General features: G+C 36.4%; 5 protein-coding genes across 6 annotated transcripts; 3 read left to right on the top strand and 2 right to left on the bottom strand.

The window, feature by feature from the left end:
* Nucleotides 1-13,501: 13,501 nt before the first annotated feature.
* Nucleotides 13,502-14,540, top strand: LOC141832975 (non-specific lipid transfer protein GPI-anchored 15-like). The gene is made up of 3 exons (XM_074720341.1): nucleotides 13,502-13,875; nucleotides 14,053-14,172; nucleotides 14,266-14,540. Exons 1-3 carry the CDS (start codon nucleotides 13,557-13,559, stop codon nucleotides 14,403-14,405), a joined length of 579 nt encoding a protein of 192 aa, XP_074576442.1. The 5' UTR covers nucleotides 13,502-13,556; the 3' UTR covers nucleotides 14,406-14,540.
* A 130-nt stretch (nucleotides 14,541-14,670) lies between these two features.
* LOC141832974 (leucine-rich repeat extensin-like protein 6) lies at nucleotides 14,671-15,926 on the bottom strand. Its single transcript, XM_074720340.1, has one exon. It carries the CDS (start codon nucleotides 15,924-15,926, stop codon nucleotides 14,787-14,789), a length of 1,140 nt encoding a protein of 379 aa, XP_074576441.1. The 3' UTR covers nucleotides 14,671-14,786.
* A 2,772-nt stretch (nucleotides 15,927-18,698) lies between these two features.
* Nucleotides 18,699-25,061, top strand: LOC141832973 (pyruvate kinase isozyme A, chloroplastic-like). Of its 2 annotated transcripts, none has more exons than XM_074720338.1 (6): nucleotides 18,699-19,214; nucleotides 20,492-20,582; nucleotides 20,671-20,864; nucleotides 21,842-21,963; nucleotides 23,234-23,712; nucleotides 24,606-25,061. In XM_074720338.1, the coding sequence occupies exons 1-6, from the start codon at nucleotides 18,711-18,713 to the stop codon at nucleotides 24,905-24,907; spliced, it is 1,692 nt and encodes a 563-aa protein (XP_074576439.1). In that variant the 5' UTR covers nucleotides 18,699-18,710; the 3' UTR covers nucleotides 24,908-25,061. The 2 variants fall into 2 exon arrangements, with proteins under 2 accessions (XP_074576439.1, XP_074576440.1); XM_074720339.1 differs by having other exon boundaries at nucleotides 24,221-24,695.
* Nucleotides 25,062-39,514: 14,453 nt separating this feature from the next.
* Nucleotides 39,515-41,401, top strand: LOC141833224 (jasmonate-induced oxygenase 1-like). The gene is made up of 3 exons (XM_074720610.1): nucleotides 39,515-40,252; nucleotides 40,330-40,654; nucleotides 40,922-41,401. The coding sequence occupies exons 1-3, from the start codon at nucleotides 39,684-39,686 to the stop codon at nucleotides 41,150-41,152; spliced, it is 1,125 nt and encodes a 374-aa protein (XP_074576711.1). The 5' UTR covers nucleotides 39,515-39,683; the 3' UTR covers nucleotides 41,153-41,401.
* Nucleotides 41,402-44,496: 3,095 nt separating this feature from the next.
* On the bottom strand, nucleotides 44,497-53,879 carry LOC141833873 (aminopeptidase M1-B-like). Its single transcript, XM_074721383.1, has 19 exons — nucleotides 53,628-53,879; nucleotides 53,398-53,546; nucleotides 53,211-53,313; nucleotides 51,272-51,458; nucleotides 51,102-51,188; nucleotides 50,677-50,837; nucleotides 50,348-50,452; nucleotides 50,137-50,253; nucleotides 49,397-49,513; nucleotides 48,734-48,916; nucleotides 47,613-47,892; nucleotides 47,417-47,538; nucleotides 47,244-47,341; nucleotides 46,345-46,522; nucleotides 46,154-46,268; nucleotides 46,005-46,072; nucleotides 45,843-45,920; nucleotides 44,774-44,851; nucleotides 44,497-44,682 (listed from the first exon to the last, which is right to left on the bottom strand). Exons 1-19 carry the CDS (start codon nucleotides 53,877-53,879, stop codon nucleotides 44,497-44,499), a joined length of 2,664 nt encoding a protein of 887 aa, XP_074577484.1.
* Between the last annotated feature and the right edge of the window lie 18,210 nt (nucleotides 53,880-72,089).

The following is a 72,089-nucleotide window of genomic DNA, read 5'->3' as shown; positions in this document are numbered from 1 at the left end:
AATTTGAACTCAACATGAAACCGAATCAACTGGCTTAAGATCCCTAAATTCAAGAATCCAAATTAACCCTTACCTTCCTTCTCCTTGTTGTTGAAACCTCAAGCCGATCAAAATTCAATTGATCTTACAGATTCGGTTTCTCCTTGTTCTTCTTCCTCTTGCTTTGCAGTCGGAACCCAAAGGAGCTCCTGATCGATCTGCTCAAGACTCAACCAATTGAGTTATGAAACTCAATCAGATCAAAGCAATCAAAGGAAAACTCACCTTGAGGGAACCCTAGATCCCTAATCAAACTCCAATCGGTGCAACCAAGGAAGAGCTGCCGAACAACCAACCTAGATCCAAATCCTTTCGGCTGGAATCAAAGAAATCAACAAGGAGATCTCAACTCAAAAACCCATAGGAACCGGCAGAAATCATCGATCTAGGCTTTAGAAAACCCTAGACATCAAAGATCACATGAGTCCTTACCTCTCCCGAGCTCTCCCGTTCGCCGACCGTCGCCGTCGCCTCGCGATTTCCAGCCAAGCCTCGGCGACACACAACCCTCTACAATCGCCCTTGATCCCCACTTGCTCCCTTGACCTCGGCACCGGCAGATCGGGTTCGGCTGTCGCCCGATCGGAGAAGGGAAACGGAGAACAGAGGAATCGAAGGTGGGAGCAGAGGAGCGAAATCGTGAAATGGCAGAGAGGATCGCGGTTCTTATCGGTTTCTTAATGGGCGGATTTGTGTTAACGGGTTTGGATCCATAACCCATAACCCAATTACCCATTTAGAGTTGAGTTTAGACCGGTTTCGGTTCAGGCTATTACTGTAGCAAACCGGACTAACCTTGGTTCGCTTGGTTCGCTAACCAATCGAACCTCGATTTGACTCAAACCAATTTTGTTTGATTCATCTCTACAAAATGAATCTTTTCATCCTTTTTGTTTTATCAAAACCTCTTTTATTACGAACCAAATCGAATTGGTTCAATTTGGTTCAATCTTGGTTCAATGGGTTCACCAACCAAATGACCTCTGATTTGAACGGAACCACTTTCGTTCATTTCGTCTTCATAAGACAAATTTATTCCCTTCCACCAATAGAATTTCTAATCATACCCAATCAGGATTAAATTATTTACAATTTAACCCCTATAAGTTTCAATATTTTACATTTGCATCAGGCTCTGATACCACTGTTGGGATCGTCCCAATGCAATGCACGTGTTTACACATTTCGTATATGTGCGCAGCAGAAATAGATAAATAATTAACACTAATTATTACACAACACACACATGCATAAACAGGAAATAACAGTGTACAAGGCATGACAGAAAATTAAAATTTTTTAAATAATAAATTATTCTAAACGCGTACCTCGCGGATGATGACGTTGAGCAGTGTTGGCATCAATCAAGTGGTCCTCGTCGAAGTCCCGCCTCTACTGGTGATCCACGCTTAGCTCTCGTCTGGACGGCTTTGAAAGCCACGAGTCATGTCATCATCCTCGGTACTAGCCAATGATCGATGACGATCGAATTTGAGAGAAGCCTTATTCTGAAAATCACGCAACAACGTTTGTCGCGATCGTTCTGGGGCTTTCAAACTATCACCGAAAATCATATTTCTGATGTAGTTTTCGATGGTCAACCATTGACCGACAATAAGACAAATGGTCAGAAACCTTTTCTGACATTGATGGAAAATTCTCTAGAAGCTTTACAAGCTTTCGAGAAGATGATATACGATCATAAGACAATCGAGGTAGGTTGATAGCGTCTGGACAACCTATCCAATGATCAGAAACAATTCCAGAGATTGGATAGTGAATTTCGATGGCAAAACTCCCGACAATAATATGACAGTTACTTCGACAAACAATTTCAGAAATCGTTTGCGGAGAAAGAAAACTAAGTCAAGGCATTTTCCTTTCCCCTTCCCACACGGCCGAAACACAAAATCTTCTCCTCTCCCCACGGCTACTTCTCCAGCAGATAGCAACAAAAATAGCAGCTACCAACACTTGCGAGAAGCAAGGGGCGGTTGGTGGTGCTCGTGATCAGAAGCCAGAAACAACAGGCAGGCCAGAAGCTAGGGTTTCGACGATCATCCACGCGAAGAAGACAACGGCGGTGGCGAAGAAACAAAGGAAGGGAGGAGAAGGATCTCGGTCGGCGTTTGGAGAAGGAATCGCGGTCGGCGTTGTGGTCCTTCTCTTCCTCAGGCGACCGACAAGCAATGCGAGAACCGGCACTGTGCTTCTTCTCTTCCTTAAGCGGTCGGCAAGCAACCCGAGAACCAGCATTGTGGGCAGCGACGTTTGCATGGGAGGGAGAGGATGCTAGCTAGGGTTTTCCAGCTGTCTCCACGCTGTCGGTGATGAAACTGTCAACTCCGACAACGCTCCTCACACGGATGGGATGCCCGATCCAATGTCGTGCCGAAGGAAGCAGAAGAAGCCCATCTCTGTTTTATCATGCGATTCAGGCCTTTACACTCCGTTTGGATGGGGTGAGGGAAGGTTCATTAACGGAAGGGGAAGGAAGGGGAAGGGAGGGAAAGGAAAGGGAAGAGAAGTATTTATATTTTTCTTGTTTGGGAGGAAAGGAAGGTTCATTAACGTAACATGTGCTACCTTGTTTGGGAGGAAGGGGAAGGAAATGAAGGTTAAATATATAAAATTACAAAAATATCCTTATTTGTTAAAATAAATCTATAATAATTTGGCAATAACTATTCGTTAGATATTTTATTTTGTCTAATACCTTGATAACTATTCGTTCAATGACATAATTTGAAATGACATAATTTGCAAGCTCAGTATAACACAATCCTTGACTAGTAAAGAAGGTATCGACAAATTTAAGATTTTATAGGATGTATGTGCAAATAAATATCTTGGAAATAAACATAAATCTTGTAAATGTGGTTGGAATCAACCTTGTTCTTGATTTCACGAAGCAACATAATTACGTAATTCATTTGTTGTGTCCATGTTGAAATGGTTAATTGGCTCAAAATTCATACAGCTACAAAAGGAGATGTTGGACAGTGGATTTTTGGGATAGTCATCACCAAATTCATGATCTTCACATTCACTTTTATCATCATTTGCCCATAGTTCCGAATTAGACCTCTACCACCACCCCAGTAGACATACTTTTGGGTATGATTCAGACTTATTGACATCTTGACTAGTAACTTCCCTTATGTACATATTATCATGGTTTACTTATATGCATTCTAAACTTTACATAGTTTACTTATGTGCATTTTTTAATATCCTATTGCTTGGTAGAATAGAAAAAATTCAAGTTTTCAAAAACTCACATTTTTTAAATATACTATTATATTAGTTTTTCAAATGTTTAAAAAAAGGGTTTTTACTTTCTTTGAAAAACTTATTTTTAAATTTTTTTCCTTTCAAAAGTAAAGAAAAGAATGATTTAGCCTTAGACTAGAATATACCTCTAGAAAGCATGTTCCTATAGATCTAGATGAAGCATATCACAAGCACATTAGTTACCTTGATTGTGATTGTGAAACTTAGAATGGTATGAAATGCATAAGATTCTAGCTTAAGTATTAGATGTTTATGTCAATACATCGAATCTTACTTGGGCTTTAAACAACACATTGAATCAAGTTAAGTGTTTCTAAGCATAAGCTCAATGGAATGATACACTTGACTAACTTGGTCAAGCTACTACCTCCTAGTAGATTGCTAAAACCAAAGTTGGACATTCACCCCTCGAATAATAATTTTTTGTCTAAGTATTTTTATCTATTAACATGCTTGGACTCAAATCCTTTAATTATTTTTGATTATGTCAAAGGGGGAAAGAATTATGAGATTTCAAGTATGTCAAGTTTTTCCAAATTTCAAGTTTTCCAAAATTTTCAAGATTATTTTGAAAAAAATTCTATTTTTTCAAAAGTTCAAATCTATTTTCAAAAACTCTGATATTTTGAACTTAAGTTTAAAAATTCAAAATTTTTGAAAAAGTTAAAAAGTTTTCAAAGTTCTCAAAAAGTTTAAATTTTTTATAAATATTTTAAGGGTGCATTTGGTTGGGGGTCATCCGTGATTACCTTGGTTATGTGATTATCAAGTAATCACATAACCAAGGTTATAAAGAATAAAACATAACCTAATGTTGTTTGGTTTAATCCTAGGTAATGAGACAAAACCTTATTTGTTTGAAGGTTTTAATATATTACTTACTTTAACATTTACTATATTACCCCTAGTTCAATTATAATCATTTTTTACAATTAAATTAATATGATATTTAATTATTTTTAAAATTAAATTAAATTATTAATTATAATATTAATAATATAATATATATATATATATTATAATTAAATTATTTGTAGAACTTATATGGTATAACAAGAATAGTTTATATATATTAGTATTTTTTATTTTCATTTTTTAAAAATGAAAATAATGGAAAACCCTAATCGGCGATTCGCGCCGACGACTTTTCACGGGATTCGAGATCAATGGCGTTGACTGCGAACCCTAATCGCGATCGGCAGTTTTGATTCTCATGCACAACCCTAATCGTGCGATTAGCTTGCGGTCGGCGATCTCCTTCTAAGCGATCGAGGATCGGCGACGATGACGCTCCGTTCCCTCCCCTCACATGATCGTTGGTGACGGCTTTTTGCTCTCCTCTCCCGTGAACGACAGGCGACGACACTGGATCCTCCTTCGGCGGTCGGTGACCTACGCTGCCACAGGGAGCAAAGCCGAAGACGCTCGGCCTTAGGTGCGCGATCAGGGGAGACGGTGTGAGGCTTGATTTCTGCGTGAAGCGCGTGATCGGGAAGAGTTTCCACGTGAAAGAGCGAAGAGTTTCCACCGCACGATTGTTCGCTAGGGTTTCGCTTGCGCGATCGGGGATGGGAGTCGGGTTTTGCTCGCGGAGGGTTTCACCGTAGGCTTTGAAGGGTAATTTTGTAAAGAAAATTACCTTAACCCCGAATCAAGAAAAAACTTAAGTTTTCCAATTCTGGGTTGGATGTCCTCTTTTGCTGACGTATGCTGACGTGTTGGACATGAAGAATTACTTGGGAATCGCCGATTACCTAAACCAAACAAGGTTTTGGTTGCTTTAGATGGATAACCAAGGTAATCACGGATGACCCCCAACCAAACGCACCCTAAATGACTTGAATGATTTTGCTTTAATTTTGATCAAAACTAGTCATGTCAAGGGGGGGGGGGGGGGGGGAATTAAAAAGGCTATTTTTCAAAACTATGCTAGTTTTAAAATAAGTATAAATTTAGGGGGAGCCTTGAAAGTAGGGGAGTTAATGTTAACACAGTGCATATCATATTGCATTTGCATGAAATATTCTGTTGAACTTAAACTATTGTTAATTATAAAGTTATTTTCTTAACTTGAAACTTAAGTTGTCATAATCAAAAAAGGGAGATTGTTGGTGCGGGAAACACCAGATAATTGAATCTTAGTTTTGATAATGGCACGAGGTTTAAGATAAGTGTGTGGTTGGACTAACAAGTTGATCTAGTGTGCAGGGTGCACAGGAAAGTCCTAGTTGAGGCTAGGCAAAGCAAAGTCCTAGTTGCGGCTAGGCAAAGGCAAGTCCTGGTCTGGAGGATCAGGCAGAAGACTTAGCAGGTCAAGTGCACCAGGTGCAAGTCCAAGCAGTGTCAAGAGGACTGGGAAGCATGGTAAAATCCAAGCAGGTCAGGAGGACCAAGACTTAGTTGAAGTCTAGGCAGTCAAAGGACCGGGAGCCTAGCAGCAAATTCATAGGGGCCGAGGACCACAGCTAAGCAGGAAGTCCAACAAGTCTGGAGGACTTATTGGCAACTCAAGTAAATTCTCCCGAGTGGAGTGGATAAGGACGCGTTCCCGGAGTAGAACTATAGGCGTCGGTCTAACCCAAGATTTCACTAGGAACCTGAAGTTAAGACAAATTAATAGTTCTTCGAATTGTTATCCAACTCTGTTATTTTGTATTTTGGGAACTTGTAATGCAGATTGGAGAGATGAGGATTTTGACTTCGAGCGACTCTATCCGAAATCCAGTCGACCGGACGGTCCAAGTGCTTGGAAGGTGGAATCCAGGCAACTCGGGTTCGGATAATCACAGCGGAAAGCAAAGTACATCCATATCCTCCACGTCAGCACGGAGTCGACTAGAAGGGGAATTCAGGCGGCTGGAAAGTTGAGTCAGCTGCGTAGATGGCAGATCGACGATCTACGTGGAGTCGTTTGGAATGGGAATCCAGGCGACTAGAAGGCTTTATAAAAGCACGTCGAACAGAGGGTTCAAGACATCAATTCAAGTCATTCAAGAATGGGTCGACGACACCCTAAGCGAGAAGGAACACCTGAGCAGTCATCGTAACGCTGGAGTCGCGCCGAAAAGAGACCTATCTTCATCTCTGATTTTGGGTAATGGTTTAAATTCTTGTATTGTTTAATTATGATAAAAAAATTTTATCGTATTGGCTTTTGTAATCGTTACAACTCTTTTCCATAAGGAAAAGAGTTCAATAGTGGATTGTCCATCGTAAACGATCAAAGATTGTGGGCCTTGGAGTAGCAGCCTTTGGCTGTAAACCAAGTAAAAACAAAGTGTGTCTTTCTGTGTGCTTGTCTTAATTTTTGTTTTTACAATTTCCGCTACAAATTGCTTTGATTTACGAACGAGCACAATTGACGGATTTTAAAACTGGAGAAAAACTCGATAAAAGATAGTGTTATTCACCCTCTCTAGCGCTTATACGATCCTACACCTTGTGGTCAACAAGGAGCTATAAGGAAGTGTCAGAGATAAGGAGAAGTCCAAATTGAAAGTTCAATTAAAATTTATATTTAAAAAAATTATTTTTAAAAATCATAAGTTATTTATTCTGTTGATTTGGATTAACCTCTTAGACACATAGGGAGCTTGCCTTTTGGGTAATAAGGAGCCTTAAAGAAGTGTCAGATTTAGGGGGAGGTCCAAAATCAAAAGAGCCAGCATATTTCAAAATTAGTTTTTATAAATATTTAAAAATCCATTAAAAAGCATTTCAAAATGTGGTTCAAATTATTTTTAAAATCATCCTTTTGATTTGAGTTAAACCCTAAGACACAAAGGGATGTTGTTTTGTGATTGACAAAGAGCTCTAAGGACGTGTCAGGTAAAGGGAAAGATTCTGATTTAAAAGGATAATGAATAGTTTTTCAAAAATTCTTTAAAAACATTTTAAAAATATCTTTTGAAATACATTGAAAAATCATTTTAAAACTTCTTTATAAAACCATTTTGAAAATCTTTATAAACTGGTGTTGAAAAATTAGTTTAAAATTATTTTTGAAATCTATTATGGTCTTTAAAGAATTGTCTAAATTAAGTTGTGACCATAGAAAAAAATCTTTATTATTGGTGCAAAATAATAACTTTTTGATGTATGAAAAGAGGGAGAAGGACTTAAGTTAAAAATCTAGAATTCTTTTAGACTATAAACCCTGACCTAATTTAAACTTAAGAAATTATTAAACATTAAAAAATGGGAGATTATTGGTGCAATGAGCACTAGTCTATCCTCAGAGTTTTGATATTTGATAATACACCTAGGTTTAGTCTGTTTGACCAAGGATTAATCCAAATAGGACCTGATATTTGGATGTGAGTGAAGTCTAATCAGGTTAGTTTAACCAGATGACTAGCAAAGAAGTCTTAGTTGACACTAGGAAAAGGAGAAGTCCTAGTTAAGGCTAGACAGGGAAAGTTCTAGTTGGAGGCTAGGTAGAAAAAGTCTTAGTTGGAGGCTAAGCAGGAGAAGTCTGAGCTGGAGGCTAGACAGAGGAAGTCCTAGTTGGAGGTTGGACAAGGAAGATCTGGTGAGTGAAGCTGGGAAGAAAGTCCTGGTGAGTGAAGCTGGGCAAGAAAGTCCTAACTAGAGGTTAGGCAAGGGGAAGTCCAAACAGATCAAGGATGATGGGATATTTGACAGGTGAGAAGTCTACCTATTTAAATGACAAGTCCTAACTAGAGGTTAGGCAAGAAAAATTTCAAACAGGATGTTTGAAATGTGAGAAGTGTACCTATGGAAGTGACTAGTTCTAACTGAAAGTTAGGTACAGATAAGCCTAATAGGTTAGACCTACAGGGTAAGGCTTCGGTAAGCCTAGTAGGTCAGATGGACTATAGGTAGGCTTTGATTGTTTGTTTGTTTGTGTGTTAATCTTGCAGGAACTAGGAGCTAGAAGCAAAATGGAAAAGAAGCATAAGAGGAACAAACCGAAGCAGCCAAACCAAGTCCGGGGTCAACTCAGGTCAAACCTGAGTTGATTGGATTCGAGCGCCTGGATGTTACTCCAGGTGCCTAGGCAGTCTAGGCACCCTTGGATGGTCTAGGCACCCAGATAAAAAAGAATCAACTCCAATAGACCGACGGAACCAGATCTGGATAAGATCAGTTCCAAGTGCTCAGATAAGAATCCATGACCTCGGAAGAGTCTATATAAGGGCCTTAACATACACCACAAGGAGTAACCCTAATTCCCATCAATCTTTCTACTACGGTGCTGCTGAATGTGAATGGAGTTGAGCTCATGCGACCGGGGAAGCTCCAGGAAGGATATACTATGCTTACGACTTCCAGATCATCCTACATAAGTGTTTAGTTAAGTTTTTATTTGTCTAATTTGTATTTATTCTTAATTATTATTTTAGACTGTAAGACGGGTTTCTCTGCCTTCGAACAAAGGTCTGGAAAGGAGACCATTAATGGACGGACGCTTTCTCATGCATAGACCTTGGATGTACTAATTCTGGGGGGTTAGGAACCAAGTAAATTCACGAGTCCTCTGTCTTATTTAGTCATTTCGTTGCAATGATATGTGATAGAAATAACGAACAAACGAAAGCAACGAGCGCTATTTATCCCCTCTAACGCGCTCATCGGTCCTACACCTATCCCCATAGGTATCATTGATTGCATTTATAACATCTACAGGTCTTTTATGTGGATATTAAAACACCCATCAGTGTCATGGACAGATATGGGCAGACCTAAACATGATGGTGGATTGAGTTTTTGTGACCTACGAGCTTAGAACCTTGCCCTTCTAGCTAAGGTGCTTTAGTAGATACAAGCCAAGGAGGATGCCCTATAGTTCAAGTAGGTGCATCACACCTACTTGAGGAGAGCAGATGTTTGGAATTGGGAGACGGTGCAATTAAATTCCCTGCTGATAAAGTAGTTGTTATATTTGAAAAGTGTCCTAAGGAAATCATCTTAAATAATGTAATATTTATTTGATAAATAAAATCAGTATTTGAGTGTATATTCGTTATATATTTGATTTGATTTTAAACTCAATTACTGAGGTCCACAATACAATGCACAACATGAGAGAAATTATGATTGGATCACAATTAGTGGGTATCTCTACCTATAAAATTATGTACATATTGAAATATTTCTTAGTCAATGAATCGATGAGACTGGACATTATCCATTCTATGTGACTAGCATATGTTAGACTCCTAGTTTTATCAAGCAACTAATCCTAACTAGCTGAAAACATTGGGATATTACGAGTTAACATATAGATGCTGGTTAAAGGTAATTAGTTAATTAAAAGTGACCTGCCATGAGACTTCATATGGTTCTATATATGTCTATGAAGATCTCATTACAGCTCGAATGTAAGTTTTCTTTGACTTGAGATATTCAAGTCATCTTGGTCATGGAGATTTATACTTTGACATTTTAAGCAAACAGTTCTATGGAGGTGTGGACTTGAGATGATTGGGTATAAGTCAAAGTGCTTGAAGGTGATTGAGTAGTCAACAGAGGATTCACCACTCCTTTTATTAGGAGGCGTATACCCTATGGTCACTTGTCAGGATTGTTACTCGTAAGTCTTTGGCCAAAGTAGAAACACATCAAGAGGATGGTTTTCTTAGATAGATATTTTGAGTAACTTGAATCCGTAGCATAAGAAATTACTGGTTAGGCTAGGTGTGATATAGTCAGTCTAGTGGGAACTGACACATAAACCATGTCCTGAACTAAGCGGGTATAAAATGAGTGAAAGGAATAAACCTACGAACAACTATAGTTGCTGAAAGGTTCAGAAGTGGTTATGGAATCAACTGTGATTTTTTTTATTAATTGGGGATCATGATGTACTGCTAGGTGCCACTCATGATCGATCCGTAATTAATGGTTAATTATGGACAATCAACATAAATCGGGAACCTATAAGGTCATATGCACTATGAGTTTCTCTAAGAGAATTACAATGAGTTTGAGAATTGGATTCTCTTTTTCTTCCTCAAATCGAGAGAGATTGAGTTTGGTTGGACAAGATAAAGGGAAAATATGAGAGATATTTTATCGGAAATGAAGCATGGATGAGCCACATCTTTTGAAAACAAAGTGGGCCCTCTTTGGTTTAATTATAAACTAAATTAGTTTGATTTTAATTAAAGGTTGCTTGATTTTGAACCAACGCGGTTTAGTTGTGAACCAAACTTAAGGCTAACAGGTTGGACTTTAGGTTAATGGATGTGAGTTTTTGGTTAGTGAACCAAACCCATTAGAGATCTATAAATACATCTCTAAATAAAAGTTATTTAGTGAGTTAAAAACTTAATTGTTAGATTTTAAATAAGTCACCTCCCTCTCTTCTAGCCGCCCACCCCTTCTTCCTTCTCATTGTTGCCGCCCACCATTGGAGTTGTTGCCACCCACCATTGGATTGGTTGTCGCAGGCCAAAGAAGCCTCCTCCAAGCTCAGCTCCAACCAAGGATCTTTCCATAGGTCAGTAACCTCCCAAGGTCGACCATCCCCAAGCCAAAGGAAGCTACAACCGATTGTGGAAGCAAGGAACAAGGGGAGAAACAACGGTTGTTTCTCCGCCATGAGGTATTCTTTTTTCCTTCCCTTTTGGGCTATTATTTCGATGGACAATTATTATTGCGAAACTCCCACACCATTAGGTTCACTGCCCCTTGTTGACAGCGAACCGTTCGATCTTCGAATGGTAGTGTGATCACCTCCGTTCAATCCGATTTGTATCACTGGGTTGCTTCGAGCCATCGGATACAGAATCAGATCATAGGTCCTTTCTCGGATCATTTATCTTCATCCTTCGACTAATATCAAAACGGAGACACGACATGTGACTTAGGGAAGTCTCTCGATGAGATCTCAGCATGGATATGAGTAGAGGCAACCTTCCTCAAAGTTACTAGTTGATGTTGTTTTCACTTCGCGTCATCCAAAATGTATAAATTATTTATTTTTGTTATCTATGATTATGTTTATATGCGTGTATGTCTTCGTGTGGATTTTATACGTAGATAATAATAAATTATTTTTTACGCTTCCACTGCATGTTTAGAGAAACATAAAAAATTTAAAAATACGCATACCGAAACCCAACAACGACTATTGCATATTCGAGATCTCATCCTATCGGCTACTGGGTCACCGACAGATGCTACACAAACGATGATGACAGATTGGTTTGAGTAGGATGGTAGAGTGGGCAAGACCTATGATTCTTTTAGGCAGGCCAACCAGGGGCGGAGCCACAGGGGGGGCGCTTGGGGGCGGTCGCCCCCCCTGCCCCCCTGACTTTGTCCACAAGTCGTTAACAAAATGGTCTTGAGAATAAGCATTTATATCCTTATGAAGTCCAGACTGGTTGATCTCAGGCTTCATGTCAACAAGGTCATCTTTATCTCTTTTCCCAGCATAAGAACTTGTTGGCTCTTCAGCATGCTCAGGTTCAGTGCCAAGTTGCCAACAGCACGATCTCTCCTTTCTGCCACAAAAGAACCACGACGGTGCTTTGGCTCTTCTGATAACAAGAGGTCAGTAAAGGTGTTGATAATAGCACCAGTGTCTTTCAAACCTGAATTTGGATTACTGCTATTGGAACCAAAATTCCAAGGGTAAAGATCTGCAGAGCTATTATCACTATCCTGACCAAAACCAACACATTTCTTGCTGTTGAACCTGTTACCAGTTACTCCTACTTCAATTTCCTTGACAATGAACTCTTTAGAAGTCCCCACGCTATTCATACTTTGCTGCCTCACACTATCAACTTCTCCAATTGTTTTTCCCGCTTCTTCTTTCTCCTCGGCGAGATGCTTTTGAAGGAATCCATTCAAGTCTGGCCGTGCATTCAGCTCCCCTTGCAAAGCAGCTTCTGCATTCGTGAACCGATTCCTTCTCAGAAACTCCAACACCACATCCACCGAGTCCACCATCTCCCAGAAGGAAGATCCCACCACACGGATGTAAAAATAAGATACGGACAAACCCACAAATCAAAAGCAATGAGGGAAAAAAAGCTTTTTTCTATTTCTTGCGCGTGATTTTTTTTTTGTTTGCACGAAATAAACACTTCTGTTACACAAGCAATGGCATGTAAATAACCATAACAGCCAGAAAAAATGGCCCCCCCTCGGTAAAAATCCTAGCTCCGCCCCTGAGGCCAACCATAAGAAACCTTGGATACAAATGGTGTGGAAGCCTTACATTCAACCCAATCATATGATTTGGATGTTCGTACAAAGACATCTTCTGATTTGAGACATATATGATATCTGGAGGATCAATAGTGTGTTTTTTATAAATAGGTATTGGAGACACATGAACATCTATTCTTTAGATGTCCACCTATCACGAATTTATAGAGAATGATCAAAATTTGGCTTCATATAGGACAAGAAATGTCTACCTACCAATGGACGTTTCAGGTCTATGAGCAATACTATAGAGGTAGATGACTATTGATGAAGGCCAGACATTACTTTGTCTTCTTTGATTCACCTTGTATGGAGAGTATATAATAACAATTTCTTTGGTAAGAATCAATTGAATTGTGAGAGGATTTATAGGAATGTGCAAATTCATGAGTAAAAGTGTATTTGGATATGATACTTTATAGACATGAATCACATCTAATTCTTGATTATTGTGTATTCTTGAATTTATGGTTTATACATTTTTAACTTATCCAAAACAATTTCAAAGGGTTACCTTGTAAAGTAGGTGTCTACATACTAGTTATAACTTTAGTTAAAATGGTAATTTCAACTAATTAAATTACCTTCAAGGTGATAAATCAATAAATCTTGAAGCTTTGGTTAGTTACATTTATAAAGAAAGTTCATGCATAATTTATTTATTAATTTATATAAAATTTAATTATAATTTTTTAAAAAAATCAAACTCAAATATATGAAAAGTATAGTAATTTATAAATTTTGATAATCATAAATTATCAGCTCATTTACACCCTTAAATATAATTGTTGAGAACTACATTATATATTAAGTTTTTTCTGGTAAAGTTGGACAACCACACACCCTGCCACACTGGCTATTGGCTAATTAACAAGCTGATTAATTACTACAGTTAGGCCACCTAACCACGGTCTAATCCCTCTCCAAGTCTCCTTTATATAGGGCTAAACCCTTCCAAACTCTACACAATCTCTCAGTTAACCGTTAGCTGCATGCTAATTAATTAGTCTCTGATACACCATCAATATATATCTACGATGGCGGTGTCCATTAAGTTGTTGATGGGATTGGGCCTGTTGGTGGGCTTTGTGTTGGGCCGGGCGTCGGCCCAATCGGGATGCACGTCGGCGATCATCAGCATGGCGCCGTGCCTGGGATACGTCACCGGCAACGCCACCGCGCCCTCCTCCTCCTGCTGCTCGCAGCTCGCCTCGGTGCTGCAGTCGCAGCCGGAGTGCCTCTGCTCGATGCTCAATGGCGGCGCAGCCTCCTTGGGGGTCACCGTCAACCAGACCCGCGCCCTTGCCATTCCCGCCGCCTGCAATGTCCAAACTCCGCCGGTTTCCGCCTGCGACGGTACTTGCACTGTTATTTCTTAATTTTACTCCCAGATTTTACCTTATTTTAAAATGCACCCTTTTCGTTTACAATTTGACGCCTTATGCGAGGGAGTAATTTGAAAAAAGAAGCAAAGTAAAGGGTAAAAAATATAAATTTTGCTGATCGAAAACGTTTTTCTACTTGCGGTTGCAGCGGTGAACGGCGGCGCACCTTCAGCAGCACCGGCGAGTTCGCCATCAGCCGCGACGGAAGATCTCTCCCCGGCGACGCCTTCCTCCGCCGCCACTACCACTCCATACATCTCCACCGCAGGTGTTTAATTAACGCGACCAGTTAATTATATTGAACTACACAATAATTAATTAATGGTTAATTAGGGTAATTAAACTTTAATTATGCAAGCAGAGGGTGGATCGAAGACGACGCCGGCGACTGGTTCCACTGCGGCGACCTCCGGCGGTGGTTCTTCCAACGGGTTTATCAACAATTTGCTGATTTCTTCTTCTGCTGCAATTGGGTTCATGTTCTTGTTCGCCACCTTCTGATTAAATTCACAGAGAGAGAGAGAGAAGTTTAATATATAGATCGAGTGAGGGATTTGGAGTGTGCTGATATAATATTTGTGTGGGTTTGTATTTCGTCATTTTGTATTTAATTTGATTTACTGGTATTTTTGTTTATCTTATGAAATAATCTCAACTGATATGAAAGTATTATAAATAAAATTAAATTAAATAATAAAGAAGAATTCTATTTTATTAAAAATAGGAAGTTTTTAAAATTAAAATTTACTTTTTTAAGTAAGGAAAATTATCAAATGAGATATATGTTTTCTGCCATCAAATACAACATAAACGGTCTATTATTAGGCGCGGCGACGGTGGTGGCGGCGGCGGCCGCAGAGGAGCCATCGATGGCGGTGGTGGTTACTGCCATGGGTGCGGAGGCGGTTGCGGCGCGATGCATCCGTCGTGGCAGAATCTGGGCTTCGACAGAAAGGTTGCGCACTCCACCAGCGGTCGCTGGTCGCGTCGGAACGGTATGCAATTCTTTCGATCGTCGTGGCTTCGAATCCTCAAGCAGTGCGGCGGCTCGCCTGTGAAGAAATTGTAGGCGTAGGTAAAGTTCTTTAACCTTGGAAGGTCGCAGATCCCGCTAGGGATCGCGCCGGAGAGTTTGTTGTGCGCCACGTCGAGCTGCTCGAGCTCTGCCATCGCCCCGATCGTTGCTGGAAGCGGCCCGATCAGGTGGTTGTAGCTTAAATCCAGCACTCGGAGCCGCCTCAGCCGCCCGATCTCCGGCGGGACGCACGCTCTGATCCCGGCGTTGAGGATTACCAGCTCCCTCAGCGTGTCGCCCATGTCGCCGAGCCCGGCGGGGAGGCACCCGGAGATCTGGTTGTTGGCGAGCACGATCACCGACGCAGGTGAGTGGCCGATGTTGTCCGGGATCGAGAAGGTGAAGTGGTTGTTGTTGAGGAACAGGGCGTCGAGCTTCCGATCGAAGAGGCAGGACGGCACGTCGCCGCAGAAGCGGTTGAATCGGAGGTCGAGGAAGCGGAGAGACGGAAGATCAAGGACGACCATCGGGAATCCGCCGTCGAACCGGTTGTTGCTGAGGTCAAGTTCGAAGAGGCGGCGGAGCGATCCCAGGGAGAGGGGGAGGGCGCCGTGGAAGCGGTTGGAGTTGAGGTGGAAGAGGGCGAGGTCGGAGAGGAGGCCGATCTCGTCGGGGAGGGTACCTTCGAGGTCGCCGTGGTTGAGGTCGACGCCGGCCACGGTTAGGGCAGCGTGATGGGGATCCTCGTCGGGCGCGGCGGCGCAGAAGACCCCGGTGTAGTTGCAGACATTTGGGCCGGACCAATTGGAAGTGAGCCCATTAGGGTCCGAAGTGATGGCCCGCTTAAGGGCCTGCATGGCTGTGAAGGCCTTGGCAAGCCGGAAATTCAAAAATTGGGAGTGGGAAACAAGGGGGAGAGAGACGAAGAACAATAGGAAAAGAAACAAGTAGGGCCTTGGGAGATTGGTGATCATCATGTTCCTTAATCCAATTACTAATGTGATCATGAAGGAATGGATGGGTTTTAAGTTTGGTTGTATTTATAGTCAGTGTGGGAGGAGATGCATTGCCGATCGAGGATGAGTTTGATTCATGAGGTAGGAGAATGGTTTGTTGCTTGCCTCTCTTGTGATTTGGTAGGTAGATACATTGAGTTGCTAGGCAAGCTATTGTTGAAATACCATATTTGCAAAATTTGAAAGTAGAATTAGCATGCATTGATTTTGAGTTATACAAATAGGGATCAAGTCTTTAATCGATCGGCTGTTAATTGTTAAATATTTGTGGGTAAGTTGTGAATGTTTTCATTTGTTTTTGGTGAAAAAGAGGAGTATAGTGTTGAAAATTGGAGTTGTAACTTGTGTCCCTAAGAAACTAAGAATTAGCTAGTAGGAAGTTGCTGACTGACTGCTGTTTTTGCTACACCTAACTCAGGATTTGGAGTTTGCACATGAGAGTAGGTAATTTGATCGAAAGGGTGACATACTCATCGATGAACATGAGAAATTATTTTGATGTGTTTGTTTATGTACTGGTAATGTTGGATATGTTGAGATTATTGTTTGATTTTTTTATGTACTGTAAAAGGAGAGTTGAAACTAATGTTAGATTTTTAATACATTTTGTTCTAGTTGTTTATTTGTTAGCAAAAATGAAAGATTAGAACATAAATTTGGCAATTATTTAGCAACTTGAAATGAGTTATTTATATAAAAATAGTGTTAGTCATTTTATGAGATCATTGTTTGAGGTTATATTGAGAAGGAAAAAGTTGAAACTTAAATTAGGAAAACATGTAAAATTGTACAAGGGAATTAATACATCAAATCTGTATTGTAAAAAGATAACCAATAAGGAACACACAGCCTTCAAGCAATATTGTGTAGAAAATCAATGGAGATGGATGAATCCACAATCTCATCGAGTTGTTATTGTTAAATTGTTACTAAGATAAATAATTTTTCGATCAAACTTGCTCGATCCCATTTGCTCCTTACAATCGTTTGAATTGACTGACCCACTCCCACTTGTTGGTCATATAGCATGACCAATCAATCACTTAGCTAAACTAACTTGACTGATCAACTTGATCAACCCAATTAAACTTGCCTATCTAATTGATCCACTTGAACAGTCCAATTGGATTAGACACAATCTAAGCCTGATTGACTCATTTTCTTAGCAAGTTAGGCCCGACTTGACACGATCTATCATGTGACTCGGGCTTTAGCCTAATTGAATTGTGTTTAGGTTAGTAATTTGTAGGGTTTCTTGGCATGAATGTATACAAATGCATCCAATAAAATAAATTTAGTGGAGTTTTCATGGGTGTCATGGGCCCGCCACGGCCGACCGAGAGAGACGACCTGCCTGTTTCAAAATGACGAAGCTGCAAATTGTGGAAATTGAAGAAGAAATCGAAGGCGAGAATACTTGTGTATTGCACTAGGAATTTTGCAATTAATATAACAAGATTCTTCTAATGCTCAAAAAGAGTGTTTTCTTTTAATTTATTAAAATAATATTTTATTCATAATTTGATTGTTGGATAAAAATTAGAAGGGCATTTTTTTTATTAGAATGGTTAAAAAAACACATGCTTTATTTATTTATTTATTTATTTATTTATTATCAAAATAGTATTTCATGATAAAATTATCATCATTCATATCAATTATAATATGGATATTTTATTATCTATTAATACTCAATATTATATTGTTACAATATGGATAATTTATTTTTAATTAATATTTTGATATTATTATAGTAGTTATGTTATAATATCTTCAAAAATAAAATTTTTTAAAAATAAAAATAAATTGAAGGAGTATGAGATGTTATTATAATAATAAATAAAAAAAACATCTTTTACGATAAAGACGTCCTTGATACTTTTCCTTTCATTCTTAAAATATTATACTGCTTTTGAGGACTGACAATTATCTAGAAAATTAATTATAAGCGGTTTGTTATTTTAAAAGAGAATTATTTTTTGAATGAAACAATGAAAAGGAAGTTCTTTATCTTTTTTAATTAATATTTTGTAATTTTGATATTATATTATATTATAGTAGTTATGTTATAATATCTTTAAAAATAAAAATGTTTAAAAATAGAAATAAATTGAAGGAGTATAGATGTTATTTTAATAATAATAAAAAAATCTTCGACGACAATTTCAAGACGTCCTTGTTACTTTTCCTTTGATTCTTAAAATATTATATAGATAAATATTATCTAGAAAATTATAAGCGGTTTGTTAGTGTGATCATTTTAAAAGAGAATATTAATTATCTTTTGAATGATATAAATGAAAAGGAAGTTCTTTTATTTTTTATTTTTTAATTGATTTTTGAAGCAAATATATAGCCTAGGTTTATAATTTTAAAATAGTGGGAAACAGTTTGTATTGTATGTATCGTTACTAAATCTATGAATGCATAATTGGCATTCTAAAATTTGTAATAAAAATATATTATATATATTTATAATTTATGGTAAAAAATATAATAAGTAATTAATAGTCAACGCTAAAATTCAAAGGTACTAAGCATGCCATGATACGCGTTTGGTTTGGTTCTTCTTTGGTCAGCAACCAGTAGCCACGTTTACTGTCAGCCTCTATAAACCGTCCAATTGCAGATGGCGATGATGGCGTCGGTCAGATCGGACGTGGAAAGTATTTCGGCTCCCACTTGGTGTTGACCACTTTTGTTCTCTCCGTCTCTTTAAAAATCAACCATCCTCTTCTCTGCTCTTCGATCAAGCAAGCAAAGCGAGCAATCGCCATGGCGGCACAAGCCCTCCACCTCCTCTCGCCTTCTGTCCCCTCTCCTTCCCTCCCCGCTCTCTCTTCCGGTAAGCCTTCTCTACTCACTTTCCCCTTCGCCTTCCGCTCCCGCCCTCGCACCTTCTCCCTCCGCGTCTCCTCCTCCCTCCGCGATCTGGGCCTCAGCCCCTCCGACGGCGGCGCCGCATCCATCGACGTAGACGCCGTCACCGAGGCGGAGCTTCGGGAGAACGGCTTCCGGAGCACGAGGCGAACCAAACTAGTCTGCACCATCGGCCCCGCCACCTGCTCCGCCGAGCAGATCGAGGCGCTCGCCGTCGGAGGAATGAACGTCGCCAGGGTGAACATGTGCCACGGAACACGCGAGTGGCACCGCCAGGTGATCCGGCAGGTCCGCCGCCTCAACGAGGAGAAGGGGTTCGCCGTGGCTGTGATGGTGGACACCGAGGGGAGTGAGATCCACATGGGGGATCTCGATGGTGTCGCCTCTGTGAAGGCTGAGGTTAGTTTCCTCCATCGGCTTCATACGTTACTTTATCCTTTATTTCATTCCGGCATTTAGATAATGCAAGGTATGAGCATCATTAAGCTCTGCCAAAGTATTCCTTATTCAGGGAGTTCAAATTCATATGCCTTATCATTCTTCATTGTTATTGTTCTCATATCCTTTGCTCAAGAGAAGTGCACTTGTTTATTAGTCAATGATCGGTCAACTTAGCACATAGAATTTTAAATATGCTTGTAAATCTAAACAAAGTCATCGGCAATGTGATGCGTTGGAGATGAACTAATATACCTTCGCTAAAAATCAAAAACATGTTCAGTGCAATCTTATTATTTGATCATCCTAGTGGTGGCGATTGACTTTGTTTACCTGGCAACTTTTCTTCATCTACTTCAAATGCAGTAATGAGATTGTGACTATCTGTATTATTTGAAAATTGTATCTTTGGGGGGATAGGTGCAAACTAGATGGATTAGGGGTCTTATTTGCAGAATATTATTGCTAAAATTGCCCTGGGTAAACAATTAAGGGAAAATGGTTGATGTGTCATTTTGTCCTTAATGTTTTATATGAACACGGTTCGCAACTCACAAGATGTGCATCAAGGATATCTGTTTATCTGAACATAGTGATTCTCTAAAAAAAAATTCTTCTTAAAATTCTAGACATCATATATGCTTACTAGTTACAGGATTTGTAATGAATTTCTTCTTCCTAGTATCATGTGGGCTGAAATAAGGCATCATCTGAATTGTGCATTTCATGTATCACCGAGTTTTGTAACATGTAGGCCAGTAGGTGGAAATAATGGATGGCCTTACCCATGCAATACAATATGTTGGATCTCAGTCATCACTTTGCATGACATGAGGCGTGATATTCCTATGCATCATCATTCCATGAAAGAACCTGTCAAACAGATTTATTAATCCAGAACCAGGCAGAGGAACTTCAAGCCTAGTTGCGAGTCTAGATTAGTCATTTCATCTTAACACTTGTCTTGAACCAAGCTTAAGGTCCTCACAATTTGTGGATCTCTCATGAATCATATGCTACCGAAACAAAATAAGTGTCAAACTGTAAGCCAGTTTATCATTGTCATAATCCACCAAATGAATAAAAGTTTTGTAGTGATTTGAATACAATCAAGATGATATTCTAATCCAATCTTGCCCATGTAGATAAACCATAGAGATTAAATCATATTTGATTTGAAATTGGTGAAGTTGGAGTGATGTGACACCTGACCTTGTTAACATTCTGTCATAACACAGGATGGAGAGATTTGGACATTTAGTGTAAGAGCTTTTGATGCTGCGCTTCCAGAACAGACCATCGCTGTGAATTATGATGGCTTTGCTGAAGGTCGAAGACTCATATCTTTTGTTCCCTTTTTGATAAATGAAGGGCATTTTCCCATATGGTTTCTAATGTCTTGTTGCAACTAATGCAGATGTTAGTGTTGGCGATGAACTTCTTGTGGATGGAGGAATGGTTAGGTTTGAGGTGATTGAAAAGATAGGTCCAGATGTAAAATGCCAGTGCAATGATCCTGGGTTGTTGTTGCCACGTGCTAATCTTACTTTCCGGAGGAATGGAAGACTAGTCCAAGAACGTAATGCAATGCTTCCTACAATTTCTTCTAAGGTTTGTGCATCCCATTGAAAATGTGCACTCATGTGATACTTGTGGAAATTTCTGAACTCCAATTACGAGTATATGTTATGCTAAGAAAGGATTCTTAGATTGCAAAGTAAATTTTATATTGTGTTTATTTAAACATCAGTACTATTTGTTCTCAAGCTCTCATTTTGACATTCATTTTGAATCTAACAATTTTCTTGAGTAATTGATCTATCGATTAGATGAACAAAAAACAGAAATATCAGTTGTCAAGAGCCATGCCTGAAAGTCACCATCAACCTTATTGAAGGGTTAGTGTGGTTACTTGTGGAAAATTCTAAACTCCAATTACAAGTATATGAATCGTGCTCTTACAAGTTGAGAAATGATTCTTAGCTTGCAAATGAAATTTTAGATTGTGTTTCTTTAAACATCACTAGTTCTATTTATTCTCAAGCTCTCCTTTTGATGTTCATTTCGAATCTAACAATTTTCTTTTGTGATTTATTGATTGGATGAGCAAAAATAGAAATATCAGTTCAAAAGCCATGCCGAAAAGTCACCATCAACCTTATTGGTGGATGTTATCTTTTTTGACACTACAGAAGCACATAAAAAGTTGCCTTTTGGCATCATTGGATCATCTAAGTTTGGTGTACTTTTTCATAAGACCTGATGCATTTTAATCTGTTGCAATTGCATGATTTGGTCTCACTCCAATAATTGAGTCAGATTTTAAATCGTATTTCTGAATGATGGATATCATGGAATTGGCCAGTGATGAAATATTCTAGCCCATTTTTTCCTTGTAAGTGGGACAAGGAAAACAAAACCATATCCAGGGTTTAACTGTTGTGTCTGTTTGTAAACAACTTTTGGTAAGTGCTAAAACTGATACAAAGATAGGTGATATACAAGTAACAAATATTAGCTACCTAATTACGTCTATCAAAATTCATCACTAATCTGCATCCTTGTCTTGATGACCTGAATATGTGCAGGATTGGCTTGATATTGACTCTGCAATATCTGAGGGTGTGGACTTCATTGCCGTTTCCTTTGTCAAGTCTGCAGATGTCATAAATCATCTTAAGAGCTATATAGCTGCAAGATGCCCTGACAAGTAAATAGCATTTTTTGTCCTTTCCCCCTTTACGTTCTTTTTTATTTTTTCCCAAAATGTATTTCTTTTTGCTTCTTCTATAGACCATGCACACTACTAGCTAAGCTTTTTAGACTATATAGATCATCAAAAAAGTTTATTCTCCAAGGTTTTCTCCTTTGATCTAAGGCTTGGACCTTATGACTTATTGTAGATTAGCAAATGTGACTCAGAGTATTTATGAATGTTTATTTGTGCATATCTGGGTTTATATTCCTTTGATTAAAATCCACTCATGCCAATTCAACCCTCAATTACAAAACAATTTATTTGTTTTCGTGTTTGCATTAAAACTTTCTGTAATATAAAATTCACTTATAGTTCTTACACATTATCATTATAATTAAACCATATTTGTTCCAACTATTTGTGTCAGCTCATTTATAGTTCCTGTACACATTCATAAATTCCATGATGGTTTTTTTTAAAAAATATTCCTCTGAAATTTTTGTTGGTTCAGCATAAGCTACAATGGTTGATGGCATTTGATGATCATTATTTTTAATATTGGTTAAACAATACAGATTAGAGGGTTTAAGTCAAGAGAATGTTTTTCCAGACTTGCATGAATGATTCCTTAGTTTGTTAATGTTGACTAAGGGTTACTTTTGATGATTCTGGTACTAAAAATAATGGGATAAGTTGGAAGAGAGAAAGTTTAATGCAATATCAAATATGGGTTTCTATTCATTTTTTGGAGAAAATAATAGAGGATAAATGCCAAATCATGTAGATCTGCTGAGGAGATTTAAGAAAGTGTCAATGCATGGATTGTCTAATTGTCAAATTATTAAAAAATCTTGATAGTTAGAAAACTCCCACTTTGAGTAGTTAAAGCTTTTTCATATTGAAGGTGAATGAAAACTTGAATTGTTGGTTTTCTAATGCAGTATGGCTTCCTAGTGGACAAGTTTTCCTCTCTTGAGTAATATTGTGCATCTTAACTGGTATTTGTTTTTTCAAACTTATATGAGAATCATACAAATGACACATGTTCATATTGCATAGATACTTAATTACTGCATATTCATGAGTCTCTAGTTTCCTTTGCCTCTGTACCATAGAGGATGAGTACTCACAGGTGAGGAAGAAAATTCTACTAGAAAGATCAATCTTGAAGCAAAACCAACTAACCAAATATGTTTTGGGAAAGAATCATCTGGGCATAATTGATATGAATTTTCAAAGCAATAATATATTCTTATGTGATAGCTTATACTACTTATTTCAGTGAAATTGCTGTGATCGCAAAGATTGAGAGTTTTGATTCCTTGAAAAAGCTAGAAGAGATCATCCGTGCGTCAGATGGAACAATGATAGCCAGAGGAGACATGGGTTCTCAAATTCCTCTTGAAGAAGTCCCTTCAGCTCAGCAAAAAATTGTTAAATTGTGCAGACAGCTTAACAAACCTGTAATTGTGGCTTCTCAGCTTCTGGAATCTATGATTGAGTATCCGACGCCGACTAGAGCTGAAGTTGCTGATGTCACAGAGGCTGTTAAACAGAGGGCAGATGCTCTGATGCTCTCAGGTGAGTCAGCTATGGGCCAATATCCAGAGAAAGCATTGACTGTGCTTAGAAATGTAAGCCTACGTATTGAAAAATGGTGGAGAGAAGAGAAGATTCATGAGGAAATCGATCTTCCAGATATTTCATCTTCTTTCTGTGATAAAGTTTCAGAGGAAATATGTAACTCGGCTGCTACAATGGGTAAAGTATCTTCTCATTCAGTTTGCCTATTTCTATTCATCTAGACTTCAAGGCCCATCTCAACTTTATTCCTCGGTTATTTGTTCATGCATCTACTGGAGTATGATAAACTAGGTGTTAAATTTATTATATGTTTACTCCATCTAATTCAGTATCACATTTAACTATTTAAGATATAACTGCAAATGGCAGAAATAAATGCTTCTTAAGCGAAGTCAATTTTCTCATCATTTGTCTTGATTTTTATTTGTGCTAAAGAGTATTTTCTTGATGTTTCTAGAAACCAACCTCAAAATAGATACCATTAGGTAGAACAACAATAAAGATACATCTATTTCTATAGTGTTTTACACTGTATACGCAATTTTTTTGGGTTTAGACAAAAGCTGGCATTGGAACTAATTTTATGCTAACACCTGCTTACTCTTAGCTTCAAGGAGCTGCCATGATCTCTCTTGATATGACAATGATGTGACTTGATGCTATCTAGTTTCTTTATGTGGTTCAGACAACCTGATCGGCATCTGACTTTCCAGTCCAGCAAAAGATTTCATTAAAAAACATTAGAAGGAAGAACTTGGATAATACTAAAAGCTACTAGGGTTTGACAAAGTGTACTTGGGAGGGAAAATGAAAGGTTTGTGTTGGAAAATAGAAAATATGGACATGCTGGTCTTTTCTTACATGATTTTTTTTTATTTCAGTAGAATACACGAAAATCTTCTACTACAAGCATTATAAATCCTCAGAGGCAACAGCCTATGCGGTGTTCAAAATTCAAATGGATATCCTCTTATTGTAGATGAACTTGTATTGTTAAACGGATATCCTCTTTTAGTGGAGTTTTGTGCTTAAGATTGTTCTTTAGCATATTTGTTGATTGTGATTTGCAGCTAACAACTTGGGTGTCGATGCGCTCTTCGTCTTTACAAGGACCGGCGAGATGGCCTCACTTCTTTCACGTTGTCGCCCTGATTGTCCAGTATTTGCATTTACTCCTTCAGCATCAGTTAGAAGACGATTGAATCTTCAGTGGGGTCTGATACCATTTCGCCTTAGTTTCTCATATGACATGGAGAACAATCTGAATCGCACATTTTCTTTGCTCAAGGCCAGAGGAATGATCCAACCTGGTGATTTGATCATTGCACTATCCGATACATTGCAGACTATTCAAGTGATTGATGTGCCATAAGAAGAAACATTGATTTTTCCCATTAATTTATGAGAAGAGGCAGATATGATAAGATTAGAAAACCGTGCACAATTCGCGAGTTATTACTTTGAGTTTTTTTTTTTTTCTTTTTTGATCTTGCATCGATTGACTCACTAATTTACCATAATGATTATGCTTTACTTCAGGGGTTGTTGAATTAAAATACCTACACATTGTTTTTGTTTTATTGTGATTTCAAGGCATTAGACTCTCCTATATCCATTATAGTCAATCTGTCGAATGTTTCTCTTTTTTCCTCAATTTTTGTCCTGTGGTGTAGAATGAATTATGTACACTACATTTATACATGATCCAGCAGGATAATGATACCTCATCAAGGATAAAGTCATAAGACCAGTTCATTTTTAAGATTAAGAAATCTTAAAAATTAGTTCATCCAAAGAATAAGAAAAATATCTCGAAATATTTCTTAAACAAATATTTTGAAATCTTTCTAAAAAATTAGAACGGATATCGTAGAATATTTCTAAACGGATGTTAATATTTTGGAGATCAACTACTATAAAAAGATAACTCATGCTCATGAATAGAGGTACGCACACACATAAATCTTAATTTTCTTAAGTCATTAAACTCCTTCCTCATGTTGAACCCTAATTTGAGCGTTGGAGTGGCTTGTTGGGATCCACCCCTAGCGCCATGATGAGTTAGGATTTTTATGCACTTTATCGATTCAATTTTGGGTTCTTGCATGAAAATAAATTGCTTAATGATTTAATTTGATTATATTTGTGATATGTTGCATAATTGGATGGTTGATGATAATTTCTATGATTTAATGGCTAATTTTTGTATTAATTGAATTTGATTGGTTGTAGGGCTTAAATTGAACCAAGATCGAGCTCAACCATGATCGAATCAAGACAAGATTGACCCAATTGATCGATCCAACTTCATGAATCAAGACTCAAGTGCGATTAGGATGGAACACATGCGGATTGGAGCCAATTTGGATCTAAATTGAGTGAATTTGGTTGAAACAGGCTCACTCGGGTTGAACTCAAGTCAGCTGAACCCCATAGCTACAGTACCCTAGTTTTAACGAGAAAGCTACAGTGCTGAATCATTGTGGGTTTTCAAAATTTTAAATCAATTTGCAACCCTATTCGTGACACATAGAAAATCTAGGGTTGTCACGCCATTCTAACCCTCTTTCTGAATGCTTTTCAGGTCCTCTCATCTCGCCGGGCGATTCTCTTCGAGGAGCGTGCATGTCAGCAGTTCTGAACCGGCATTTGAACCATCCATGGTGTATTGACCGGAACAAATTAGCGCCGTCTGTAAGAAAATTGAGCCGAGACGCTATGATGATTAACACCGGAAGAACTAATGACAATCACGGTTCCATCGGAAAGAAAAGCTACGATGAGTATCCCTTTTTTAATTTTCTCTCCTCGATCTCTTTGCTTTCTTTCTCCTCCAGCGGCCTTCACGCGCAATTTCCGATCCAGATCGTTGCCATGTTTGGCCGCGGCAAGGGAGGCAAGGGGCTCTACAAGGGCGGCGCGAAGTGTCACAGCAAGGTTCTACGCGATAACATCCAGGGTATCATGAAGCCGGTGATCCGCCGTCTTGCCCGGCGCGGCGGCATCAAATGCATCAGTGAACTCATCTATGAGGAAAACCGTGGCGTCCTCAAGATCTTTCTCGAGAATGTCATATGTGACGCCGTCACCTACACCGAGCACGCCCGCCGCAAGACTATCACAGCTGTGAATGTTCGTGTTGTGTCGCACCTCCATCGGCCTACACGCCCACCTAGCCAAGCTCGTGCCTCGCCCCATCTGTATCTCTTCCTCCGTGGGCATCGACCTCTTCCTGACTTTCATCGGCCTGCAGAACGATGAGGGCATCGGCCTCGTCGGCTATTCCTCCTCCACCCTTGTCACGCTGGCTCCCTGTCAGCGCAAGTGTCGATCCTTCCAACTCATCGTCCAAGCCCATCCACGTTCCCTATAAAGAGATGTAGAGAAGCCCATTGAAGTCTCTGACATACCACTAAAAGGGTTTTTCAATAGCAAGATAAGTCTTCTACCTCTCATATTTGCAACAACAAGAACATAAGCTAACCCTACAAGAGCAAATGAGCCTAAATTGATATTTTCTGGTGTATTGTGGTATGAAGAACAATTTCTTCATCAAGAGATCAAAACATATTAACTTAACGAAGTGAAAGGTATACAATGGCGAAAGAAGATGGATTACTCTCTTGCTCAACTCGGGATTTCCATTGGTAACCTCCAAGAGTTTTTCCAGACAAGATAAGTCATTTATTTCTCATTACCTCATTTATTTTTTACAACAATCACTTAATAGTCGATATAATTGATGGATAAAATAATTTTCATATCTATGATCAAGTCGGTATAAACATGTCTATCATGATTATCTTTTGACCAAACTATTAGATACATATATCTAGACAGCTGCATGTTAAAATTTTCATTCATTTTTCCTATGTGAATTTCATCACTTCCTATATGTTTCGGCTTTTCATTTGTTAGCATCAACCTTAACTAGCACGATGTTCCAATCTCAATAATAATTTGTGTATCCTAAAAGATGCATGTATCTAGAGAGTTGCATGTCAAAATTTCTCATTCATTTGCCCTTTATGATGTTGTTTCTTGATAAAGCTTGTCCTTATTCATGTTGTTTAGGGGTTGTAGTATGACCGTAGGGAATTTATGGTGACTAAATATTATTCCATTCCATTTTGCTGCATCATAAATCTCTAGTATTTATGTATAACTAAATAAGTTCATGGGACAAGCAACAACCACAAACGTTAAACATTATTGTTATGTGTTATCAGCTGAAAATGAGGTCGCATATATGTTTGAAATAGTGTTACATTTTTATCTAGCTACTCTGCAATTCATAAATAATTCTCAGATTCGGATCTTGGTCTTTTGGCATGATGATCAAGTGAGATTTCCCTAGTGAGGGTTATGTGCATTATTTTTAGCTTTTTGGTTGAAGACTGAATAATTGTTTTTAGGGGATTATTGTCGAGAGGGTTGGATTTCTTGTTGAGGATTTCTCATGGATGACTTACTCTAAAAAGCCCTGGTCTTCACTATATCATGAAACACTAGGCAAGAATGGCTTGTGGCAAAACGATGACACAAGAAAATTGATGGGTGAGCAAGTTTTCTTGGTAGAAAGACAACTCAAAAGCATCCTCTCGATCCTCCTAACAACAGCAAAAAGCCTCTTCCGTCAAAAGCTAAGTATTCAAGAATTTATTTTATTTCTATTCTTATTAGACTTGTTAATATTATCTTTTGAATAACTTGGATAACATCTTTATCCAATTATGGACATCTGAGAGAAGTTCTTTCTAGTGCTCCTCCTCCTGCTACTGCTAGTGCAACTTTTAAAGCAAAGCTTCTACATGCAACTCTTAATTAATTGCTTATGTCATTCTCTGATCGGTCTAATCTCATAATACATGGCCATGTCCCTAAGACTAATGCAATTTGTTCCTTCCATTGCCTTACTTCTCTGTTAATTCAATATCTATTTGTCATGCAAAATCAACAGAAAGAGAACAATGCATATTCAAGACCAAGCACTCCTACTTGTAGGAGAGCACAGATTGGCGGCAATTAGGGGTTCAATCGATGATAGATATTCCGGTAAAAATCCAAGTCCACTCCTCTTCTTTAAGGGAGGATTCTGTGCAATATCCATGGTGTCTCGTCTCGGCTATCTCTGTCCTGAGCCTTATCTCGGTCAGCCTGGTCTCGAGTCTCGTCTCGACCACCTCTGTCTCGAGACTCATCTCTGCCAACTTGGTCCTGAGCCTTGTCTCGGTCAGCCAGGTCTCGAGTCTCATCTCGACTACCTTTGTCCTGAGCCTTGTCTCAGTCAATCTTGTCCTGAGTCTCGTCTCGGCCAGCTTGGTCCCGAGTCTAGTCTCAGTCACCTCTGTCCTGAGCCTCATCTCGGTTAGGTTGGTCCCGAGTCTCGTCTCGACCACCTCTATCTCGAGACTCATCACGGCCAGCTTGGTTCTGAGTCTCATCTCAGCCATCTCTGTCCCGAGCCTTTGTCTCGGTCAACCTGGTCTCGAGTCTTATCTCGGCCACCTCTGTCTCGAGACTCATCTCGGCCAGCTTAGTTCTGAGTCTCATCTCAGCCATCTCTGTCTCGAGCTTTTGTCTCGGTCAGCCTAGTCTCGAGTCTCATCTCGACTACCTTTGTCCTGAGCCTTGTCTCGGCCAACCTTGTCCTGAGTCTCGTCTTGGCCAGCTTGGTCCCGAGTCTCGTCTCGGCCACCTTTGTCTTGAGCCTTTGTCTCGGTCAGCCTGGTCTCGAGTCTTGTCTCGGCTACCTCTGTCTCGAGACTCATCTCGGCCAGCTTGGTTCCGAGTCTCGTCTCAGCCATCTCTGTCCCAAGCCTTTTGTCTCGGTCAGCCTGGTCTCAAGTCTCATCTTGACTACCTCTATCCCGAGCCTTGTCTTGGCCAGCTTGGTCCCTAGTCTCGTCTCGGCCAGCTTGGTCCCTAGTCTCGTCTCGGCCACCTCTGTCCCGAGCCTCGTATTGGTCAGGCTAGTCCCGAGTCTCGTCTCGACCACCTCTGTCTCGAGACTCATCTTGGCCAGCTTGGTTTCGAGTCTTGTCTCAGCCATCTCTGTTCCAAGCCTTTTGTCTCGATCATCCTAGTCTCGAGTCTCATCTTGACTATCTCTGTCCCGAGCCTTGTCTCGGCCAACCTTATCCTGAGTCTCATCTCGGCCAGCTTGGTCCCGAGTCTCCTCTCGACCACCTCTGTCCCGAGCCTCATCTCGGTCAGGCTGATCTCGAGTCTTATCTCGAGTACCTCTGTCTCGAGACTCATCTCGACCAGGTTGGTTCCGAGTCTCGTCTCAGCCATCTCTGTCCCGAGTCTCAGCAATCTCAGTCTCAACTCTCGTTTCGGTCGCCTCTGTCCCGAGCCTCATCTCGGTCAGCATGGTCTTGAGTCTTGTCTCGGGCATCTCTGTCCCAAGACTCATCTTGGTCAGCTTAGTCCTGAGTCTCGTCTCATCCATCTCTATCTTGAGCTTCATCTCGATCAGTTTAGTCTCAAGCTTCATCTCAGCCATCTTTGTCCCGAGCTTCATCTCGGTCAGCTTGGTCTCGAGCTTCGTCTCGGCCATCTCTGTCTGAAGTATCAGCAATCTCGGTCTCGAGTCTCATCTCGACCATCTCTGTCTCGAGCCTCATCTCGGCCAGCTTGGTCCCGAGCTTCATCTCGACCATCTCTGTCCCGAGCCTCATCTCGTCCAGCTTGGTCCCGAGCCTCGTCTTGGCCATCTCAGTCCTGAGCCCCGCTTCGGCAATCTCGATCTTGAGTCTCATCTCGGGCGCCTCTATCTTGAGCTTCGTCTCATCCATATCTGTCCCGAGCCTCATCTCGCCCAACTTGGTCCTGAGCTTCATCTCGGCCGTCTCTGTCCGGAGTCTCGATCGTCTCTGCTCCGAGCCTCATCTCTATCTTGCAGCCTAGTTCTGAGTCTCGTCTCAACCATCTATGTCCCGAGCCTCATCTCGACCAGCATGGTCCCGAGCATCGTCTCGGCCATCTCTGTCCCGAGTCTCGGCAATCTCGGTCTCAACTCTCGTTTCGGTCACCTCTGTCTCGAGCCTCGTCACAGCCAGCCTGGTCCCGAATCTCATCTCATCCATCTCTATCCCAAGCCTCATCTCGGCCAGCTTGTTCACGAGCTTCGTCTCAACCATCTCTGTCCTGAGCCTCATCTCGGCCAGCTTGGTCCCGAGCTTCATCTCGGCCATCTCTGTCCCGAGCCTCATCTCGGCTAGCTTGGTCCTGAGTCTCATCTCGACCATCTCTATCTAGAGCCTCGGCAATCTTGGTCTCAAGTCTCGTCTCGGTCGCCTTTGTCCCGAGCCTCATCTCGGCCAGCTTAGTCCCGAGGTTCATCTCGGTCATCTCTGTCCGGAGTCTCAATACTCTCGATCTCGAGTCTTGTCTCGGCAATCTCGGTCTCGAGTCTTGTCTTAGTCATCTCTGTCCCGAGTCTCGTCTCGACCATCTCTGTCCCGAATCTCGTCTCGACCAGCCTTGTCCCGAGTCTCATCTCTACTAGTCTTGTTCTCATCTCGGCCGTCTCGGTCCCAGTCTCATCTTGGCCGTCTCGGTCCTGAGCTCCGCCTCGGCAATCTTGGTCTCGAGTCTCGTCTCGGCTGCCTCTGTCCCAAGACTCATCTCAGCCAACTTGGTTCGAGAATCTTATCTCGTCCATCCCGGCCATGTCGCTTCAACTAGCTGTTGCCTTTCTTGACTCATGATCGACTTGAGTTCGGGCTGAAGAACTGGTTTAGTTAGTCTGACTCACGTTTTGTTTGACTAAGACTTATGGGAAGACTCATGTTATTGGTTAATATGCCTAGGTCATTAAAGTCAAGATCTAGTCCAAGTGGCAGTGACACGACAGAGGCAAGGCCCGATCTCTTGGCTGATTGACTCAGATTGATGCCTAACCCCACAGCTAGCTTGGCTCGAGACCTCGCACTTTAAGCCCGAGTTCTACTCACCGCCCAAGCTCTCCTCCTAGTGACTGCCCAAGCTCTCCCATCTAACCTAATTGTCGATCTCCCACTCAGCCCCCATTCAGTGCTTCACTAGCTTTGCTCCCAAGTGAATCCATGATTTCCTAGCTAGAGATTGACTCTTCTGTCAGCTCATCCTCTCTGAGTCTGCGCTTCTACCTAGACCGTCGCCGGAAGGGCGCGCGCAATATTTAATGCCTGACAGGAGCTCCACCATCTGTGGGTCTTGTGTGACTTCACTATCTTCAGTCGGTGACTCATCCAAAATGATTTGGCTATCACCGCAACTATGATAGTATCAACTCAAGACGTACTCTTTAGTAAACATCATTTGATAAGGAGTCTTTCCTATCATTATTGAAGTGGAGCCTCAACATTGAGAATAAGACTCTCTCCGAATCATCAGGATAATTTCTTAAACATTCTTTATTTTTTATTCATCAAATTACTAATTTTACAGTATTGCTTCATTTAATATTTGTTCACTTGATTTATCTCTAGAAACTATCAGGTGCTTTCAGAAACTTTCTTTGACTCGGACCAGCGGTATCCATCAGCAATTATCTTTCTCAAGGACCAATCTTCGTAGACTCAAACATAGTTGCGGACGGAGCACAAAAATCAATGGACATTACAGGCTAATTCATCATTCACCCTTATTATTGAGCTAGACATTCTGTTATACTCTCTCCGAATCATCAAGATATCTTCTTAAACTCTATTTATTTTGATTCGTTCATCGGGTCATCAATCTTTATAGTATTGTTTCATAAATTTAATATTAAAGTGTTTCAAAACTCTCAAGCATGGAACACCGAGCCCCGAGCACGAAGATTTGCCTTACAATAGGCCGGAACTCCAAGCTCCGCGCTCAATAACTTTACCTTACGATAGGTCGGAACTCCGAGCTTCGCGCTCGATGACTTTATCTTATGACAGGCCGGAACTCCAAGCTCCACGCTAGATGACTTTACCTTACGACAGGCTAGAACTAGATATCCAAGCTCCGCGCTCGATGACTTCGGATTAGGCACCTAAGATAGCTTTATCCGAACTCATCAGAACCGGACTCGTACTATAAACTTCTAGTTGCTGGTGCCAAGACGAGTGAATCCGAGTTAACTTAACACCTTTTTCTTCAACTAATGTTCGCGAAAGGGACGCCAAAAATCTAGTAAATTGGGGTAGAGTGAATGGCCCATCGGATAGTAGTCAATGGCACGCGCCATTTATACTCCTTCATTCACGATCATGAAGCGGAGCAATTGGAGCGGAATTTATATTTATTTTAGGAAATTTACTATATTTTTGGGCAAAACTACGAAAGATCTAATTAACTGTATGGCCGTCACGTGAGTTCGTGCCTTTGCCCCGTCGTAACGTCGCCCCCGTCGTTATCACTCTTACCTTCCATTCACTCCCCGTCACTTCGTTCGGCCGTCGCTTTGCTCGTACCTTCCACCGCGTCTAACTCACTCGCCCCTTCCATTTACTACTATCCGATCTTTTGGCCATGAACGACCTGTTGCTGAGAGTGAATAGCTATCGGCGCAATGCCATACACACTAATAAATCAGACAGGAAAGAAAAAGGAAGGAGACCCGGACACAATAACCAATTGAAAACCAATAACCAATGAAAATGAAACTACTCAATTTCAAATACCAAATACTTACAGTCTTAAGTAAATTAGACAAGTCTTAAGTCAATTCTAAATTAGAAAAGTTTGAAGTCAATTCTAAATTAGAAAAGTTTGAAGCCAAGGAGTTAGTACTCATAAAAGTTTGAAGCCAAGGAGTTAGTACTTATAACTAATCTAGAGAGTACGTCAGATAGTCAGTCAGAGTTAAAGAGAAGTACGAGAGTAAGGGACGGTCTGAACCCCAGATCCTCATTGAGGTTAAAAGAACCTGAACCCCTGATCTTGAGCCCCTGATAAAGAGGATTCAGAAGCCTTTTTCTAAATAGGTCTGAGCCAGAGTTTGATCCGGATAAGCCTTTTCGCACTCCCGCCTTTTAGGCTATCTTATATATAACTATAAACTCTATAACTTTAATTCGTTTAACTATAACTTGAATTCGTTTTCTTTGACTAAGATAGAGAGGAAGTCTTGGAACGGAAGAGTGCACCCCGTCGTTTCACTCGGCCGTCCTCCTCCCGTCACTTTGTTCGTACCTCTTGCTGCGAAGCGACTACGAGGTAAGAGTTCAAGACACAAGTTGGCACGTGCCTATCACTCAGAATCGCTATCTCCTACCTCGGATGGGAGTTCAGAGCGTTATGCCTAGACCCTCCGAGTTCATGGCACATGCCATTCACGACTCTTGCTAAGGAGCCAGAGTCTTATCCAGCCTTTTCTAAGTTGGAAATCCGCTTTACTAATTGACACGAAACATATTTAGGACACCATCTTTATTAATGAAAATTATTTGAGTACCCGGAGCAGCTCGAGTCTCCCGAACTGAGTGATGAGCGAACAGTTGATGCATGTGTTACGCTAACGCTAATAGTCTCTGCTACTTCAGTATCCGGTTCAATTGGGTCTTTCAGAGGGAGGACGAGAATACGAAACTACGAAAGACCTACTCTCTACTCTAATAGCATTCACTGCAGCTGTGAATTAACTGAGTTCTTCATCTCGGGAACGAGTACGGGACTAAAAACTTGAATAAGCTGGTGCTGCTTCAGGGGAGGCTCAACACCGCTCCGTGGGTGTAGTTTGATACCCGATCTTTTGAACTCGTACATATCAGCAACAGGTCGAATAACGGTGGGTTGCTTGGGAACTTCTTTTCCCTTTTCCAGCACCGCGTGCTTCTATTCTCCGGTAATCTCTGTCTCCAACTCCTCTGCCCGCATATGAGCCAGCAAGTCCATTCACGACAGCTGCTTAGTTCAATTCAATTCTGTACCGGTAGAGTTCTTTCTGCTGCCGAAAAGGTATAATATGCTGGAAAGAGTTCTGCTCCCTTTATGCCAATGACTCTAACCCGCTGCATAAACTATAGAACTTTCATCCCTTTTGCGTAACCTGCTTCCTGCTTATTCATTTTATAGTGATAACACGCACACTACTCACTACTCATTTCCTCTGCCTATGGCATTACGCTTATAACTTCCGGAATTAACTCTTGGCACCGTAAGATGTCCGCGAACAAAAGAAAAGGTACGAGGAACGACGTGAGCAGCCTAGAAAAGCTGGCAAGCATAGAAAGCTCTCTCCTACCTCGGTCTGGACTCATACCATTCACAGATCACTTAATTAATTGACTATCCCGAACGCGTACAAAAGGAGTTGGATCAAAGGGCAGATCGGGCACCAGAACCATTCCACGATAATCAAAGGGGCATGAAGATTCATTAGAAAGCTCAGGGTTAGGAGAAGAAACCATTCACTCTCATAACTCATATGTCATGGAATCTCACGCGAGCTACAATAAGGAGCGGAGCCTACTGCAACGGACTCATGAAGAATCCTTTCCCTTCAAAAAAGCCTCCTAATAGGCCCTTACTTATATTTCTCTATATAAATTCACTCTTTCCCTCCTACCCATACGTCTCTTTCGCTCCACTCAGCGGAGTCTTGTCCACGTCACTATCGCCAATTACTATTAATGGGCCTCGTACGCTCTTTGGGTAGTTTGAGGTTAAATGAAAAGAAGAACAGGAGCATATGCCTTCTACTCTTTTTATTCCCTCAACTCTGTAGCTCTTTCCCTTCCGAGTACAAATAGTGAGAGGGTACCTACCTGCTTATGACATCTTTATAGTGCCTCCAAAGTAAGACCTATCACTCCAATTCTATTCATGCTTGGCACACTCTACTGTTCAAGATGTTAGGAAATTCAATGAGTTGTATGATGACGTCACCGTCCGTCGCATTCGATGAGATTAATTATATATTATATAACCCCGTCGTTTCACTCGAATTTATATTTATTTTAGGCGCATTCGATTATTCATATAAGAATAGAATCTGATGGCCGGTACAGTTACGTTAGATAGAGAGAATTCTTATAATTCTTAGTAATGAGTTCACTTTGTTCTTTCATTCAAGCTCTAAAGTGAACGAAAGTACGGGAAAAGATCCTTATCTGCGTAATGCGTAACGTAACTCTAGGGTGACGAATCACAGAAAGAAGGGTAGAGTGAATGCGATAATATTTGCAATTTGAATAAAAGATAAAAGATCAAAAGATCAGAATCAGAGAAAAGATGCTTAACTCAAAATATGAGAGAGAGAGATGCTTAACAAGAAATAGGATCTGAATAGAAAAGGAAAAGGGAAGGGGACCCAAAGAGCCAAGGAGTTAGTAAGCAGAGGATACTTCTAACATAAAGAAAGAAATCAATCTAGCATATCAGAGGAAGGGGCCCCAAAGAGCCAAGGAGCCAAAGAAGATAGTACTCAGAACATACCCATAAGAAAATGAATCAACAAATGAAACAACTCAATTTAAATTTTCAAATACTGAAGTCAATTCTAAATTCAAGCCTTTGCCTTTGAGGTTCCAACTATTTTAAATTCTTTTAGCTTAAGATTTTACTAAGGAAGTCAAGAGTGAAAGAGAAGTACGAGAGGGCCAATTAATAGTAAGTAGATCTTTCTCCGTTTTTCATATGTTAGACTGTTGCTGCGACAGCGACGTGGAAGGAGTGATAACGACTTCACCCCGCCTTTTAGGTTCTTTGCCAGATCAAAAGCCCCGGAGAAAGAGGATGAAGAGGTATGAGCCATACTCACTCTTGGAATTCACGCAATTATACTGGTAATAATCTGCAGAGGCCCCAAAAACCTAGTAAGTAATTATGTCACCTTACTATATATTTCACCCCGTATATATATTAAGTTCGTAATACTATAATTTGCTGCGAGTGAGAAAGTCTTCGACGCGCTCGACCATGGGGAGAGGGAATTCACTTCTAAACTCAAAACCCTGTTTTAGTGTTTTTTGGGCTTTTTTTCCCCTTTTTTTTGCCTATTTTTTTGTATTTTTTGCGACATTTTCGCGCATTTTCATCTCTCCAAATTCTATCAAAATTGGGCTCCAAAACTATTATAGAATAGGTCGTTGAAAGTTTTGCCCTACTATAATATAAGTTCCTCGAAAAACTCGCAGGTTCGAGCGTGCCGTGCAGTGCGTGAAAACGCTTGGGTACCTAGTAGGTTATGTTATTTCAATGTTTGCTAGTATACGGCAGGAGCAGCTGCAAACATTTGAAGGAATCCATCAGGTTCCCAGATGCATGGAGACCACATCCTTTGTCATGACTCAATTTCCTTTCCGTAAAGATTACTATTTTAACAAATTGGACTCTCGTGGAGGATTCTAAATTGGTTGCAGAGTATGCTTGAAGATGATTATGTAAACAAATAATACTTAAAATGGAAAAAATAGAAAAGATAAAAGTTTTTTTATTGGTTTCTTCCGTGTGTTTTTATTATAAATAAGTTTCATTTAGCATTATATTTTTTTTCTTATTTTTGGTCGAATTTTCAGTATTTTAAGTGTGATGCTCATTTGTAATTTTACTTAGGTTTTTATTTGCTTATTCCTATGTTGATTATTTTGGGTGAAGTTTCTGGGTTTTGCTTATGAACTGTATTTATTATTTTCACTTAATGATATTCCTTATTTACAAATTTAGATTTTTCTACTTATTTTGTTAATATCAATGATTACATGGGCTTTTTTTTCTCCATGAAAAATTTCATAATTGCATTAATTTTAAGCAAAGATTTCGTGTCTGTATTTATAATAATATACTTTAACCTTATGTTAACCATTTTTATCATTCTAAAAATTATTTTAAGTAAGTTTTGGACCTATTATGGTTATAAGGGAATTTTACTAAAAAGTGCCTTTGATATATAAGATTTATTTAAAGGTCCTAGAGACAAATGTGTGAAATATTCTTTGTTTGTTTACTTTTAATAGTGTTCCTATGGTTGATTAAATCCAAATTTAGAATGCAATTTGATTAGCAAATGAGTTTTTTTTGTTAAATTCAGAGAAATATATCTTGTCTCTTGATGTTTGAAATTTTATGATCATCACCATTATTATTATTATTATTTTTGTTTTCTCAAAGTAAAACAATGAAAATATATGAATTTAATTTGCAAGTTAATTTGTAAAAAGGACCTATTCTTGACTAATAGATGTCAATAAATTTGTTTGCACTTGGAAAAGGACCTATTTTAAGAATGCAGGTTGAATTGGAAATTAATTTATGCTTTCAAAATAGTATATTTCTCTCACTTTCTACAAGTTCGAGAAGATAAAATTGAGCATTTTAGCATCCAAAATTTTAAAATATTTTTTATTTGTAGATTAATTTCCGGTCAGAAATTTTATAAGGAGTCACTTTTTAGAGCCCAAATAAATTATAACCGGAGTCACTTTTTGTTATAGGGATGTCCTTTTGTAAATCTTAATTCATTAAGTGTGGATTTTTGGTAAAATGCCCATGGCTAAGCTAAATAGATCCACCAACAAACACAAAAAGTTGATGCCTCCATCACAATGTACGGTGGCACTTGGAGAGAAAATGATTAATCAAGATGATAAAGAATTCTTTAATCTACGATCCGATTTCTCTCGCCATTAACACAAACCAAGGTTGCGACAATGGCCTGCCTCTGGCTGCTAAATATTGTTCTTCAGAATCATGCATCGCATCGCATGCACGGACGACGTCCATGTGAGCGATGCCTCGTGGGCAACATGCATGACTAAATTTATGGGAAAAAAACATTCATATATCTTCATATATATCCAGTTAACTCGCAATAGCCATTTCTATCAAATAGAGTCGATCGAGGAAGGAAAACAATGATGGTGTACATATCTGACGTACGGTCCAATTACTGATTTAATCAGAATCACACACTAAAAACACTAATGCTATCGTCGTAATATATATCTATTCAAAGACCTAGCATGCAGTGAACATTTTGCAATCGACCTACGTCCCTATAGTAAACCTCAGGATTTTTACAAATCCACCTTCTGCGATCATAGTTATTGCTGAAAACCGATCTACGTACGTACGCAGTCACTATAGCTATTGTAAGCAACGTGTGGCCACGAGTATCGACGCAAGCTGCAGCAGCTCAAATACGGAAAAGTGAGGAGATCAGTAACAACAATAACAAGAGAGCTAGAGCACTTGAGATCAAAAGATTTTTTTCCCTAGCTCTTGATTCTACTATCACAAAATATAAAGCATGGGAGTCTTATATAGAGCATTAATTCATCTATCGATTTAAAATTAAAATTTGTATTAAGAAAATGATTGCATAATAATATTGGTCAAATTATTATATTACTATTTTAAATTACAAATATTATATTATATTTTTATAAAATATAATTTTATTTAATAAACTTATATATTTTATAAGTTTTTAATTTTAAAGTATATTATATGAACATTTTTACATCTTTTAAGTCTGAATAAATATATACACTAAGTTGTAAATAATTTTAAAGTGATCAGATGATTCAAAATGATCATATTATATAATAATTTTAGTTGAAAAATACATCATTTTATAATTTAAAAAATCTAAATAGATAAATATTCTCTAAAAAATTATTAGCATTTTCATACTTTGGTGGCCAAAGACTAAAAATATCATGTAGCATTTAAAAAAAATCAAACTACATAATCATATTTTATTTTATTTTTAAACATATGTAAATAGATAAATACATTCTACAAAATAATTAAAGTTTATTATTTTTTCAAAATGAGCAACAAAGTGACCACAACACATAAAAAATATTACCATAATTATAAAAAAGAATTGTACATATCCAACTGTTTGACTACGGTTATAACAAAAAAAAACAATTCTTTTTTAGTTTTCTACTTCCATGTTTATCACGTTTTTTTCCTAGTTTAATATCTAGCAGCTGTAACCTCCACATCCACAGACAAATTGTAGCAGTGCTCCAAATTTCCTTCCCGTCTTCCACTTTTTCCTCCCTCTCTCTTCCTTCCCATGCTTCCTCTCTCGCTACCACATGTTCAATTTTATCTCCGTCACTGGATCGCTCGGATTTGATTTGTCGGATCGGTAGATCCTCCACAACTGCAGCGAGCAACCAAAGTCGCAGCACGCGCACGCACCATGGCTTCTTTAAATACTCTTACAATTGCATATGCATGGCACCGCTGACCGCACTGAAGCACCGGAGGAGCTACGCCTCGATCGATCTATCCCACCGGAGATGGATTGCCTGCGGGAGTGGCCGGAACCGATCGTCCGCGTGCAGTCCTTGTCCGAAAGCGGCGCGCCTACCATCCCGGCCCATTATGTGAAGCCGCCGTCAGAGCGCCCCACCGCTGCCCCCGCCGCAGCGGGCCTCAGCATCCCCGTGGTTGACCTCGGCATGCTCAAGGACGGAGCGGACGCCGCCTCCGGCGACGCCGCCACCGTGAAGGCGATCGCAGAGGCGTGCCGAGAGTGGGGGTTCTTCCAGGCGGTGAACCACGGGGTGAGCCCGGGGCTGCTCCGCCGAGCGCGCGAGGTGTGGCGCGGCTTCTTCCACCTCCCCATGGAGGAGAAGCAGCGCCACGCCAACTCTCCCATGACTTACGAGGGCTACGGCAGCCGTCTCGGGATCCAGAAAGGGGCCATTTTGGACTGGGGCGACTACTACTTCCTCCACTTCCTCCCCCTCTGCTTGATGAGCCACCACAAGTGGCCTGCTTTGCCTCCCACGTTAAGGTGCCCTATCTATCTATCTATCTATCTATCTAATCAATCTAACCACAGAGTTATGATCCAAAGATTCATTAACACAGGGAGACTACCGACGAGTACGGCGAGGAATTGAGGAAGCTGTGCCGGAGAATAACGAGGGCATTGTCGATGGGTTTGGGGCTGGAGGCGGACCACCTACCGGCGGCGTTCGACGAGGAAGGAACGTGCATGAGAGTCAACTTCTACCCTAAGTGCCCGCAGCCGGAGCTCACGCTGGGCCTCTCGGCCCACTCCGACCCCGGCGGCATGACCATCCTCCTCGTCGACGACCACGTCGCCGGACTTGAGGTCCGCAAGGCTGACTCCTGGATCAGCGTCCGACCGCTCCCGGACGCCTTCATCGTCAACATCGGCGACCAGATTCAGGTAGCCACTGATGCTCCCATCAATAGTATCCTCTCCCATTCTTATCCGAATGTATTCATTTTATAAAATATCACCTGTGACTCATGATTCATGGTAAAGGATAAACAACAACTGATAGACTAGTTCAAATATATATATAATAATTCCCCGATAAAAACACACGTGATTTAATCGGTTCCGTTGCTCGATGATCGCTCCAGCTGAGAGAACGCATGCCATTACTTTTTGCCTGCATAATGAAATCCATTAATTAATTAATTAATTCAGGTGCTGAGCAATGCGGCGTACAAAAGCGTGGAGCACCGGGTGACGGTCAACGCCTCGTCGGAGCGGCTGTCGATGGCGTTCTTCTACAACCCGAGGAGCGACATACCAATCGGGCCCATCCCCCAGTTGCTGACGGCCCATCGGCCCGCTCTGTACCAGCCCATGACCTTCGACGAGTACCGCCTCTTCATGAGGAAGGCAGGCCCACGTGGCAAAAAACTAGCCGGCTGAATATACCTCTCAGATCTCGCCATGTACATGATCTCAATTAAGTCGTCGTTAATTAGAAAGGGCAGTAATACAATTAAATTACTTGTAATATATTAATTATATCGTGACGTACGGCATGACGACGATGAGGAGATTTGAAGTCGCCATTAATCAAAGATCGATTTGGATTCCTCATTGTTTTCATACGCCGCTCATGTTCATTATTATATTAATTATGCAGCAAGTTGTGCAAAGTAGGCACTCGATCGATCAACACAACAATTCCAATTTCAATTCCATTGAATAATAATAATAATACCGCGCATGTGTTTGATTGCTTGGTGTGTTTTTTAAGCGTCTTCTTGCCAGGTTTGGCTTAATTACAGCACTACTTTAAAAAAAAATCAAAAAATGTCAGTCAGTCTCATGGACTCAATCCCTAGGGGTGGTCGGTCCGACTCCACGGAAGTTTCCCACCGACCACCAGGGTAAATCGGAAAGCGCATATGGCGGCCAATCCAGATGTCCAACATCCTTTGATTGCGTTCCCCATTTGGAGGAAAATTCTTACAAATACGCCGTAGTTGAGGATCGAACCGCGGATCCCTAGATCACAACCTGGATGTCCTACCATTACACTATTATCTCGGGGACAATTACAGCACTACTTTAAGCTAAATGCCAAATGAAGATTCATTATTAATGTCTGTATTAATTAACTTGATAGAAGAAGGTTCTATCTTGACCTTATCGAGTAAAACAAATTACATGGCCGGCTGGCTGGTTGTACGTGTCTCTTAATTATTAGATAAATAAGTCTCAATGAACTATTAAAATATAATGTGTTGCTCGTAATTTTCTCCTTCTCATATCCAACCATCAGTTTAATTAATTTGACACGCAACACTCGATCGAATTGTTGTCCTTTTCAGTTCCAACGAAATTTATGATCAGGCGCACACAATCTATATATTGCTTCCAGAAAAGTGTAAAAAAATTATGCATACAGCCAATAACAAGGTTGAAGTTGGATGTTCAGCAAACTCGTCTTCAACCTCATTTATGAGAACAGTAAACAATTTCAAAGCAACTTTATATTTAATTAAGCATGGTGGTTTCGTACACAGCACGACATTTATTTATTTCCTCGTTCACTCTTTAAACGTGGCCCAAATTAATCCTACAAAAATACTACTGTCTTGTTTGTCCATGTTTGTGTGGATAATACAAAAGTAACTTCATTCAGTTTAATTAATGCATTCGAGGACAAAGCAGAACCATAATGGATATTAACATCTCAGCTTGTCTCACTCTGTGCCACCTATAGAGGAATGCAAGTCCATGTTTACACCAGAAAATCATATATTATTAATTAAAAGAATCGAAAACGATGTATACCAGGAAATATAATCCACTTTATGCTATCGAACAAATGAGCTATCTTCATTCAGAACGTCAGATCAAATAAAAGGATAAACATTAAAAGCAATACAAAAGACAAAAGAGATCAGCTGATTAGGGATCGAGGGGTACTTGCACATAAAGGGGGTGTTAGAATGAGTCTAATATATAATTCCAATCATATATAATTTTTTAGGACTATTGAACCTAATTTAATTAGCAATTGAACTCTATATATATGATAGATTTATAACCCAAAAATGGTAAGAGTACGATTTAGTTTGCATTATATATATTGACTTGTAACCATTATTAAACTCTTTATTGCTTCATTTTAATTAACTATCAAAACTAATATAAGTGATGTGTTTTGACATAAAAAATTAGGGAGCTGATGGTATGAATACTTCTAAAATAACAAGAAGTTAAGGATCATCTATGGATCATCATAATTAGTCTATCTTTATTTGAGATAAGTATGAAAGTGGAGCATGTTGTAAAACATTCTTGATGGTCATTTCTTTGTTATAGGAGTTAAATTGTGGCCTTTAGCTTACTTATTCATTTTAAGATATATATTTAATTTAAATGAAATTCAGTGCTGAAGTTTTCATGTAATATGATGTGCATGAAGAATCACTGACATCGACACTGGTTAAAATGTTTTGATTATTTTACATTTATGTTTAGAGATTTTTGTGTTAAATATATACTAGTTAAACATTTTTATGTTCTAGTAAACTTTGATAACATTATGATGCAGGGGATTCGAGCTTTGGAAGATCATAACTTTTGACTCTGATGGAACCCATAATGATTTATATTAAACCGAAGTGGTGAATCAGAGTTTAGGCAATCTTTTAAGGTGTTTGGCAGGAACTAAACCAAAGTAATGGGATTTGACATTGTCTTAAGTAAAATTTGCCTATAACAGATCAAAAAACATAACACAAGTGCAAGTCCTTTTGAAATTGTCTATCGATAGAACCCATTTGGGGTACTTGATTTAGTCGCTATCCTACGTATGAGATGATTTAATTCTGAAGTAGATGAGATGACAGATCATCTTTGAGGTATCCATGAGCAAGTGAAATAGGCTATCCATGACAACAACACCAAGTACAAGAAATGGATTGACGATCATTGTCGTCAGATACTTTTTGATGTTGGTGATTTTGTTTCGGTTGTATTAATCTATGATCGTTTCCCTGTTGGCAAGTATAATAAACTCAGAGAACGAAAGATTGGACCATGAAAGATATTGTAGAAAATCAATGACAATGCTTATAAGTTGCGCTTCCTTAGTCACTTAAAGACTTCTGATATTTTTAATGTGAAACACTTAAGTCCTTATTCTATGGATGTTGATGATACTATTCTAAACTCACGGACGAGTTCTTTTCAACCTGGGGTGACTAATGTTAGAGGATCCGAGCGTCGGGAGGCCATAACTTTTGACTCAGGTGGAACCTATAGCGACCTAGTCTTGGGCTCACAAAAAATGCCATTTGGTGGCTCAAATGATTTTTCTTTCTGTTAGGATTTTTTTCTTCTATTATGATTTTTCTTTTTGTTAAGATTTTTTCTTTGTATTATGATTTTTTTCTTTCTTTTACATCTTTGAGTTTTGGGATTGTTTAGTTGATGCGAGGATATTATCTTTTGGTTTGTGAATAAACTCTTTTCGTTTAAACCTAGAGGCGACTCCTCTACGTTTGTGATTCCTTTGTGTTTTCTCTGCAATTCTTACAAGGAAACAAGCCTACAGAATAATCGTTATTCTGTCCAACGTCATATTATATGCAAAATTTATCATTCCTTTTGCAACAATATGTTGATTCCCTATAGATACTCAACCAACACAATAAAGCATCTTTATATATGATAATTTTTTTAAAAAAACAATACATTGGAGATAAGTTGGAAATCATGCTTATTTATATGAAATACAATAGTTGGTCATGTTAAAGTCCCTTCCTCACTAAATTGTTCAATGTGTCACCAAGTGTAAACTCATTTTTCACACTTTGAGTCCACCTTTCTTGTCTCATAACTTCATTAAGTTTTTGCTGCAGGGTTTTAGAAATTGAAGGATTGTTTCTGCTTGCAAAAAAGTTTGATATTTCTGTTGCCTTCTCACTTGTTCCAAACTAAAAGTAAAATAATAAAAAACAATATTAGCAAAATGATGAACACTATCATTTTAAATTTAAAAAAAAATCAAATGATTAAGTCACAAACCAATGACACAATAGATGAGGCTACATAAGGTAAGATCATTTCTGACCATTTCTTTTGTATTTTATCATCCCAATTTTCCTGTAACATGATAGTTAATAATTATAGCTTCATTAAGTAATATTATTGAGTTATTTCATAAAGAATGAAAAACATTACAAAAATAAAAATTATATGAGCTCCAATAATTTATGAAAATCCTGCACTTGCTAATTCAGAATGAAACATATTATACTAAAATAAACAATTTTTAAAATTAATTAGTTTTTATTAATACTCATAAATTATTTAATTTTATTGACAATGTTTATTATGCTTAATTACATAATGTCAATATGTACAAAGGCCATAAATTTAGTTAAACATATAATAAACTTCTTCTTTGGTATTATATCAAATTATTAAAAAATCTTTATAAAATGTTAAGATATTTTAAAAGTATAGTTTGCAATATTTTGTTTCTAGACACGCCACCTTTTTTTTTTGTTGTCAATTTTGTATCGTAATGTGCTTTTGTAGGCAAAGTACTAATAGACATAATAGAATGTATATTATTTCATACAAAATTCTTTTTATAAGGAGATTTTTGGAAATTATGAATTGTGATATCTTTATCATAAGTTATTTTTTTTATAATAATGTTCAATTCTTATACTTATTAAAGCAAAAAAAAAAATAAATTAGCATAAGTTGATTGCATTTGTGTAAACTATAAAACTCAAATATTAATAATGCTAAAAAATGAAGCTAAATTTTAACTACGAGGTTATAGTTTATAAAATGACTATCGAAGAAGTTACATAAATAAAAACAAATGACTCCAAATGTAAAATAAATGTCAATATCTATAAATTAAATAATAATCATATAAAGAAATATTAGATGAAATAATAGTATGCACAAAAGATCAAACTTTAAGAGAATTTTAAATGATTCTTTAAATTTGTACTATATGTATTTTTATGAACAATATAACCAACATAAATCAAATAATGTAATATTTATATACAATGAACTTTAAAATAATTTTAAACCAAACTACAATGGCTATATTGGTTTCTTTAAAACATACCTTTAACCATCTCCATGCAATTTCTCTACCTGCTCTATTAATGGAATACAAACCACTTATTACATCTTGAGATTGAACCTTTCAAGTAAATTTGAACAAAATAGTTTATTTATCCATTAGGAAGAACAACATAAAGGAAATAGTAATAATGAAAGAAGTTACCTCAGAAGATAATAAAAAGTTAAGTGATTCAAGGAGTATATTTGGATCTGGACATGTTGCAAAACATGCTAAAGACCAATCAAACGCTTATTAGTTACAATTATGAGGGAACTAATTAGAGTATGATAAAAGTTAGATAGTTCACATACATAAAATGAGTGTTTTTTCACCACCATCATCTGTTTCTCTATAAAGCTTTAAGAGAAATTCATAACCAGATCTATTGGTAGTGTTAACCCTTTGCATTATAGAAACATATACCGCCTATACAAATTCAATCAAAATGAATGAATAGAAAAAAGATATATAATGACTAATGCTAAAAAATATCTTAATTTACCCTTTTAATATCCGGTGATAAGACAATTGTACTTCTATTACTCAAGAATGGTTGTAGATGTTCAATTGCTTCATTTATAGTTTTCTCATGTCCAAGTAGCACAAGGGTAACAAATATTTGCCTTCTTAAAAGGACATCCAATTCGCTTTCATTTTTTTTAGCATCCCAACCCAACTTCCTGAGAAGTTACTCGTTGTTACATAAGAAAGAGAAACTACTAACGCATACAAGAAAGAATTTCAATTTCAAAAAACAAATTCATTTTAAATGTATAACATTTCTTAACCTCTTAAATTAAGTCCACCAAGATCTAAAAATTATCTTATGCTTGAAATTTGCTTCTAAAAAATAATTGATTATTTTTAAATTTTAAAAGTGATATTGTGATGAAGAGTATATGACAAATTGAACTTAAACAACTTCGATATCAAAGCCATAAAAAATAGACTCATACTTAAATTTAATCCATAACCATATTAGATGAAGGTAGTGGAAACCCACAATTTCTTATTATAGTACTCATGAGTAACAATATTAAGAATTTAATATCTAACAAAAAGTATTTTATAAATCAATTTTAACCATTAAAAAAATTAAAAGTCAAATTCTGCACATCATATTAGTCTTAACAAAAATAAGCAGATGAAACTATTTATTTTTTAAATTTAAAAACTAAAAGCAAAGAGAATTAAGAAATACTAAAATCAATGTTATTACTAATTAATAAACATAGTTAATGTCACCTTTTTTATATCATCTCTTTTTTATTCTATTGTTTCATAATGTATACTTTATTGAAAAACAACTAAATTATGTAGCTATTAAATTTAACAAACATATGCAACTAAAAAGAAAGAAAATGTTATAAAAGGATATAATTTTGAATTAGATGGACTTACTCTGCAGGAGATTGTAGAAGATTCATAAAGAATAATTTAATATCATTTGAAAGTTCAGGTTTAGCATCAGCTATTAAGTCTACGATAGTTAGACCAATCTGTCAAAGCAATGGAAGAGGATCATGAACAAAACAATATACATGTAATATTAAAGAGTTGGGAAATGAACTTACCGCTCCAATATGTTTTAGAATGAGTTGATTAGTCTCTCCTCGATAAACATTTAATAATGATAAGAAAGATGATAATGTTTCCTTGTTAGCTTTGCAAAATGAAAAATAATCCTCCAAAACTCCTACATTAGAATTGTGGATGGTCCTTTAGACATCAAAAATATTATAAAAGTTAATAATCCTACTACTGCCATACCAAATTTATCCATTGCGCTTAATTGATTAGCCTCTATTGCATTTCTTAGCCTGGTTTCAAGTTCATCATCATAATGCACTTTGTATAGTCCTCCTTGGTTTATATTTAATTTGATCCAAGCATTTTGAGAATTCCCTTGGTTGCCTTGATCTTCCAAATTCAATTTGGCAGACTTTGAATTTAATAAAAAAGTTTTGATGGTGTCATATGAACCATGTGATAATGTAATAGGAATAATCCATTGACTATCATCGAAAGATCCATCCAATAAAAATCGAGTCTGTAATTAAAAAAATACATATCATGTGTAACTTTTAAATTTCATGTCAAGGATATAAGCAAATATAATTATAAATTTAAGTGACAAAATTTTCACTAGAATTCAAATAAATTCCATATATACTCGAATATACATAATATTCAAGTTGAAACTAATGCATCTAGTCATTATTAGTCCAATGTAATGCATAACATTCTATTAACAAGAAATTACCTTTGACTAACTATACAGCAAAAGAGATAGATACAATAAATATACTAGGTAAATACAAGATTTTGCATAGTAGCGAAGTTAGGGGTTATCATCTATATAAATAACTATCATACTCAAAATAAATAAGTTAAGTAAATTCTTAGCTTATTATAAAATATGATCTGATAAAACTTTAGTTAAGATACACCACAAAATTATTAAGAAAATAACAAAATAAATCAACTAGAACATGTTGTTATATGTAGAAAAGAGTTTTAAAAAGTTAATATGCCAAAATTTTAATCTTTTTCAAATATAAAATTATAGCATAGAATAAAAAAATTTACCATGCATACTTAACATTGATCCTTCATTTATTATCTTGATTCTCCATACTCCTTTAAAGCTAGTTGTTATTCTTATTATAGATCATTATCAAGGTATAAATTGTAGATAGAATTGATTACCTTTGAATAGATCATTCATGAATCTCAAGTAAAGCTCATTAATTCTTTTACTACTTATAACTAATTAATGCAAGGACTTTGTAATTAGTTTGCACATAGATAAGAAATTTTATATGAAATCATTACTAAACTATTAAATTAAAAACACAACACAATATAAATGAGGCTAGAAGAAAACAAACCTGATTAATTTCTAAGATATTTTCTGTAAGCATCACATTTATGACAGGATATCCTTCTTGCTTCGTCCAAGAAGACATCATATCTCCGATAGGCTCATTAGTTTCCTCTTGAATAACATTCCAAAGGTCTTCAGTTTTTGCATTGGTGTGTGAATATCTTTTAATATATGCAGCTAATGATTTCTAAAAATGGTATTCAAAAATAAATTAGGTATATATATAAATATTTTACCATTTGAAAATTCTTGCAATAGGAAAGAAGCTAGATAAAAAAAGAAAATATTAAAGAAATTAAAATTTATTTCTTAACCAAATGAAATTATAATGTGACAAAACAAAATGAGCTAATTAATGACTAATCAATTGTAAATCCTTCATATCTTTTTTTAGTTTAGTTTGGAAATTAAGAAACCTTTCATTTTTTATACGATCTTCAATTAAGACACCCACATCATAGAAAAACTAGGTCTTTAGGTGTATAAATTAGTTATTAGAAATTAATTATCAAAGAGGTGTGATATCTTGAAACAAATGCAACTAATCCATGCCTATATCATGTTAGATATAATTTTAGAAAGTTAGTAGAAAGACAACTAAAAGAAGTCATAATCAAATGATATTAAATATAGAGCTAGCATTGCAAATATTATATGCAATTCTAACCTGAAAAGATTTATCTCCAAGATAATTTTGAAGCATTCGAATAACCAAGGCTCCCTTATTGTAGGTTATTGTGTCAAACATTTCAAATGCTTCAATGCCAGATGTGATATTCTGTACCTAAACAACGAAGTGAAACATAAACAGTAACTAAATAACATATATAATATTGGAAAAAGAGAAGAAATATTTATATTTTCAATAAAATTAACTACTTTAGAAAAGAACCTTGCATGATATAAATTGAAAACAAATAAGGGTGCATAAATTTATCACTTTTACTTAGTGAATTTGAGTTTTACTAGAGGATATACTATTCTATTGTTACAACTCTTTCATGACAAAAGTTTAGGTACTATTTGAAGTTGGAAAGTAAATACAAAAAATAGTTTTATAAATTGTGTTTCTAAATGGTAAACTTCTAAGTATTTCTAAAACTTTATTATATCTTTCCTTTGTGACAAGAATTTAGGTACTATTTGGACATTCAAAAGTAACATGATAAATCTAGAAACTCATCTTGGTTCTTATATTCACCATTATAGTCCTATATTTTACTAGATATGGATCATAATAAAGCCTAGTGCCCACCAATTGATTTAGTTATCATAATATTAAATTATAGACTAGAAATCATACCTAAGAACATTGTCAATGCACATTAATAATGGAAAAATCCTATTTGAGAAGAACTAAAAAGATAACTATAATTTATAGTGAAAATTAAATAAAGAGAATTATACCTGAATAGGATGGGAATGGGATAATGCATCTAAATGTAGAGTCTCAGTAGTATCATAAAGAAATTGACTCCACTTTTTCCATTCAGGAAAGAAATCATCTGTTACTAAACAACTCATCTATTTTTAGATGACATAAAGAAGATGCATCAATTTTATAGTTAATAAAATAATATAAAATGCACATCTAACATTGTGGAATGATGAAGTGTACCCAATTGGCAAACCCTTCATTTAGCCATAGATCTGTCCACCATTCCATTGTCACGAGATTTCCAAACCACTGATGGGCTAATTCATGTGTTACTACCTTTGCCACCTAAAAGGAACTTGTCTTAGAAAAATAAAAATCTGAAGTTGTTCCTTAAAGGTAAATAAAATATTTTTGTTAGAATTTGTTTGCATGAAGAGCATCTAAGATACAATATAGGGCAAATATAATAAAAATTTGATAATTTTTTTTCTAGTTGTATGACGTTTGTGCATGAAATAACCATACATGAAAAATCTAAATACAACATAAAAACCTTGTAGATCGATTACCTGTTGTTTATCCTTAGCAGATGAAGTCAATACGTCATATAATAAAGCTACTTCCGTGAATGTTATCAGTCCATAGTTCTCCATCCCGTCGGTTACAAAGTAAGGAATACCCACCATATCCAACTTGGGAAGGTCATAAGGAATAGAGAAATATCTAATATTAAGAAAAAAATAGTTCTTTGTCATTTTAAAAACTTTGAGCGTTAATAAAATAATTCAACTTAAAGACACAAGAGAGGAATCTATAGAGATTCGAAACAAAACCTAACATTATGATTGATGAAAAAAATCTAGAAAATAGTTAGCAATTAAAACATGAAATATATAAATATATATTCAATAGTTTGTATTTTTAATTTGAAGAATCTAGAATGCAATTTGCAATTATGGGAAAAAAACAAAGTGGTAAGTATTATACCCTTTCAACAAATCCAATGTCTTCACTGCAATATCTAAAGCAAATTTTCCTTGATTGCTTTTACCAACACGAGTATACACACGGATATTTACTCCTAAAGAAGTAACAAAGTATATGATTGTCAGAGTAGAAGAAAATGTTGTAAAATAATAAAAAACTATAAGAAATACTACATACCATCAGATGAATTTGCTTCTACGTAGTCCAATGAACCAACAATAAAAGCAACCAAGTAGGTGGACATAATTGGAGATTCTTCAAAATAAACTGTCTTGACAATACCATTATCCTTTTCACTTATCACTGGCATATTTGATAGCGCAACCAAATTGGATGGAACTTTCAATGTTATTTTGAACGTAGCCTATATTTTATTAAAAAATAATTAATATAAAGTCATATACCCAAAAAATTCTTAGAAGCACTCAAGCCAAAAATAAGAAATAAAAAAAAATCATAGCTAGACTATATTGTATGTTTCTTAAAAATTCCATCATCTTATACGATATTGTAATATAAAGTTGTGCACCTCAGGTTAACTCAATAGCTTATGCCTTGAGTCCAATAACAATATGAAAGGAAAGTGGGCCACTTGAAAAGTAAAATTATGAACTTTTATAGAATATTATGCTAGATTATATGAAATAATTCATGAGAGATAAATGAAATTTGCTACATCAAAAGGATAGATAAAATTTTTGGTAGAGTGTAAATCAACAATAGCTAGGATTATTTCTTTGTTATTTACTAAATTTAGAGTTGTAAATAAATCAGACATTTGTAAACAAGCTTGGTATTTGATTTGTAAAATTCATTTATGTTTATGTTTGTTCAATAGTAAAAAATATTAAACAAATAAGTTTGGTTTGTTAATATTCAAGAACAAGGTTCATGAATAATTTATAAATAAACTATTTATTATAAATTTATTTCTTAAATTTTTATTCCAAAACATAAAATTATAGTAATTTATAAATTTTTTATGATCTTAAAATATCCACAATATGTTATAAAAAAATAAAACTTATTTACAATCTTAAATTATTCATAATATGTTAAAAATAAAAATAATATAAATTTGATGTATTAGACAAATGTTTAATCTAATTTATAATCACAGCAATACTGTTAGTTGAGTTTAATAGAAAAGTTAAACTCGGCTTGAGTTTGATAAGATTCTAAATAAATAAGCTTGAATAAACTCGATAAGTAAATAAACAAGTTTTAGCATGGCTAAGTTTGGCTCGACTCATTTACAACCCTAACTAAACTTGTAATTATAAAATTCTAGATTAATCTCGTTGATTGTGTACTACTTATGTTATTTGAAGTTTCCTTAAAATCAAAGAAGTAAAATTGTTTGATTATTAGGAATATAATTTTGATTAGATATAGTAACAACTCAATTACCTTAAAAATAATGTTTTTCTTTATTGAAAATTATTTCATTTAATCTTTGAAGTAATTAAAGTCATGGGTGTCTCAATAGTCTTGATGGACTATAATTAATTTCCAACTATTCAATTTAATAGAAAGGCATGCTAAGTTATGCCTAGAATTTATCCATCATGTATATGCTTGAATATCTAATGTCACGATCGATTAGCACATCTATTATTGAGTCATTTCTTTAGTAGTAGTTTTTTCTAGTTGGTGAAGAATGAAACTCTAAATGGAGAATAAGTTGTTAAAAAAAAGTATTGAAGAATGAAACTCTAGATGCATAAGAAGTTGCAATTCTAGTTGCTTTTCTTATCTAATAGAAAATAAATTCTTTTCAATCCTAAATTAACTACATAGAAGTGAGAACAAAGAGTTCTCCTTTTGTTTATTTTGGTCTTTTTGTTTTGGGACTTATGGTCATTAGGCATTTATTCTTAATTGTAGCAACTTGTTAATGTTGCCATTTTATTTTAAACTCATTTAGTCTACTATTTCATGATTTTTTTAATGAATAATATAACTCTTAACTTTAGTAATCTATTCATTATTCATAGAGGTTCCACCAACACATGAATTGGGTAATTTATCAAAAATAATTTCTAAAGATTATAAAATAATTAAATAAATAATAAAAAGGATATTGAGAAAACTAATAATTTAGGTTAAGAAGGACCTTGAATGTTGGTTCATCCCAACATGGAAAACAACGTCTAGCATCTGTTGGCTCGAACTGGGTCACTGCCATAGTTTGTGTCTCTCCATGTTGCTCATAGGTGCTATAGAATACATATTACAATTGCTTTACTTTATCTAATAAAATAATAATATTAAGTTTCCTAAAATAAAATAATAGAATGTACCTTCTATAAAACCCCCTTGATTCATCATTTATGACACCACTATATTGAATGCTTAGAATGCCTTTTCCAATTGGAAGAATGTCATCGAACCCTAGAATTAGGATCTCGTCATCTTCAACCTCGATAATACTTGAGGGATGCTTTAGCTCCTATCATATCCATTGCAATTTAATAAAATTATAAAAGAAGATATTTTGAAATAAGTATGAAACAAATATATGTTCCGTTACCTCTCCGCTACCTCTAAGAAGATCACTACTGAACCAAATAGAGCTTTGCTCAACTACAAGGTCAGCAACATTAAGTACAAGATATTTCGTGGGGGAAACAAGGTCTATTGTGATCTCTATGACACCCAAGAAAGTAAAGTTAGAGAAGTCAACACTGATAGATAAATTATAGCTACGAGGGATGGCAAATTTTGGGAGCCGTGGTTGGCCCTTGAATTGTTGGACATTTTGTTGCAATTGTCCAATCTCCATAATTTCTCTTTCATGCATAATTGCTTGTGAAATTTGGTGATGAAAGAGGAGAATCATGATCATCAAACTTTTTATTATAATAAACAGAGGGAGGGATCTAAGTGGAGGCATGATTCAATCTTTAGGTACAAATAATTAATAATATTATAGAAGATGAAGAAAAAAATGAGAAAAACAAACACAATTAGTAACTAGTTAAATGAGAAATCAATATTGATCCATCCTAAAATGCTACCAAAAGGATGGTAGCTAAAGATTGAATGATGATGAATGGATGTAGAAAAAGTGTTGCTTCATCTTATTTATACAAGCATGGTAGCTAAAAAGAGGAGATTGAAGTTGGAGATGTTTTTGGCTAACCATACATTATTGAACCGTCACACGTTAGTTATAGTTTTCAACACAATTTTCAAACAAATAATTATTAAAAATAGTAACTAAATTGAGATTATCAATTTATATTTTGTAATGGTCTAAAACGACACTACTAGAATATATACTTAGTATGCTATTTTCATATATATGGATATTTATTTTTAAATGCATGTGATTATAAGTACTTTGCAATAGCATTTATTAAAAATTATCAATTTTAAAAATAAAAAATTATATTATAAGTACATGTCATTATTATTGTTATCATTAATAGATCAATTAATTTTAAAGATATTTATTAATCTTATTTAATTTTTTATCGTAACTTAACTTTTTTCCTTCCCTCGTTTTAGGGTTATAAATGAATTGAATATTCATGAACAAACTTGGTCTTCAACTTGGTAAGATTTTGTTTACATTTATTCAATATACATAAGATCAATTAAATGAATAAGCTTAATAATTCGTTAAACTAAATAATGTTCATAGACTATGTTTATCAATAAAACTCTTATTAACATGTTAAATAAATAAAAAACTTTTAAAGTAAATAAATAAATTTATATTAATTATTAAGTTCAATAATCAATCAAATAAGATTAAAATGTAAATATTTTAAATAATCAAATAAATTTGAATTGAGAGCCCAATAACATCTAAACAAATCAAGTTCATGCTAAGCTTGAACTAAACTTAATTAAGCTCATAAAAAAAACCTAAATCAAGCTTGAAAGATAATTTCAATAGCTTAATTTATTTTAGATTTGACTTAACTTGATTATCATATCAAATAAATTTGAATATTACAAAGCTCAACTTGGCTTGTTTACAAGCCTGGCTCTTCTCAGTAATCCCTAGTTAGATTTTCTCGCAGAGCGGCATCATGGCCTAGGCCACTCACAACGCCACCGCGAGCAACCTGCTTCGCGAGCCTCGAGGCTGCGAGCGGCGGTCACCGCGAGCAACCCACCTCGTGAGCACTGCTCGAGGCGGCCGAGGTCCCAATGCCTCACCAGCGGTGTGAGAAAATCTTAAGCAAGCAGTTGGCCTCGCGAGCAGCAGCGATTGCGAGACGGCCTCCACTCGAATTGACAACCCACAACATGGCCACCTTTTTCCAGTTTTGATTGCTTCTGCCTTAAGAGACACTTTCGTCACATTATGTGTTTCACATAGTATGCGTAGGGACGAGCAATAATTGAAAAAAAAAAAACTTTATTTGAGCATTCATGATTTGACTTCAATGTGCTATCTTGTGAGGTAATGGTAGACAACTATATGAACTGTGATTTAATTTGCATAAACTCATCCCTTGCGGTTCAAGAGGGCAGTAGGGCACAAGGATATGTTCTATCTTGATGACAAAGATTTGGATTTCAACGAGGTTTGTGAAGTTTTCATTGGGTGTAATTTAGTTTGATGTATAATGGTTTTTTATATCAAGTATTCAATTTAAACTGACTAATCTTAAGGTGGACGATCTAGTAGGTATTCAATTTAAACTGATTAATTTAGAGGTGGACGGTCTGATCTTATATTCCATTCATTAAGTAAATTCATGGACTGAGATGACTCTTGACGTGGTGTCCCAACGTCTCTAAATGTTCAAATTAACGTCGTATGCATATGCTGTTTGGATTTTAAACCCTGATTATATGAGAAAAACATCTTGCCTCTTTATCACCACAACATGTCCTGGAGGCACTTTGATGTATAACATGGTTGCATTTACTATTGTTTACAACAAATAGGTCATTGATTCACCATTGCCTGAAGCACCGCTTGATACTGCTGTTGTGGCTAACTGGCTTGCTATTGAAGGGGTGCAACCTACAATCCCTGAAAGGTTTTATTTATGTGACAAAATTAATTTGTTTTATCTTTATTGGAGTAGACTGCCTTTCTTCATAAGAATAAATGAAACCTTCCCAATAAGTAATTCTTGGTTGGATGGCACACAAATCAGAAAGGTGTTTTGGCATTAGGGATGACAATTAGACCCGGACCCGATGGGGAATCCGTTCCCCGAACCCATTTTGACCGGGGAATCCCTGAATCCGAGAAAGCGGGGATGGGGATGGGGAATCCCCGAATCTCGAAAAACAGGGATGGGTCGGGGATGGTATTCCAAATATTCCCCGTCCCCATCCCCGAACCCGACCCATCTTATAGTTAACTCTTTTTATTTTTTTTCTTTTGTATGATAAGTGGTGTCAAAATTTTGAAAAATTGAAGAATGGAAGAACTTCAAACTTATTGTATCGATTATGCATTAGTTGGATGTTGTTTTAGAGATAATGTTTGTTTTAGAGTTTAATATTTGGTTTTATAATGTTATTTTGTTAGGATTTTATAATATATATATTTAAATTAATATTTTAAAAAATAAGACGGGGATGAGGATGAATACCATATTTCTATCTGAGATATGCAGTAGGTCTTCTGTGTTCTAATTGATAATGGCTCTGGTGATATAAGTGCATTTCTACATGTACCAAGAATATATCTTATTCATAATCTATACACGTACAGTATAGTTCCTGAAATTGGATATAATAGGTCTTCTTTTGTAAGATACGGAAAAATTTTGTTAGTGATGAAGAATGAAACTCGTCTTGTGAAGACGAAATGAACGAAACTGATTTCGTTCAAGTTAGAGGTCGTTTGGTTAGTGAACCAAAGGGTTGAATTGAACCAACTTGATTTGGTTCGTCATGGAAGAGATTTGGTCAGAACGGATGCAATGAGAAGTTTCGTCTTGTGAAGACAAAATGAGTAAAATTGATTTGGGTCAAATCGGAGGTCGATTAGTTAGTGAACCAAGCGAACCAAGATCAAATTTGGTTTGCTATAGTAGAGATTTGAATCAAACCCGGTCTGAGCCCAAATTCTAACTGGTTTGGTCCGATCATTTCTTCCTCCGGTTCACGCCTAGCGCTCGCACGAGATTGCGCATGCGACCTCATCTTCGCCCGCAGCCGCGTCTGCCAAACGGGATTGCGATTTCATCGTGTGATCCTGCGTTTGCCGCGGTGATATCGCGAAGGGAGTTTATAAAGGTGGAGAAAACCCTAGCTTCTTCAAAGACGGAGGAAACCCTAGTTTCTCTGCTCGCCACCGCCGCCACCAGCACCCTTGCGATCTCTTCTCCAGGACGCTACTTGACCCCGACGCCACGTGAATATTGCTGATCGATAAGGGCTGAATCTTGGTTGTTTTGTTGGATTTCTTCGATTCTGAGTTGAATGGTGTTTGCAGATCGATTGGGGATCGATCGGCGGAGTGGGGCAGTCCTTGATCAGATTCTGACTGGAGCTGAGCAAGTTTCTAGGGCACGATCGGAGCTCTGTTGTAAGTATGCTTGATTTTGGTTAGTTCCTGTTTAGCAATGAAGTTAAAGCATCTGTTGGGATTTACTGTGGGTTTTCTATGCTGTGGAAATTGTTGGTTCTGTCAGGATGTTCTTGATGTTGGGTTTAAAGATCGGATTGTAGGTGAAATCCCTGTTCTTGAATCTTGGTTACTGTTTGATTAGGTTTTGTAGCAGCGTTTAGCTTGATTAGGGTTCAATTTGATGTAAGAATTCTTGATTTCGGTTAGTCCTTGTTTGGCAACAAATCTGGACTGATCCGTTGAAGAGTTGAGTGTGGAGTCTACGAGATTTTGGCATGCTTTGTGATCATTGGGTTGGTTAGTTATTGGTTGCATGTGGATTAGTTGATCTTTGGTTAATCTAATGGTTGTGGTTAAGTATGAATTGAATTGTTGTGGGTTAGGTTGAAGTTAATTTATTTAGGTGATCAATTGAGGTGAAATTAACTTGTTAACATAAGTTTAATCTGGACCTGGTTGATCAAGTTGGTTGGACCTGTTGACGGATCTGATTCGGTTTGATCTGGTTAAGGTTATACCCTAGTTTCGATTAGGGCTTAATTTGTTATAGAATTTAAAATATATTCTGGTATTTATTATATGTTGTAATTTGTAGGACTTTGACTTGTTGATTATGATATATATGGAGTTTTGATATTTTTCTGGGGGTTCTTCTTGTTGGTGCAATTAACCTCCAGTCAAGGTTGACCAAACTCGGTTTGACTTGAGTTGGATTTTGATGTTTGATCAATATATTGGTTAAATGTCAAGTGGGTCATGGAGAATCAGACATTTGACACGAGATGGAAAGTCCACGTGGGTCAAGGTTGATCGAACACTTAGTGATCGAAAGTCCAATAAGGAAGTTGGCAAGAGGAAAGTCCAAGTGGGTCAAGATTGATCGGACACTTGACACGAGATGGAAAGTCCAAGTGGGTCAAGGTTCACCAAACACTTGGTGATTGGAAGTCTAATAAGGAAGTTGGCAAGAGGAAAGTCCAAGTGGATCAAGGTTAACTAGACACTTGGTGATATGAAGTCCTGGCAGGTCAAGGTTGACCATATGCTAGGCAACGGGACATTTTGATAGGTCAAGGATGATCGGATGTCATGCAAAGGAAGTTGAAAACGATGTAGTAAACTTTCGAAGGTCATAACTTTTGACTCGAATATCGGAATGGGACAATCTTTGGTGCGAAACGAAGCTCGTTCAATGATGTATCTTTTTACTCAAATCAATTTGACTAATTATGTATATCAATCGACTGATTTGGATCAGAATTGAATAGAAGTAAATCGACTCAACTGATTAGGGTAATCAGTTGACTGATCAGGGTATTAATTGACTGATTAGATTAATCAGTTGATTGATGCTGTTTTAAAAGTGTACAAAAATGAATTAATTTGACTGATTAGAAAATCAATCGATTGATTGGAAGGTCAGTCGACTGATTGGAAAATCAGTCGACTGATATTTGAAAATCGACAAAATCAGACAGATTTCAGAAGGTTCAGAAGCGTTATTTGATCGCTGACCATATCAGTCGACTGGTATGAGATATCAGTTGATTGATAGGCGGAAATCAACCCTAACATCAACTGTATAAGTAAGATCTTGTTTGTAGGAGAAGGTGCCAGTTCTTGGGGGTTTGAGGACGAAGTGCTGCTGCATTTCCATACCAACAAGAGATTATTCCAAGCAACAAGAAATCATCCAAAGCAAGATCTCATTTGTAAAGGTGTTTTTGCTTTAGTTTGTATTTGTATTCCTATTTCTTATTGTATTGTTGTGTTCTTATAAGAATAAACTTGTGAGAGGCTTATCCGCCTCCAGAAAGTATCAGAAAAGGAGGAGTTCATAGTGGAGGTAGATAGCTCGGAGTGGACCCTTGGATTATTAGTCGCTTCAAGGAGGCGGATACCAAGTAAAATCCAGGAGTTGTGCATGTGGAATCACGTTTGAATCAAGGTTTCCGCTACGCATTTAAACGACGAGCACAAGATCAAGATGAAAAGTGATCAGAGCTATTCACCCCCCCCCCCCCCCCCCCCCCCCCCTCTAGCTCGCATGGGTCCTAACACTTCTATCGACGTTCGTCATATTATGTGGGTACTCCTGTGCTTGGTCAACACAGATCTATTCGTAAGTACATGATTATTTTCGTTGTTAATTACCTTATTGATAATCTTGCTATCTTCGGTGATTGATCTTGATATGATTCTTTGCTTGCTCCCTATACAGTTGCATTTTACTATTACTTGTGAATGATGTCTTATTATAAGTTGATGTTGATTATGCCTGATTAGATATAGGCCTAACTTGTTGAGTTGAACATCATGACATATATATGATAGAAGTAGGTGTCGATCATTGTTGTTATTGTTGGTCTCACTTAACATTGTATGATAGTGGCACAAGAGTGAGAGCAATTGTTGCACTAAGTTGAGTGCAACCAGGATTGACTAGATAGCCCTCCGGTGATATCATGTTCGCTCTCCGACTTGATTAGTAATGGTTTGTAGTTGGAGTGTGTGCAGCTTTCCTGTCGTGCGCCTCAGTTCTCTGCACTGGGTGGGTGTCTATGGGTGGAGAGTGCAGACAGTAACTATGCATATCATATGTACATGCATTTGTTGGTAGTTGTCTTCTGCATTTATGATTGTTGCACTTGTTGTTACATGACTGTAGTTGTTGCACTTGTTGTTACATGACTGTGGTTGTTGCACTTGTTGTTACATGACTGTAGTTGTTGCGCATGACAATGACGATCACACGAGTAGAGAACCACCCATCGGCGATCGAACGAGCCAACCCTTGCACTGGAAGCGACAATCATTGGTCAGTATTGCCGATTTTGGTTGGTTGTTAGTCCGATGTCACTTTCCAAGAGGGGCAGTCTGGCGGGGGCTAGTCATGCACATTATGGATGGTTGAAAGCCAACATTCGAGAGAGTCATCTCAGCCAAGCTCCTCTATAGCTGACCCTTGACATGGCCGCTCGGTCAAAAGATGATTGGTCTTTCGTGGTCGGGAAGGGGCGCCGGTCTAGCGCATTTGGTCCTAATATGTCGGTGGCTTGATCGGGTTTACTCAGGCGGCATCAATTTCAATGTAATGTTTTAGCACGCTTACAATTTAGTAGGCAGTCTTGTTTGTTCTTTATAAAAGTTTAATAAGTTGGACATCATTATATTATTTATAATGTCTATATATAAGGTGTATAGGTCGTGTAGGATGTCCTTAGCACATTTTTATATTCGCCAAGTTTCATGGTCATCTAAAATTGAGTTTATTCAATGTTTTAATCTAGAAAGCATTGTTGGTCAACTGAATTAGACTTTTTTGGCCCACATTCTTTCCCAAACCAATGTTGGTGGACCAACCCTAGGTGGGTCGACCATTTGTGACCCCTAGGCTGATCAATACTTTTCTGTTTGAAGTCATGTCATTCAGATGTTCTTGCATGGTTTTGGTGACATTACATTTGGAGTGTGATGTGTTATCAAGTTGTGTCCAACATTGCCAATGACATATTCAAGTGGCAAAGTACAATATTGAATTGATAGTCTATTTGGCAAAAGGTTGGATTGGAACAATTCCAATGATATAATGTTTTAGTATTGTTATGACAAACCGAATTTAGCAAAACAACTATATATATGTTAGAAATTCACAATCTAAAAATGGTATGAGTATAATTTAGATACATATATTGACTTAGAACCATTGTTATTCTCTTTATTGATCCCTTGTCAAAACTAAGATAGTGATTAGATTTGGCATGAGAAACAAGGATGTGATGACATGAATGCTTCTAAAATCACAAGGTTCATTTATTGATCATCATAATTAGTGTATCTTTATTTTCAAGTTAAAGTTAGCATAAGCTTCAAATTTGAGTTAAAATTTTACCTTTAGCTAAATTGTTCATCCTAAAATAATTAATTAGTTTAAATGAAATTGTGCTCTCAAGTTTTCATGAAATATGATTTGCACAAAGAATCACTGATAGTGGTTAAAATGTTTTGATTATTTTATATTTACTATTAGAGATTTTTACATTATTAAATTTATATTAGTTAAATATCTTTTATGTTCTAGTAAATTTTGATGATATTATATGCAAAAAATTATCATTTCTTTTCAACAACATGTTGATTCCCATATTGAACCAAAACAATAAAGCATCTTTATATATGGTAAAATTTCTTTTTCAAAGAATACATTAGAGATAAGTTGGAAATCATGCTTAATATTTATATGAAATACAATAGTTGATCATGCTAAAATCACTTCCCCACCATATCCTTCAATGTGTCACCAAGTGTGGACTCATTTTTCACACTTTGAGCCCACCTTTCTTTTATCATGACTTCATTAAAACTTTGCCGCAAGGCTTTAGAAATTGAAGGATTGCTTCTGCTAGCAAAAAAATCTGATATTTCTGTTGCTTTCTCACTTGTCCCAAACTAAAAGTAAAATAATAAAAAACAAAATTATCAAAATGATGCACACTATAATTTTAAATTAAAAAAACCAAATGATTAGGTCACAAACCAATTTCACAATATATTTGACAACATAAGGTAAGAACACTTTTGGCAATTTCTTTTGTATTTTATCATCCCAATTTTCCTGTAAGAAGATAATTAGTAATTATAGCTTAGTTAAGTAATATATACTCAGTTATTTCATAAAAGAAAGAAAAATATTATGAAAATGGGAATTATATGAACTCCAATAATTTATGAAAATACTACACTTGCTAATTTAGAATGAAACCTACTATACTAAAATAAACAATTTTTAAAATTAATTAGTTGTTATTAAATACTTGTAAAGTATTTATTTTATTGACAATGTTTACTATACTTAATGTTGATGTTTACAAAGTTCATAAATTTAGTTAAACATATCACAAACTTTTGCCTTTGGTATTATATCAAATTATTAAAACAATCTTTATAAAATGTTAAAATATTATAAAAGTATAATTTGCAATATTCTCATATATAGATATGTCACTTTTGTGTCAATTTTATATTTTGCTCATAATATACTTTTGTAGGCAAAGTATCAATAGATTTAATAGAATGAATATTATTTCATACAACATTCTTTTAAGGAGATTTTTGAAAATTATGAGATGTGATAATGCATCATCATTTTTTAAAAATATTTTTCAATCTTATATCTTATTAAAGCAAAAATATTAAATTAGAATAAGCTAATTGCATTAAAACTCAAATATTAATAGTACTAAACATGAAGTTGAATTTTAAAAAAGAGCTTATAATTTATACATTGACTATTGAAGACGCAACATCAATAAAAATAAATTATTCGAAGTATAAAATAAATGTCAATCTCTATAATTTAAATAATAGTCATCATAAAGAAACATTAGATGAAATAATAGTATGCAAAAAAAAAACTTTAAGAAAACTTTTAAATGATCCTTTAGATTTGTACTATATGTATTTTATATGAACCATATAACTAAACTCAAGTAAACAAGAAACTATTTGTAGACATTGAACTTAAAAATAATTTCAAATAAAACTACAATGACTATTTTGGTTCCTTTAAAACATACCTTTAACCATCTCCAAGCAATATCCCTACTTGCTTGATTAACAGAATACAAACCACGTAATACATGTTGAGGTAGAACCTTTAAAGTAAATTTGAACAAAATAGTGAGTTTATGCATGTGGAAGAACAACATAAAAGGAATAGTAATAGTGAAAGAAGTTATACCTCAAAAGATAATAAAAAGTTAAGTGATTCAAGGAGTATATTTGGATCTGGACATGTTGTCAAACATGCTAAAGACCAATCAAAAGCTTATTAGTTATAATTATGAGTAACTAATTAAAGTATAATAAAAGTTAGATAGTTCACATACATAAAATGAGTATTTTTTCACCAATATCATCTGTTTCTCTGTAGAGCTTTAAGAGAAATTCATAACCAGATCTATTGGCGATGCTAACCGTTTGCATTATAGAAATATATACGGCCTATACAAATTCAATCAAAATGAATGAATAGAAAAGAGGATGTATTGACTAATGCTAAAAAATACTTTAATTTACCTTTTTAATATCCGGGGATAAGACAATTGTGCTTCTATTACTTAAGAAAGGTGGCAGACGCTCAATTGCATCATTTATAGTTTTCTCATGTCCAAGAAGCACAAGGGTATCAAATATTTGGCTTCTTAAACCGACATCCAATTCATTTTTTCTAACATCCCAACCCAACTTCCTGAGAAGTTGCACATGGTTAGTTAAGAAAGAGAAATTAATAATATATACAAAAAAGAAATTCAATTTTCAAAAAAAATCTTTGAAAATATAACATTTCTTATAACCTCTTAAATTAAGTCCAGCACGGTTCAGAAATTATCCTATGTTTGAAATTTGCAACTCAAAATCAGTTGAAAATTTTTAAAAATTTAAAAGTGAAAATTTGATGAAGAATATATGACAAATTAAACTTAAACAACTTCAATTGTAGTGATATCAAAGGAAAAAAAAAAAAATAGACCCACACTTAAATTTGATCCATAACCATATTAGATAAAGGTAGAAGCAAGCCACAATTTCTTATAATAACAAAATTAATAATTTAATATCTAATAAAAAAGTAGTTTACACATCAATTTTAATAATTAAAAAATTAAAAGTCAAATTATGCAAATTATATTAGTCTTAACAAAAATAAGTAGATAAACTATTTATTTTTTATTTTTAAAATTCAAAAACTAAAAGCAAAGAAAAATTTAGATATATTAAACCCAATGTTTATTACCAATTAATAAATATAGTTGATGTCACCTTTTTTTTGTATCATCTCTTTTTTATTCTATTATTACATTATGTATACTTTATTGATAAATAACAAAAATTATGTAAATATAAAATATAAAATACATATGCAACTAAAAAGAAAAGAAGGACATAATTTTGAATTAGATGGACTTACTCTGCCGGAGATTGAAGAAGATTAATAAAGAGTAATTTAATGTCATTTGAAAGTTCGGGTTTAGCATCAGCTATTAAGTTTACCAACGATAGTCCAATCTGTCAATGCAATGGAAGGGGATTATGACCAAGACAATATAAATGTAATATTAACGAGTTGCGAAATGAACTTACTATGCAAATACGTTTTAGAATGAGTTGATTAGTCTCTTCTCGATAAGCATTTAATAAAGACAAGAAAGATGATAATGTTTCCTTGGTAGCTTTGCAAAATAAAAAATAATCCTCCAAAACTCCTACATTTGAGATATGTATAGCCTTTAGACATCAAAAATATTATAAAAGTTCATAATGGTACATAGAAGGATAGAGGGAAATTCAGTTTCGACTTGGCTTTAGGACCATATTATAGTAGTGCGATAGAACTTTTCTAATGCTCCTTTCTTGTGGGTCGAGTGTATTTTATGACTTCTATTTTTTTTTTTTATAATTGAGTATCTAGTTCGCTGATTAATTTCAAGATGGATGGTCCGATTTTATATTTTACCCATCAAATAAATTGAAAAGTGCTCGTGGTCGGACCACTGCACCAAAGCGGACTTTCTAAGAGGTCATCTATCCTAGTATTATTCTCGCTTAAGCACACTTAATTTCGGAGTTCTAATGAAATTTGATGCATTAGTATTACTATGATCACACTCATTTATAACTTCCACTTTGCATTATAAACAAGGACTCGAGAATCATATTAAAGAAGTTACGCCTAAAAGAGATGCGACTAAGGAAGGGTTGAGAGAGGTATAATATTCATATTAGATGACTGTTATGAATTAGGCTACACTACTCTTGTTACAAAGAGGAAGAAATCAAAAGTTTAAGAGAAATAATTAAATGTATAATTTCTATTCTAACTTTAAATGAGTTAACAAATATCAAAAAAGAAAAAAAAATTATTGATGCAATTATATCTTAAATGGTGAGTCTTGATCATATGTTTGACAAAAGTTTAAAGTTAAATTCATATTTGTGTTACTTATGTTGTATGTTAAGTATGTGGATGTAATATACTTGACAAGAGTAATGGGAGAAGTCTAACTAGGTCGAAATTTATCGGATATTTAATAAGAAAAATCTAACATGCATTAGCAAATGGGTAAAGTGAAATGGGTTAAGGTTCATTAGACATTTGACAAAACAAAAGTCTCACAGGTGTTAACAAATTTGGAAGTCCAATAGGAGTTAACAAACAAAAAGACTTAGAGGTGAATCCCCTTAACAAATAAAAAGTTTTGGTAGGTTGAGACCAATTGAATGTTTGGTAGATGAGGAAGATAGACACAAGACCTCTTCATATTCCAATAGATTGACAATAACTTGATACATAGGGACAGATGCACGTATGGACTATCCTGGGCTATAGCCTAGTCCATTTTTTATTATCATCTATATAAATTTTATTAAATACGAATCGAAGACGAAGTGAAGGTGTTGATTAAAATTGAATTGGGATCAAACAAAATCTATTAGGTAGGCATGGTGATAAGGACTATGTTGGTCCAAATCATGATTGATTTGGCCTTGATTTGGTCATGTTATGACCGAACTAAATTTAATTGGGTTAAAATGATTTAATTAATTTAAATGAGTTAGGGAATGTTTGAGAAAACCTAGTCTTTCTTCTCTTTTATTTTTATTCTCTTCCATATATGCAACCTTGCTCCCACTGTCTCACGCGTAAGCCTCCACTCGCGGCCATGACCACTCCCCTTGTGGCCAAGCCCTCTCCCTTGGAGGCATATTGTTGACATGGCTGCCCTTGACCGCAGCTGCCATGACCAGATCAATATGTTCTCCACGCCAACATACCCTTACGAGTTATGGCAATGCTGGAGGTGAGCAGCTGTGGATTGAGGTTGGAGACGCTCAAGCATGGTGCTATGCTCGTGGACCAACTACCTCTACTTCACTGTCGGTGGCACACTCTCTAACACTGCATCAGCAACCAAGCTTTCTACCCTAGTCTCCAAATTTCCACCGTCTATGAATTAGATATCATTATCGATAAATTAATTTAATAATTTCATAAATAATAAAAAAATCTATTCAATAAAAATTTAAAATTTGGTGAAATATAGGAAAAGATGAGATGGTAATGTGCTCACACGAAGTGAATTTGGACCTCTTATATGGTAGACTCAACCAACTCAAGATCAATCTAGTTCACCTCTAATTCCTAGATCCGTCTTTGTTGATATTGACATGCAAAAAGCCTTGAAGATAAAACTTTTAATATGTGAGTTGTGAGAGACTGAACAATTTGTATTTTGTGCATGAATAATTATTCAGTCAAATAAATATTATTATAATCTGTTGATTGATATTATTAGTCGACCAAGGAGTTGATTGAAGGCAAAAAACTTACAATAGAAAGTTTTTGTTTTAGGTTGAGTCAGTTGAAGCTGAGTTAATTACTGATATAACTTTAAATTCAAATTATTAAATTAGATATTATTTGAAAAAGTCAATATCACAATGTCAACTAATAAATGATCGTTACAAGATTTAATCATGGATATATTTAGATCATTCAAGTTGGTTAATGACATAGTCACTAGAAGAAATAATCATGACAAAGGGGTTGTTCACAAGTCAATCTAAGTCAATCGACTGATGATATAAAATAGTCAACTAATGACATAGTTACTAGAGGAGTTGTTCAAGATTCGATCTAGGCCAATCGATTGATAACATAAAACAATCAACTAATGGCACAATAACCATAAGAATTGGGCGAGATCTAGATGGACTAGTTGTGATCTAGGTGAAATATCATGAACTAACCATAAGAATTGGGCGAGATCTAGATGGACTAATTGTGATCTAGGTGAAATATCATGAACTAATAGACTACGTTGAAGGTTAATCCAGATTAGTTGACTGGAATATAATTGAATAGATTGAAAAAGTGAATAGTCAACTAATAATAAGGATTGAGACTAGATGAAGTAATGGTCGAGAAAGATCATCTTGGATATGATTATGAGAACATAAATCAATCAAATGCTAAGTTAATCAATCGACTGATTGTGACCAAATTCACTCTATAAATACTGAACAAAGGCCTTCAAATTAATACCCACTACTATATCAACTGCAATGACATATTGTGAGTTTCAACTTTGAACAACTCTTTCATTAATTTCTTAGTTTCATAATTTCTTTATTTATTTTCCATTGTCCTTAATTTCAATTCCTTGAGCTTAAGATCTTTACTTCCAACCTCCATATTTTATAATTTTGATTACTACTCTTCATTTTATTAGAATTTATAATAGATTTTTGTTAGAAGGTTTCTCCTTCTGTAAAAGATTTTCAAAGAGAATAAAATTAGTGGTTTTTCGTGCAATGACTCATGTTGCAAGTCCATAGGCATTAGAATAGAAATCAGAGATTTTAAATCACATAAATCTTCTTATTTTCTTCATTGTTTTCTTTTCACCACTGTTGGTACAGCGGAAGCTAAGCGATTTGCAGATCGCTAAAGGGGAGAGATGAATAACGACCTACAATAATAATCAACTTATTTCTCTTGCTAATTAACTAGCAAGGACACACACATATTAAAATAAAAATATAACATAAAAGTGAAGAGACATAGAATTTACTTGATTACAAATCTTGGATTTTTAGTCCAAAACTATGAATAGCTCTACTACGATCTCTTCTTCGGAAATGACCCAAAGGCAGAGAAACCTTTTACAATAGTTGCACAAATTATATAACAAACAGAAGACAATTAAAATCGAGTGTGTTGTTTTCTTCTTCGAGTTTTAATCTATTTACACCTTGATCTGACCGTTGTGCTGACGTAGCAGTTTTAGGCACTTGGAAGCCTTCTAGGCGCCTAGACTCATCAAAACTCCAACCACTTAGCAACAGTCTGTATAATGTCTTTGGGCCTTCCGGGCGCCTAGATGGGATCCGGGCGCCAAGAAGGGATCTAGGCATCTGGAACCTGTCGATGTGGACATCACCCTGATCCATTTGACATGGCTCACACTAACTTGGAATGACTATTTGGATGCTCAAAATGGATTCAGGAGCCTGGAACAACACTAGGTGCCTAGAATGGTCAACCTTCAGTGACCATTTTCCTCTTCCATTTAGCTTTGGTCGCCTTGCGTAGTCTTCCTTTCAACTTCTCGTCCCTTGGATGCGTCGAACCCTTATGACTTGCTCCGCCGGAGTATTCTTCAGCAACTTCTCGTACCTCAGATGCACCGAGCCAGTCGGTTCCTTTCCTGTAGCATCCTTCTTGCTCGCTTGCGTTTTTTTGCCAAGGTTCATCAGCTAGAACATGTGTGTTATCCTAAGTCCTTATACATTTAGACACACATATAAAATATAACAAGGACCTAATTTTAGACTTATTTGCTCACACATCAAAACTCCACTAAGATACTAATACTTTTCCCCTCTTTTTGATGTTGATCAAACTAAGTTGAAAATTAAGAAAAAGTACTAATAATACAAAAAATAAAGCAAGAATAATGCAATAATAAGTTAGCAATAAGCATTTAAAATATTCTTACTCCTTCCTGCATTTATGGCTAATTTTCAATTTTTCTCCTTCTTTTGATAATAGTAAAAAAAAAATTAAGGTAATAAAAAATTTGATAATAATTATTCAGACCATAGAAAATTTTAAAATTTTTACCAGATATAGAGCACAATATCTTCAATCATAGAAAATTAATTTTTATCAAAAATATATTTTAATTAATTTTATAATTTCAAAAAATATAATTTTTTTATAATCATTAAAAATATTAAAATATTTAAAAATTTTAAAATTTTATGCGCTGACAAAGAATAAGTCATACTTTTCATAGAAAAATAATTTTCATAAAAATTTCATATGGAATATATCCAGAAATCATTTTTGCATCTAAGTCAACCATATAAATAATCTTTTTCCTTAGTTGACTATCCTATAAATTTTTCTAAGTGGTTAAAATTGATTTTGGAACCCAAAATAAATTTAGATTTACTTGATTTATCAAATATTTTTTTAGAATAAATAATTTTGATACTTTCTTAATTTGGCCCTTGAAATTTTTATAATTATATTTTTTATCCTTTATACAACTAAGCTGAGCCAGTAGTAAAGTTTTTTGAGGATGATTTTAAGGAATCTACCTGGTCCCTTAGTCTTAAATTTTTAATTGTTAATTTTTCATATTCCTCCTTAGGGCATGTACTAGTTAATTTATTTTCTAGCTCCAGATTCGTTCATTTTAATTTCATGTATTTCTTTTTAACTTTACATAATGACCTAGATAACATTTTAATTACATCATAAAGTTGATCAGAAGGCAAGTTACATACCTCACTTACCATTTTGAATTCATCGGTTGAGGTTCCTCCTACACTATTGCTTTCATCGCTTAATCCTACTCCTTCTGACTCTTCTTCTTGCATTGCCATCAGTGCAAGTCCTGCTATTTGTTCTGACTCTAAATCTTCTAAGGAGTCATCCCAAGTTACTTTTAGATTCTTCTGTTTGGGCTTCGTCTTTTCTTTCCCCTTTTCTTTATTATCTTTTTGAGTTTGGGACAGTTATCCTTGATGTGACCTTTCTCATTACAGTTGAAGTACCTTACTCTTCTCCTTTTTTCTTAGCAATCTTGAGGCCTATTTCTTATCAAATTTATTAGAAAATAATTTCTTCATTTTTCTTAGTAGATAGGCTTCTTCATCTCCATCCATTGAAGATTCTGAATCTGATTCACTTTGGCTTGCTTTTAGTGCTAGGTTGTGATTTGTCTTCTTTATTTCTTTTAAACCTGCACATTTTGATTCGTGTAATTCCATAGTAGTGAAAAAAAATCTTCTAAACTACTTACCTTGAGGTTCTTGAAAATATAGTATGAGTCTACTATGGATATCCATTCTTGAGTGCGTAGGAAGACATTTAACGCATACCGTAACGTATCTCAATTTGAAACAATTTCTTTGAGATTGTGGAGATTTGTTAAGATCTCCTTGAGCCTACTGTGTAGTTGCGCCACCTTTTCTCTCTTTTCCAATTGAAGATTGCTAAGTTGATTCCTTAGTAGATTTTGTCTGGCTAGCTTTACCTCTGAGGTGTCTTCATGGAGCTTTAGGAATTTTTCTCAGAGTTCTTTGGCAGAGTTGTAGGTGTCGATTCAATTAGTTTCTGGACTATAAGATGCTTAGTAGGTCGAACTCTGCTTTACTGTTGGCCATGAACTTGCCTCGTTGCTTTTTGATCCATCTGTGTTCTTTGAGTTCATCTCCATCTTCATTCCTGGGTGCTTCAAAACTATACTTAATACATAACATAATTTTAAAATCAGTTTTAAAGTATACCTCCATTTTCTTTTTTTCCACATGGTGAAGTCGCCTTCGAACTTTGGTGGATGAATACTTGATTCATCCATTCCTCCCGATCTAGTTGCTGAGTTGGCAATTAGTCCTTCTGAATGGTCCTGCTTTGATACCAATTGTTGGTGCAATGGAAGCGGTTCGTGGATCCCTAGGGGGAGGGGTGAATAATCACCTGCAATAATAATCAACCTATTTCTCTTGCTAATTAAAACACAAATATAACATAAAAGTGAAGAGGCACAGAATTTACTTAGTTACAACTCCTCGAGTTGCTAGTCCAAGATTATGAACAACTCTACTAAGATCTCCTTCTTCGAAAATAACTCGAAGGCAGAGAAGCCTCTTACAATGTTTGCACAAAGACTATAACAAACAGAAGACAATTAAAATCGAGTGTGTTGTTTTGTTCTTCGAGTTGCAGTCTATTTATAACATTTACCTCGATATGACTGTTGTGCTGATGTGGCAGTTTCGGGCACCTAGAAACCTTCCACAGACCTGGACTCATCAAAACTCCATCCACTTAGCAATCGTCCGTAAACGACTTTGGGCCTTTTGGTGTCTGGAAGGAATCCAAGTACTGGAACCTGCTGACGTGGATATCGCCCTGATCCATTCGACAACGACTCGCACTGACCTAGAAGGCCATCCGAGTGCCTGGAATGGATCCGAGCACTTGGAGTTCGGGTGCCTAGAACAACTCTAGGTGCTTGAAATGGTCAACCTTCTGTTGATCATTTTCCTTCTCCATTCATCTTTGGTCGCCTTGCACAATCTTCCTTCTAGCTTCTCATCCCTTGAATGTACCGAGCCCTTCTAGTTCGCTCCCTGCATCATTCTCACTCCGCCGGAGTACTCTTTAGTAGCTCCTCGTATCTCGGATGCACTGAACCCATTGGCTCCTTTTCCCGTAACATCCTTCTCGCTCTGCTAAGGTTTACCAGCTGGAACACATGTGTTATTCTAAGTTCTAGAACACTTAGACACACATATCAAACATAACAAAGACCTAATTTCAGACTTATTTGCTCATACATCAAAACTCCATTAGGTAGTAACATC

This window comes from Curcuma longa, chromosome 8 (assembly GCF_044706935.1).
Source record: "Curcuma longa cultivar G26 ecotype Majalengka, Jawa Barat chromosome 8, ITB_CL_G26_1.1, whole genome shotgun sequence".
NCBI lineage: Eukaryota > Viridiplantae > Streptophyta > Magnoliopsida > Zingiberales > Zingiberaceae > Curcuma > Curcuma longa.
This window is presented reverse-complemented; position numbering and strand designations above follow the sequence as displayed.

Bases quoted from the DNA above. Each gene is read 5' to 3' on its own strand.
- LOC141832974 (XM_074720340.1), bottom strand. From the start codon at position 15,926: ATGATCACATTAGTAATTGGATTAAGGAACATGATGATCACCAATCTC.
- LOC141833873 (XM_074721383.1), bottom strand. From the start codon at position 53,879: ATGGAGATTGGACAATTGCAACAAAATGTCCAACAATTCAAGGGCCAA. The intron at 51,459-53,210 runs GTCCTTCTTAAC...AATAAAATATAG, and splicing joins GGGATGAACCAACATTCAAG to GCTACGTTCAAAATAACATT. The intron at 44,852-45,842 runs GTATGTTTTAAA...ATCATGTTACAG, and splicing joins TTGCATGGAGATGGTTAAAG to GAAAATTGGGATGATAAAAT.
- LOC141833224 (XM_074720610.1), top strand. From the start codon at position 39,684: ATGCATGGCACCGCTGACCGCACTGAAGCACCGGAGGAGCTACGCCTC. The intron at 40,253-40,329 runs GTGCCCTATCTA...TCATTAACACAG, and splicing joins GCTTTGCCTCCCACGTTAAG to GGAGACTACCGACGAGTACG. The intron at 40,655-40,921 runs GTAGCCACTGAT...TAATTAATTCAG, and splicing joins ACATCGGCGACCAGATTCAG to GTGCTGAGCAATGCGGCGTA.
- LOC141832975 (XM_074720341.1), top strand. From the start codon at position 13,557: ATGGCGGTGTCCATTAAGTTGTTGATGGGATTGGGCCTGTTGGTGGGC. The intron at 13,876-14,052 runs GTACTTGCACTG...TTGCGGTTGCAG, and splicing joins GCCGGTTTCCGCCTGCGACG to CGGTGAACGGCGGCGCACCT. The intron at 14,173-14,265 runs GTGTTTAATTAA...TTATGCAAGCAG, and splicing joins TCCATACATCTCCACCGCAG to AGGGTGGATCGAAGACGACG.
- LOC141832973 (XM_074720338.1), top strand. From the start codon at position 18,711: ATGGCGGCACAAGCCCTCCACCTCCTCTCGCCTTCTGTCCCCTCTCCT. The intron at 19,215-20,491 runs GTTAGTTTCCTC...GTCATAACACAG, and splicing joins TCGCCTCTGTGAAGGCTGAG to GATGGAGAGATTTGGACATT. The intron at 20,583-20,670 runs GTCGAAGACTCA...CAACTAATGCAG, and splicing joins TTATGATGGCTTTGCTGAAG to ATGTTAGTGTTGGCGATGAA.